We start from the raw sequence: 72,089 nt of genomic DNA, 5'->3' as shown, positions 1-72,089 counted from the left end.
AGGAGAATTTCTTTTAAAATAAAAGGCCTTTATTCCATGATGGCCAAAATCTGAACAGTACACACAGCATTTCAGGCCCTTCTGGCCTTTTTTTCAAGCTCTTTTTTCAGTTCAATAAAGGCCAGAAGAGTTTGTAATTTTAGAGTTAAATCTCACACTTTCTTTTATTTAATCCAACCAAATCCATCTCCCTCTCTTTACATTTTCTTCACAGTAAAAATACAGAGCAGCTTTGAATGAAATCCAGTAATTTTATAGGTAAAAATTTTAGTCATTAGACTTTGAAGGCCTTTCCAACATTAATTATAAAGTTTCTGTGTCTGGATAACATATTGTTAACAGGTTTTTTTTTTTGTATGTGCTAATGGCAACATGGATGATTTCCAATAGTTTTATTGAGGAAACTGCAATTAAAATGTTGAAGTCTAAAATACACATGAAAACTCACAATTTTCCATAAGAATGCATTTAACTAATTAATTGCACAACAATCTTCATATAATAAATAGTTAATAACTGAATCTGCTGAATTTTAGTTACTGTATCAAATTTGAGTGTCAAACAGGAACATATGTCACTTTTAATGGAAGCTATACACGAATGAGACACATGACTTAAATGGTCTTCGGAATTCCAAATATACTTGTAGTTAGTGATCACCAGCAGGGCCTTCAGGGCCTTTCAGTGTTTCAGCCTTTATTGTTGTTTTATCATTTCACATTTTTTTTCAAGTTTTATAGGGCTAATGCATCGCCAAGGTAAAGAGAGAGCAGACCAATGAGACATTAGAAATTAACTGTTCATCAAGAAAATCTCAAATTTAATAAAGTTAGAAAGAAACAAGTTTGTTTGTGTTTAAGACAATTTCCATTGACTTCTATAGAAACTTGGCAGCTTCTACTTTATAAATTCTTTTATGCAACATTTTGCATATATACACTGTTTTTACTGCTTTACTACTTTTTTTCACAAACCGAGAAAAGAATTCAAGATCGAATCCGATAAATCTGCCCAAAAGACTGCTTGTAGAGAAACAGATTGCCATGATTATTTCTTAAACAGTATATCATTTATAATATTTATCTATAGAAAGTTTCTTATTTCTATGGGCTAAAAGTTATATTAAATTGTTGTTTATATGCTAATTCCCCTTTAAATGGTAGTTTACCTTTACGTTAATTTTAAGTATGTAATACAGTGATCCCCAACCAGTGGCTTGGGGGCAACATGTTGCTCACCAACTCCTTGGATGTTGCATAGAGGCTACCTAATAGCCAATCTTAGCCCTTATTTGACTCCTCCATGAACTTTTTACATTTGACTGTGGCTCACGAGTAAGAAAGGTTGAGGATCCCTGCATTAGACAGAAGTGCAATTCATAAAGACAGAGGTAAAAGGTCCTCTGCACTCACCGATTATAAATATATACAGGACATTAAGACATTATGCTACCAAGAAATGCCCTCCCCTTCAAGCAAAACATGAATTGTTTGTCCATATATTGCAATATATTCAAGCTGGCTTTTGGTGTACTTCAGTTTCTGTCTAAATGTTATTGTTGGTTAAATACAGAAATATCATAACATTTTATGATTACATTGGCAGCTTTTTTCTTGATAATTGACAGTTGTTCCAACCCAATAAAACAACAATAAGGTAATAAAAATAATTATTTAGAGAAAACACAGGATCAACAAAAGCACTTTCTGGATCAAATGCTTTAAAGGGGATATAACTTTAATTCAGAATTCATATATATAGCCCTAAAATAGAAAAGTACTTATATAAGATGTTGTTCTAAAAAAACAGATGGCAAAGCAGTTAAATTTTTATAGGTTTATATTGCAAATTTATTTCATTTGGTCTAAATGACACACAAAAGAATTATGATTTTTGACTTTACATCCCCTTTAATCTATGTTATATAAGCTACTCTACAGTTTTTAGGCTGTGTCTGTAAACAAAGTTTTTTAGCACATTATTCTCAAAGCAATTATCAAGAAGGCAGCAACCCGTAAGTTACCAGGGGCAGCAAAAAGCCGTTCCTTGTAACTTTAAGAGCTGAACTTCCAGTTTAAAATAGCTTTAAAATACAGAATTTAAGAAATTGTGTGAGATAAATGCTGCAAATTGCAACATTTTTAGGCAATTTTCAGAAAGTGGTGTAGAAAGACATGTTTACCTGTTTCGGATTTATCAGAATGTGTACTTTTTAAAACTATATGGTATTATAGGGGTCTCCATACAGTTAATGGTCTTATGACACATAATACACAGTCCGGGGGTTCTGTTTGCAGAAAGAGTTGGCAGATTAGAAAATTCATATGCACAATTTCCTTTTGGGTCTGTACATACCACATACTTTGGTATGTCTATGCATATTGGACATATATATATATATATGAATATGCATTCATATTTGGGGTGATTTGCTTTTGTATGTTAAAAAATTGTGTGAGATGAATAACAAATCGCAACATTTTTAGGCAATTTTCAGAAATGTCATAAAAACTGCTAATTTTAGGAAAGTTTTGCTGTTTGGTGGCTTGGGGTAGAAAAAAATATTTACCCATTTTACCCATTTTAGAATGTGTAGTTTACAAAAATATATGGTTTTCAGGGGCCATCATACTTTTTTGCAGCTTTTCCACACATAAAACTGTCCGTGATTTTATGATTAAGGTAAATGTAAGTCATGAAATTGGTATGCACAAGGTATATCTTGGGGTCTCTGTGTGCCATGTACATTGATAAACATTTCAGTGGACCCCTGGAATACATATTTAGGGTGTTTTACCTTGGTAACTAATGATATGTGGGAGATAAGATGCTGCAAACTGAAAGCTTTGAGGGGATTTTCAGATGCATAATCAAAATTGCCAATTTTAGGAAAGCTTTGCAGCTTGGTACTTTGGAGTAGAAAGATATGTGTACCCATTTTAGATTTGGAGGAATGTGTACTTTCCAAAAATACATGAATTTCTGGGGTAAGCATATTTTTTTGTAGCTTTATCCCACGTAAAATGATGTAAACATGTTAATTTTGCAATAGTGGAAATGACAGAAATGATACATCATATGGGGGTATTTTAGTGTTGGGGCCTCTGTGAGCGACATACATAGGTAAATCTATACACATTGGGCATCAACTGTTCAGTGGACCCCTGTTGACTGCAAAGTTTGAAATTCTTTTTTAAAAATGTCAATTTTTTTTTATAAAAACTGATACATTTAGGAAAGCATTGCAACTTAGTAATTGGGAGGAGTTTTCTGAGGTAATCAGAATATGTTCTTTCCAAAAATGTATAGTTTTCTAGGGTAAATCTGCTGTAAATGGAATATTTAACCTAGAAATCTAAAGTATGCAGTTTTCTGGAGCAGTGCTTTGGAAATTTGGTAGTGTACTGCTGGGAGTTTTTTTTACCTGTGATAAATCTCCATAAAACTATACATATTTGGTATTGGTGCGTACAGGGGACATTGGACTTTCCAAATAAGTTGTATTATACATGTTTATATTATAGAAAAAATAAAATTTTCTTAATTTTTTAGGCAGCCTATATCTCGTTATAGAAGTGGAATTACAAAAAAATTCTAGCATATTTCGAAAGCTTAGGCTGCCCCCCCAGAAAATATATTTAATGCCTAGAAAAGGACCCTGAAGTGAAAGAGCGCAAAATGTTTAAGGACGGTCTGGCAATAAAAGTACCACCGTGGCCAAATTACTGTGAAATTCCACATTTTGCCATTGATGATTTTTTCGCAAAACAGCTTTGAAAATTTGGTGCTACAAAAAAACACTGACATATGCCGCTTTCTAATGCAAAAAAATGTAGCTAAATCAACAATTTAACTGGTTTTACAGCAGTACATTTGTACATATGCTAAACAATCCTGTAATGTGTGAGAGATTTCTAAGTAGGTGCAGCCAAATCCCGAAGACACATTTTAATCCCATGGAACAGCGGCATCTCCTTTATAAACAGAATCAGAAAGTAAATTACATTGGGAAATTATTGCAGAGATATGTTCCTGATTAAAACAGTCTGATTTAAAATGAATTATCCAGAAATGTAATAAACTGCTAGTTTAACCAAAACATTGTTAAATAAGCCTGCTTAATAATCTGTTATTACTCAGCTTTTGGTACAGATTTATATGATTTAGAATGATTTCAGTTTCACGTGCCAACAGTTTCCTTTCATTTTGAGAAGGTCTTATGGACCACAGTTGAATCTTGTCAGTTTAAGGTGTAGATATTTAAGACTCTGTTTTGCTTTGCTTTCTTTCTTTCTTTCTTTCATCATCATCATAATCATCATCAATCAATCATTTATTTATACAGCAGCAACAAGCTAGCACTTTATAAAAAAAAAACAAAAAAAAAACCTTGTCTGCCAGTAGTGTTTGTGTTGGGAACTTAGCCTTTTAGAGCTATATAAATACAAAGGAAAGAAAAATGATATTAGAAATTCTATGACCATGTCAGGTATGGTTGTGTGTGGCCATAGCAAGTTCAGTTGATGTTCTTTTGAGGAGAACCTTCCATCACATTTGCAATGTGGCACATACTTGTAGCTCTTTTTTCCCATTGATTTACATTAAAAACACCAGTTAGAGATATTTTACTGGGCCCTGTGAGAAACAAATATCACTTTCAGAAGGGAAATTTTATTATGACGAGGTTGATTCTTCCCTGCAAGGTGAATTATATTTATCAGTCATTTCTTTAATTGAGGCAAGCGATGGGCTTAGATGAATGTTGTTTAAGGAGATATATCATATAAAAATTAGGAAATTACCAGTGAATTTTACTCATCTAAATATAGAAGGATTGTGGTTAAAAAAGTTGTGTTTCCGACTGATTTATTGAGAAATTCCACCAAAACCTCACTAGTCCCGCTCATATGTTCCACTTCCTGCTGGCTGAATTCTCTGGATGTGCAGGGGAGCTGCCAGCTCTCAGTACAGGCACTGTAGGAATCAGCAGCTAGGCTGACCTAATAGGGAACTGAAGTCTGTGTTTGCTTGTGTGAGTGCAAGGCTGTGATTGGCTATCCTCCTCCTGCTGTGCTTCTGGCAGGGACTGTTATGACATGCCCACCCTTCAATTGAAACACGGACAGAGAACTGAGAGGATCTATAGAGAGGGCCATTTTTAGAGATAGAATTAATTTTTAGTCCAAAGTGAAATCAGCACCATATATTATTATTTACTGGTCACCTGTTTAAAAACAAATATATTATTGGTTGCTGTAGGTTAGAGGTGTCTTTTTTACATATGGGTCATTGTTTTGTGGGTAGACTTGTACACTGAAGTACATATTAAGTCTCTTCAAACCAGCAAAGGTCAATTTGTACTAAAATCTCAGTGATAAAATAAAGGGTATTTTATCACTGAGATGCTAAATGTAGCATCTACATTTATCAAAAAGTTGCTCCTTTTTTCTTATCAGCATAATAGGTCTTGGGCTAGTCTGCCTATTTTTTCCCAAGTATTGTAGTTGTATCCCATGTATAGAGTTTATATTGAAAGCTTTAGTCCGCTTCAACAAATAAGGCCCTATGCCAAGATTGCTTGAATCTTGTCATTTTAGCCATTCCACTAAATTAATTTTCTTTGTATTATATGTCTTAAAAATTTAACACTGCTCTTGGGAAAATACTGCCCAACTGGGAATGGAAAGTTTATGGTATTTTTTCTTGTGCATATAATACCATATTAAAAATATTTTCTATTCTACTGTAAACAAGAAAGCCTTGATTGAAAAACAATTCTCACTGTAGCATTCACTGAAGTTAAAAGCTTTAAATATTTAAAAAAGGATACTGCTATATGAAGAATTTTTTTTATTTATACCTGAAATTATGTAAAATATATAGACATACTTTACTTTCAGAATAGAATATGTTTTATTTTGGTTTTAGTTCTAAGGTTCTAGCTGTGTGTAAATTATGATAAGTTGCTCTTGATTGATGGAAACATCTGTTGCACTCTCTGTGGCCAAATAAAAATTAGGTATACACCTTTTCTATGGCAAACTGTGTGCGGTTCTTATTTTGCTTTTTGCTTATCCTTGTATAAATCACTAACAGCTAATCACAGTTATACAAGAGAGAATAATAAATAACAAATTTTAAATACAAATAATTATACCGTAACAACAAATTGTAAACTTTTGTTATGATACATGCTACTGCTCATTTTCTTTATTCATAAGTTTGTATACTTGTCCCCTATCCCCCTTATTTTTTCTGTATCATCTAATTAATCTTTTTGACAAAACAAATAAAAATTGAATTGAAAACAAAGGGGATAGGAAAAGGTAAACAAATACAGGCATGAAATCCATTCTCTGCAAACCCCATTGACTCCATTTTAATCATATAATTCAACATTTTTAAAAATGTTTCCTTTTTCTCTGTAATAATAAAACAGTACCTTGTACTTGATCCCAACTAAGGTATAATTCATCCTTATTGGAGTTAAAACAATCTCATTGGGTTTATGTAATGTTTAAATAACTTTTGAGAAGACTTAAGAAATGGAGATCCAACTTATGGAAAGGCCCCTTATCTGGAAACCCACAGATCTCGAGCATTCTGAATAATAGGTTCAATATTTGTTCTTGTTCTATTTGTTCTTACTATCCGCCACTTTGCTTAAGGGGTCTGAAAGGCTGTGATATAAAAAATAATTTAGATTGCAAGCTCTTTTTTAATTGAGACTCAATAAGAATTATACAGCCGATAACACACAAAAAAGGACGACTACCAGGGAATATGGAAACAGACAAGAAGCTGCTAAAACCTATTTTAAAAGGATTTTTTTTTCAAATGTTATTCTCAGTCATTAAACCATATATGTTTTTTTGGCAAAAGCAAATGTTTTTTTATATGATATGGCCCTTATATCCTGTACTTTTTTGCTCTAGTATTTGCATTTTAAAATATGGTCTTCTAAACTGCGAAGCCGAAATTGCTATGTATACAGTAGTACAGGTATCTGACCCCTTATCCGGAAACTCATTATCTAGAAATTTCCAAATTACGGAAAGGCCATCTGCCATAGACTCCATTACAATCAAATAATTCACATTTTTAAAAATGGTTTCCTTTTTCCTTAATAATAAAACAGTAACTTGTACTTGATCCCAACTAAGAAATAATTAATCTTTATTATAGCAAAGCAATACTATTGGGTTTAAATACTGTTTAAATATTCTTTTTAGTAGACTTAAGGTAGGAGATCTGAAATAAGGAAAGACCCCTTATCCGGAAAACCCCAGGTCCCGAGCATTCTGGTTAAAGGGTCCCATACCTGTACATTGCAAATACAATGAACCACTCTGGTATCAATCCTAAAGGTTTCCAAAGATAAATGTTAAAGGAAATAATTACATGGTGTTCTTATTCGCTATATTTTTGGCAGAAACATTCTTATTTATGAATGAAATCTTTAAAAAAAAATTATGTTAACAAATTATTTGTATGTTTACCAAAAAGGCCTCCTCATTCATATCATTCCTAAATGTTCACATTTTCCAGATAGTTATAAATAACCGGCAGAAAGAATGTGTCATCTTGAAACAGCTGGCAATAAAACCAACCACAAAATCTTTTCAAAATCAGTCCAAGTTTTTGGTAGAGGATGATAAAAGATTTATTGGGTGAGAAAAATAAAAGGAAAATGGGGAAAAAAACTTAAAAAAGATGTTCTTTTAGAGACCTATAAAAAACATTTGTTATCATTTAACCTAAATAACATTTAAGAAATAACAAGTTACACCATCTGACACATTTTATCTGAAACAGAAATGAAAATCAGAATTGTATCCCAAGAATTATACATAGTAGATATTATAAAGTATGTTTATTTTATGCTTTTGATGTAAGATGAAATACTTTATGATTTCACACTATACTTTGTAGTTCATAAAAGAATAATCAAAGCAAATGTTTCTTTTCACCATGCCGCAGCTCCATCAGAAATCAAATTGCTTGTGAAGTCTTCTCTCTTGATGTGTTTAGTGGTTCCATGTGGGATCTTTCTCCAGAGGGATTGTTAAAAAAATAAAAATGGGTCCTGCCTAATAATACCATTCAAATAATATTGTAGAAATGAGGGGTTGGCTTAATGAAAATATATGGTTACAAATATGGATGTAATTTTGCCATTTCCTAAATCACACAGTATCAATCCCCCGCCTTTTTAAAAAATTTTAATTTAGACTACTTTTGTTCCATCCATTACAGGGCCCAGGTGAGAGCCTTGTCTTATTCAACATTTTGACCAGAAGTTGTGCTTTCTGTACAAGCAACCATGCCCCCCCATGGCTCATCCAAGCACAGAAGCCAAGGGGTTAGGCAAGGCAAAATAAAGCGAGTAGAAAGGTCAGAAGTTTCCCCTGACCAGCCAAATTATGTTCTAACATATAAAACATGTATATTCAACATAGAAATCATTTTGGGCAAATTTGAAAAAAACACTTTCTCTGTTTGTCATGTTCTCAACTTCTTCCATGGGCTATTGAGTAGTGATGAGCGAATTTTTTCACTGCTTAGCAAATTTTTCTGCAAAGCGAAATGGGACAATATGTATTTAGAATGTCATTAAAATAGATTTCAGCCATTGGATGCAGTTACCTTAAATATCAATATAATGATTTAATAACTACAGGAAAAAATGAATTCATATAATTGTACTAACCTATGCTTCTGTAAAAGAGTATGCTAGACCCTTGGGTTTCTTGGGCTTACATTAACTCATTGGGCACAAGACAGATTTATAAATTTTCATCTTTCTGGTTTCTGGCAAATGATTGCAGAAATTGCCACTAAGTTCCTTTACTTACTTTCATTTCACGCACTCAATTGATTTGCCTTGCTACCAAATAGGTTTGTTTTTTTGTTATTAAAAAAACTATATTTCTATATATATTTCTATATTAAAATAAAAAACCTAAAAGTTTGCCAGCATTTTTTTTTATTTTTAAAAACCCTTTTGTGGGAACGAAATACGCAATAACACATTCAGTAGGATGCCAAAGCAATTGATTGCATAAAATATGACTGAGTTTGGGAACTCACTTGCATTTTGTGCAAACGTTGGCCTGAAACCAGACAGGCAAAAATCCATAAATATGCCCCATACTGTGAAAGTGCTTGTGCTCAATAGAGCCCTGTAAACTAACACCTGCTTTGAACAAGGTTAAATTAAGGACTTCCACTGCACTTTACACACGTAGGCATTTCATCTATCCCCCAGTAGCACACAAATAAGGGGTGTGCAACTGAATGCCTATTTCCACTTGTGCCCAGATGTTTACATTGCTAGTGTAGGGACCTATAGAGTTAGAATCCCATATAGCGTTGAACTCTACCACTTCCTTATTTCACTGTTACTATTTTTCCTATTTACATATTGAACTTTATTGGCCCATAGGTTTTACCACTTATGCCACATTTTAATGTAGTTTGTGTTTAGGGGTGGCTCTTTGTCCTTGGCCTTCAGCAGTTGATCTGTGTGGATGTACTCCAGGAAGCCTGGGATCCACATGGCCCTAAGTGTTCAGCCCTAGAGAAAGCCATCATATCTCTAGTGAAGTCGAGGAGCAGGGACCCCATGATTTGGAAAGTACAGGATATGTTTTGTAATAGCACTTTCTATGAAAGGAGGATAGTCAGAATAAGCTAAAAAGAGAAGCTTATTTGCTCCATCTAGGGGAGAAAGCTGGGCGTATTCTCTTTTACAGGCTCTGTTGCCTTTGAGTAGGTACTGCAGTATTGACAAGGGTACCAGGCATAATCTTCTCCCTGATCCAGGTCTGCTGTTTGAGATCTGGTCAATTAAGGTAGAAACCCCAAGGATAAAGATTGCTTACCAACTACTCCTCACAGTGGTGCATCATTATTACGCTTACTCTACATTATACCTGCCAATCAGTTTGCTCTACATCTGCATTGTGAGTATTTGCTGCATAACATTAACCCTAACAACTGCATTTTAAACCGAATCATTGGAAGGAATTTCGGAAGCCAAGATAAGTGTGTGTTTGTTTAAGAATTGCTTCTAACACTTGCGGAATATTTCTGGATAATGTTAGTTGGCTAATTCCCATGACTTGTGATGGTACATGCTGGAAGCTTTGATTACCAAGAAAGCATAAGATAGCAGCTTACACATGCCTGGCACAGCGTAATGTTAAGCCATCATGGGTTCAAGGTCATGGCTTATATGGACATATAGATCAAGAATCACCGGATGGCTCAAGCGAAACATTGCAACAATTTTTGGATCAGACAAATTTGCAAATAATGCCAATCTTTCCTTAAAGATTCTTGGCTTTTTGATGTTTTCCATAGGTATGCCAACTGCAGCACACAACTGTGGAGCAAGAAAATACGGACACCACACAAAAGGCCAAAAACTCTTTGGCTGGATATATAAGCCTTGTGGGTAACAATTTCAATTAAAAACTAATGACCATTACAACATCAAATAACCCTTTGTGAACCATGGCCTAAAATGGGAGAGATGAATGAACTGTGTTGTCTAAATTCCTGGACAAACAGTATACACATGTTAATGACTTTAATTAACCTCAAACAATTTACAGGTTAAGAGAATATTATTAATTTAAAATCATTTCATTTAAAAAAAAAAATTTTGTGGGAGGCTGCCAATCATCATGTGTGAAATGCGCAGTCTGTAACAATACAGGAGTAAAAAAAATTGGGGGAAAATAGGTTTTACATTAACAATTTGCCCTTTAGTAAATGCGCCCCACCAAGTTACCTGTATTGGAATGTTTTTCATGTGTTGGGACCTGTGCTCTATTGTCAGGACAGCATTTCACCAAGAGTTTTGATAAATGTTCCAAATTCTTTCCTATTACGTTAGTTGAGCAAAATAAAATTTACTTACACTATATACATTAATTAAATCTTGTTTTCTTCAGTCTTGGAATTCACAGTCACAGCAAACAGGCAGATGCCATTTGGTAAACACTGTTATTAAAGTGATACTGACACGAAAAAACTACTTTTTAAAATATGAATCTACATAAAAAGTTGCCTATAGGTCATGTTGATCGTTTTTCACTGATAGGGCTGCTTTTGTGAGTAATTGTTACTTGAAGTTCCTAAACCCGACTGTTTTGCCAACCTGACTGTCCCTTCTCAGCCTGTCAGTTATAGCTTCTAATGCCAACGGCCTCCTGCTGCACAAATATGGCCGCCCCCTCATAGAGAAAGATGGGGGATCACATAGGAAATGTAAAAGCCTCAGGAAATACATTTATGTCAAAATTATAAAGCTCATGCAAAGACAAATGTTATGAAAGATGTAAAAAAGGTTTAATTTCTGGTGTCAGTATCACTTTAAGACAAGTGTAGGGATCAGAGAATTTAAGACTTAAAGGAGAAGGAAAGGCTAAGTCACTTGGGGGTGCCAAAATGTTACCCCGGGCTGGTGCCCCTGTTAGGAGAAAACTGCACCAGTCAGGGTACCTGTGAGCGTGGTCTCCTCTTCCTTCTTCGCATGCAGTAGAGTGAAAAGCCGAACCTTAACAAAAAAATTGGCTTTTCACTCTACTGCACATGCGCTGGCCCAGGGATTTTGACGACAGAAGGAAGAATGAAGCACTCACTGCAGGTACCCCGGACTGGTGCGGGTAAAAGGTTAGTAGTGATTAAAGTCACTTGGGGGCAACATTTTTGCACCCCCAAGTGACTTAGCTCTTAGACTGAAGAGCTCTTGGGGAAGGAACTGTGCCAGGAATGGATAGACATTGAGTTATTCTTTATTCTATTTCAACCGTTATATAAAGTTATCATTGCTTCAAAGTGTGTGGTAATTATTTTCCTAGTGGAATTTCCCCTGAGGTGTGCTCCTTAGTGTCCACTAGGTGCATTAAAATCCCAGTATCTTTCACTATTGCAAAGAGAACTAAATCTCCTGTCTAAGCAAGTATACAGCCCAAAGAAGTGAGTGTGCCAGGAAAGTTAGCCTTCTATAGTATAACTCTTTGAGAAAGTCTATTTTAGGTTACTTTTTGGAGACAATGCTGCTGAGCCTTCCATCTGAGAGCTATTCATGCTGCTGAAGGGTTGGCACTTATTATACATTATCAGTATTTCACAACACCCTGCTGTCCAGTGCAGAACTGGAGCGAGACAGAGCTCTCCTAGTGAGTAACCTTTAACAAAAATTCTTCCAGCACTTATGATGCTTTTTCCAATTTCATGATTGCCTCCAAAGTTAATTAATTTACTATAATCTATGTTATGTGGAGATCTGGGGAGTCAATAGCAATAAATTATAGGGTTTTATTAGGTAGGTAAGTAGGTAGGTATTTGATTATTTGACGGGGTTTTCAACCTAAGCAATCCCTAAGTTTGATCGCAGTCTATCATATCCTCATAGAAATCAATAGGCTTTTTTTGTATCCAATCAGTAGACACACTTGATTTGAATCTAATCTGACAAAACTGCATGAAAATATGTAGCCTAAATGAGATCTAAAGCAATGATGTCTGCCTTTTGTAGAAACAATCTACCACAGAGATGAATGAGCTAGACTCTGTTTTTAGAGAGTTAGACTCTATTTTTAGAGTTAGATCTACTCCTAGCCCAAATCCAAACTAGTATCTGGATACAATACAAACCTTGGTGAAGTAAACCAGCTTTAGGTAAATCCACAGATATCTTTTTTATCTTTTATCTTTATAGAAAAAAAATGTCTCCCATTTTGCCAAGTTCATGCAAGCCCATGCCCAGCTAGGACAATGTGCAACCAAACATCCAGTACAGGTACAGAAACTCTTTATCCAGGGAGTTATGAATTTTTAAACAGCACCTTATACTTGATCATAATTAAGATATAATTAATCCTTATTGGAGGCAAACAATCCTTTTGTGTTTAATTAATGTTTAAATCATTTACTAGTAGACTTAAGGTATGAAGATCCAAATTACGGAAAGATTCCTTATCTGGAAAACCTGAGCATTCTGGATTACAGGTCCCAAACCTATTTGATTGTTTTTTTTTTAATAATGGTAGTACCATTTTAAACAATTGTATTAATAATTATCATTTCTAGAAGCTATACTAGTTTTGACGTAAGGACATCTCCAGTTTTACTGCAGAACAGTATGGTATGTAATTATTAAGTTTTTTAGCTTCCAAGTTTGTTTCCAACATATTGTCTAGAAAGATTTACATTAACTGAAATAAAATTAGGTATCATAAAGAATTTCCCTTCAATATCCAACATCTGTACTACTTAAAGGTTTTTAATTGTGTAAAATGATGAAACTTTTATAGTTATGTGGAACTCCTAGTGGCAGAAAGAAAAGCTAGTTTAATCAAAGTCAACATGAAATGTGTTTCTAATTTACAAATTCGGCAATTTTTCAATAAAAGTTGTTGCACTTTGTCTGATCCATTCTCAAAATACGGAAGTGCTTGAAGCATGACCACCTGCAATAACAGATTACTGTTGCCTTAAATATTACCATATACCTACAATGTGGAGGCGTAAAAACTTCTCTACAAGAGATCTTTGTTATTTTTCCTTAAAGAAAAGAAGTGATCCCAACTAAAGCTAGTTTTCAGCAGCCTCTCTACAATCCAATGCAAATGGCATCAAAGTCTAATGAAAACCTGTTTGCGGACGCTGGCATGGGGCCAATATACACTCTTGGCATACTCCGAGCCCCACGGGACATGACTCATATAAAAAACACAGGGCTGTCATCAGATGGCTGGTGGCTCAAATAAATCAAATTTACTTTGAAAATTGAGGCATACCAAAATTTTATTAGGTGAAACTTTGGCATTTCTTACAGCCAACTTGCACAGATATATTTTTATTACTTACAGCAGCTTAAAGGTATGCTACCAATCATATGCAAAACAAGAAAAGGTTGCAAGTTATATGTTTTACCGTGTGAGGGTGGGATTTGTGTTTAGAAACCAGTACTGAATATTTTTATAGTAGTGGAAGAAAACTTTTGGCACCAAACATTGAACCTCAGGGTTTCTTGTAATATGTTTAAAAGTGTCTATAAGTTTCTTATATGCACTGTGTTGCTATCCTTGAACACACATAAACAATCTTACAGATTCCTGTCATAGCCATCTTTGTAATTACAGGGAAGGAATCCACTGTTATGATGAAATTTATTATCTGTAAAATTCTGCAATAACATTTTCTGTAGTGCCCTAGTTAAACAAGCAAGTCTTTGCTTTTTCTCTATAACAAGACGGCACCTTGATGTTAACTGACCATAAACAAAACATAAATCTACGTTGATGGCAAAACAATCTTATTAGGATGGTAGAAGTGGGCTCTCCATTAAATGTTCGCAGAGATCACACAGCAATAATTGTTATACAGGTATGGGACCTGTTACCTAGAAAGCTCCAAATTACAGGAAGGCCATCTCCCATAGACTTCATTTTAATAAATCACATTTAAAAAAAATATGATTTCCATTTTCTCTCTAGTTATAGTAAAACAGTAGTAGTGGTAACTATGCTGCATGAATTCACATTGGTGGCAAAACAATCCTTTTAGGTTCATTTAATGTTTAAATGATTTTGTAGTAAACTTAAATATGGTGATCCAAATTACAGAAAAATCTGGAAAAACCCAGGTCCCAAGCATTCTGGATAACAGGTCCCATACCTGTACCTTTGATTATATCTTTGCGGAGAGTGTTTTGCTGGAAAACCCTAAATAACAAACATTCCAGATAATAGATCCTGCACCTGTTCTGTGTTCCCCTGCTGATAAAGAATCAACATATTCATATTTAGAACTGAAATTGAGTATTCTGTGAGCTCAACAAAACAAATTTTGATATTTACAGGATATAAAGGTATATTCAAATAAACATGATATTTTTAGTTTAGAAAATTGAATTGTTGACATAACATTTTACAACAGCATATTGATTTTACTGGGCACCTTTTTATTCTTGAATGTGCACATATAGTTACACAAACCAGTCTTTGTTGGGCCTGGCCTTATATCCTAGCATAGAACTAACAATGAATGAAGAAGGCAGTGCTGTAATGCCAGCTAATTCTCACAACTACATGTAGACACAGTTAACCAGGCATACTGGAAGCACAGCAGATTAAAAAGAGATACTTCATTTACAACCATGGTGGGTGCAGTCCCCACAATAAAAACAGAATGGATCCATAAGGTAATTTAATAATGCTAAGACAAAAGTGCACAGGATATCTTGTATTAAACTTACAAAAGCAGAATTCAATCAAATTATCAAATGCTCACTAAATATATCACAAAACAAAAAAAATGACATATTGATAAAGCCAAAGAATTCAGAGGTTTCCAGGTCACAAAAATTGAGAAGAAATTAAAGGACAACTAACAATTCAAAGTATATGGAAAGCCCAATAAACTGGGGGTTCTATTAAAAATGCACCAGCCTGGAAGGAAAAGTACTACATTTGCTAGAAACCCCCTTTTTAAAAAGCCCTAGCAGTTTATTTAAAGCTTTAGATAATACTTAAAGCCTAGCTAAAATAAAGCAAATACAAACTTTGATAGAACTTGATTTCTAATTAAACCGAAAATACACTTATACAGCAACTGTGTAAAATATCTGCTAGAAATATGGGATCCATTATCTGAAAACCTTTTATTCAGATAGCTGTTTAAGTAATGTGCCCCCAACCCCACTGTGAATTTCTGTGATTTAGTAGCTGGTTTGGGGGCCAGTTGATCTTTTGGCAGTGGGAATGATTCAGATAGGCAGAGGGGATTGCGCAGAGGGCCAAACAAAAACAAACTGCTTCTACTACCTAAATAATCAGTGTTTGCATCGTATCATTAGAAATGTGTTTTTCATTTTGCTTATATGATTAGACAATAATATGCCATAGTTTCCCTTTTTGCCAGATATATATATTTAGATTCTTATTGTGAAATCACTGATTAGGTTCCATCTAGTGATGTAAATCTGTAAAATTTAGAATTAATCCTGAAAACTCAAATGTAAAAATAGCTTTATTTTTAAATTACAACTCCCTTTGAATTCTACATGAAATCACCAGCTTTTAAACACCAACATTTTTTTAATCTGGTTTTTTTTTTTTTTTGCAAGATTTTGGAAATTTGAGTTTAGCCACAAGAAAACTTACTTACTTTAAGGAGAAAGAAAGGCTGAGTCACTTGGGTTTGTCAAAATGTTAGGCACCCCCAAGTGACTTTAATCACTTAACTTTTACCCCGGGCTGGTGCCCCTGTTAGGAGAGAACTGCACCAGCCCGGGGTACCTGCAGCGAGCATTTCCTCTTCCTTCTGTCGTCTAAATCCCTGGGCCGGCGCATGCACAGTAGAGTGAAAAGCCAACTTTGTTGTTAAAGGAGAAAGAAAGGTAAAAACTAAGTAAGCTTTATCAGAAAGGTCTATGTAAATACAGCCATAAGCAATATGTCTATGAAGATTCTCATTCATCCAGGTCATGATATACAGTATCTAGTAGAATTAAGTCTAAAACAACTGGACTTTTCTGAGTTTTTCTTGAAAACGTTTCACCACTCATCCGAGTGGCTTCTTCAGTTCAAATGACTGGTAGGGAATTCCCCGGTATGTAAACTCTTGATGGTAGTAGAGTCACAGACATCCAATCACAATGGTTCCATTGAACTTGTTCAGTTAGGTGTTAGCTGAAACTGACAGGTATAAGAAGGTATGATCCAATCACAATGGTACCAAGATTCTCATTGATGAAGGTGTTAATCCTTCAAAGTACATGACTGGAAGTGTGAAAGAGGCCATTTATGCCAGCCTGGAAAAACCATCCCTGAACAGAGGAGGGGGCCTGAGACACCGCTTGTCACCAACATACAATGGCGCGTTGACATCCTTACCCCGGCAGTTTCACAACAGTTCACACTTCCAGTCATGTACTGTGTCTGCAACACTGTATAAATTGGTGTAACTGAATTGATATGATTTCATACTTTACTAAGTTAAAATATGCATGTTACACATAATAAAACTGACCATGTCTTTCTAGATAATAAATTTAAAGGGGTTGTTCACCTTTGTACAACATACTCAAATCTAACAGTTCACATTAATAAAACAATCTTTACTATATACATAGTTAACAAAAAAGTGTTCACCTCAGAATCATCTCTCTGCTGATCCTTCACTTCTGCACAGACCTTGTGCTGGGGGGTCAGTGATCCCTATAAACACTATAGCTGCTTTTATACTTATATGATGTCATGCATAGTGCTGGCAGCAGACTTAACTCCTATTGGCTGTGTCTCCTGTCAGTCTGACATTACTTCCTGTGCCAGAGTGCTGAAAATCTAACATGACAGTATGTTAAATTTGTGGCATGCTGAGTCTGTTTGCCTATGCCATTGCAAGGGAAAAATTAACCAATGACCTTTCAATTTATGCAACTGGTTATAGTGCACAAGCAAACAATGAATTGGTCCAGTAAGAAAAAAGAAAGGATATGATGATTTAAGCATATAGGAAGTTATTATTGTATCAGGTTCAAAATAGGCCACTCCCAACTCTTCAGAAAACTGATGAGAGAGACAGGAGAATGACTCAATTAATAGGTATAAAAAGTAGCTTTTACAGTGGCCTTTTTAGTTTTTTTTTAATGGAAAATGGATTTTCTAACACACTGAGAGCATTGTTGGTGGTTTAATAACATTTGGATATTGAAGGTGAACAACCCCTTTAATATTAATTTTAGAAAAAATCTATTAATTAATTTAACTGCTAGCAATATAGAATTTATGGTCTAACAAATAAGTTATAGTTTCTAATGCTGTACTGGGAGGGGGTGTACCAATTTTTTCTTTTTTTATTACTTATCAATTTAGCAATTTCATAGTAACTAACCTTTAGAAGTTAGACCTCTAAAGCTGGCCATACATGGATTCACAGTTGGCCAATCTCATCTCTGGCTGATAACACTTTTAGGTATAAAACCAGCTGAAAAACTTTGTACTCAATCTGCTTTTTTACTAGTTGCTTGTTATAAACTGCCCTGGAAGTCTATTGTACCACACTGCCTTGATTAAGGTATTTTTAAATGTTTGCACATTTGTCCTTCAAAAAGATTCTGTAAGAGCCTTTCCAAAGCACTTGAATTTAAAGACAAATAATTGAATTAATCTATTATTTTAATTTAATACATTTTGAGAAACCATGCTGACTAAGGACCAAACTATAGCACATAAAGACAGAGGCATGTGAGCCTTGTGTGTAATACCCTTTCAATTGCAACATGGTGTTATGTACCACATATTCATATTTTTTGCATGTAGCAAATTGAAAGTATAAAATGTAAGTATATACTGCCAAAAATAGATTATGGGTAACAAGAACCTTGTGTATACTTATAAAGTAAAGATACACAAAACACACTTGACCAAAATTACAGACTGTTGGCCCCTGTGTGGGACCAAAACCAACACTGGCACAGACATTTCACTTAATCTGGTTGACCCAAACACCATTATCTGGCCTACCACTTGGGTTGGGGACTGTTGAGGAGGTAGATCAAGCTCTTCCTCATTTGCGTCTTCTTTTTTTAGCTTTCTGGTAGATTAAGAGTCATTTGCTCAGATTTCATACATTGAAAATATGCTACAATATTATGTAAGGGGTTGAATACATTGTTTAATAGTCTTCAAGAATTTCTCTAAGGTTTTCTTAGGGAAACAATACTGGTGTTAAAGACTGTTTTCATCCTTGGTACCTTGAAAATCATTATTTCTGTCTCTTTATTCAGTCATTATGTGGCCCAAAGGTCCCCTAATGACCATATAGGTTCCTGATGGCTTTGCTGTGTATAGTTTATTCAACTCTCTCTTGTAGCTAAAAAAAAAAAAAGAGATTGCAATGATTTCAAAAATGATTTCCACAAATGGCACATATTTAAACTTAAAAGAATGTAATAAAACATGAGATTTAAAGATTAATTTGGACTTCTTCACCTCTATGTGAGATCAACTCTGAGAAACTGTTAGTATGAGAGTTGCAAAAAAGTTTATCTCTATAATTCTCAAGCTCACGTCTCTAATCGGTGGGCTGTTATGACGTGGACAAGAAAATGCTGTATATTAATATTTTAATATATTAACACATAATTGAGAGTTTTCTTTATGCTGCTTGAATATTCACTTGTAGCATGAATTAGATTAATTATTTCAGTAATATTTTCTATCTTATGTTTTCTTAAATACTCTATTTACATTGCTGTAAACCACTGTGAATTTGAAAATAAAACACATAATATGTAAACTTCATTAACCCTTCTTACAGCATTTACTGTTATGGTAGTTAAAAAATATTGTTGGACAGGACTGAAGTCATCCATGCCACCTATAAGGTCAAAGTGCAAACTCATTTATATCCACAAAGCCATATTGTCTCGCAGTACCTTGAATTGGGAGTGTTCAGCAAGGCAGACATCCAGACTGTAGCTATTGCCCTTGGATCTCCTTTAAGTGTGACTGCAAAAGTGTTAATGATGGAAAGGTGCCATAAGCAAACATAGTGATTTCCATAGCAAACCTAGTGCACCAAGGTTATATGTGTGGGTGTTTTTTTTTATCAGTAGCTGAATATTATACTTGTAGTGTCTACATTTCAACAAACAGCTCCACAGTATTTACTTCTCACTTTTGAAAGTATGGCTTTGCTCATATAGAAGGCAAAGGAGCTTTATGTTAATTGAATCTGAAATACAACGTGCAATCAGCACTCATCTACTGGCAAATGTTTTCCACCTAAAGTGTGAAAGAGGATTATAGACTAAACATTTAAATGTGTAATTGCTGCATTTAATTAGAGAAAAAACAAGCAATTGTTGTCTGTGGAGGACTAATTTAAGTATGACTCCCACAAGCATGGCTTGACTTTGGATTTATTGCAAAGTGTTTATAGTCTTAGAAATAATGTATTTATTTCAGATCATATATTTTGTGTGAGAATTAGTATAGCTACATGTTTACCATTTTGATTTATTACATTTTAACATTTTGATTTATTACATATTTTTTTACAAAGGTTTTATGCTAAGAAACACTGAAAAAAGAGAAAAAGTGATGAGCGAATCTGTCCTGTTGCGATTCACCGAAAAATTCACGAAAATTCTGAAAGATTTTGCTACTGCACAACTTTTTTGACAGTTGCAACTTTTTTTGAAACTGCCACAAATTTTTTTCGTAGCGACTTTTTGCGGCCGTTTTGCAAAGAAAATCTGCCAATGGCAAAATGCAGAATTATGCAGCGAATCCATGCAACCGGAAAAATCTCGCTCATCACTAGAGATAAATTAATATTAAAATAGTACTTTCAGGTTTAAAAAAAAATATATACCCTCCTTTTTTTACATGAACCCATTCATTTGGGCTAATGTAGAAAAGGGTGTATAAACCCTGTTTGAATCCCAGATATAAACACAATATAAATGTTTTTTTTACACAAACATATCTGAATCCACAGTTTGAAGGACACCATGATAACTCCAATGAGCTATTTCCCAAAATCCCTTATGTCGGAATGTGTTATATAACCCTTTATTCCATTGTAAAGTGATTAATACTGGGATGTGAAGTCTTTGCTTACCATAATGTGTGGTGCATAGATTCTTTGGAAAGCAGAGGTACTCCAAATCGCAGAATCCATCACTTCACAATGGAACAAGATATGGGTGGGTTTGCATTACAGTGAGACTCTAGGGGGGGAATTCACAAAAGTGGTGATATTCCGACAAAATAAAAGTGGAGATAGATTTGTCGGATTTTCCACCGTATTCACAAACCTCTATCTCCACTTTTGTGAATTTGTCTTTTAAACAGACAGTTTTCAGATTTTGTCATTTTCCAGACATTCTTTTTATGAATTTGCCTTTAGCTCTTAGTAAATCTGCCGTCAAACCCAGTTCCACAGCTACAGGAGCCTTGGGATAAGGATTTTACCAGCAGGATTAGGCATTTCATATGCCATTTGTCAAAACAAAACAAAACAGAAGAGCTTAGAATTGGTCTGACAGAGTTACACTAAGCTTTACGCCATTTTGAAAATGTCGGGGAAAAGTGTCAGGAAAAAATGTCGTTAAAACGACGTATAAATGTCGTTTAAACGACAAATTCACAAAAGTGTCTGTAAACTGTCTTTCTTTCACCAAAAACGAAAAAGTGGCGGTTGAGTCAGAATTTTGGCAGATTTCTGTTTGTGAATCTGAAGAAAGTGTTTTCCACCACTTTTTCCACCACTTTTACTCCAAAAAAGGGCTACCTCTGCTTTTGTGAATCCCCCCCTAGGAGGTGGGGAACTAGCAAACACACAGTATGATTTCCCTTTTAATCTGTGGAACCAGGTGCATCTGTGTAAAAATAAAATACATTTATATTTCTTGAAGTTCAGATTTTGTTTATGCACCTATTATACATAAGCACAACTAAATGAGCTCATGTCAAAATGGGGGGTATATTTTCCCTTTAACAGAGTTTTATTTAATATATATTTATGGACTCATGACTGAAACAAGGGAGCAAAAAAAGAATATCTTAAAAAAGAGATTTCATAACTTTTTCTGGTTTCTTCAGTCTGAGGACCAATATAAACATTGCATATTACATATATCAGTTTGTACTGAACTTTTATATGGACGTGTATAACATTACTACTTTTTCTATACTATGGCTCACATGGTACAACATTCTACTACCAGCCCCACAATTTAGCAGTGCTAAAGTTCCTGTAATCTAAAGAAAAAATAATGAAAAATGTATACGAATGGAACCATTGGCATTTGCCAAATATTGCTATGAAATAAACATTTCTGGAGAGTAAATTAAATTTGTCTTTTATTGGATATCTTGCTAGTTACCATATCATTAATTCATGTTTCTGAAAACCCATTTAAGTGCATAGTTAAAAAAGACTGTCATCCCTTGTCTATGGTGACTTCCAAATATTTATTAGAAAGGTCAAAAGTAGTTTTATTTTCTCTTGGGATCTACAGGGTACTTCCTTGAACAGCAATCAATAGAGAATTAAGGCCCCCAGGGGAATCCTCTTTTAGTTCCAACTAGGACTAGCCAAAGTTGTGTTATAGGAGTGGGTCAGCACCCACCTAGTGAGCAGCCCAAATCTCCAACAGGAGGTTAGTGGGTTAGTACCCTGGTAGTACACATATAGGCATCTGGCAACCAGCATTAAGGCCTCAGAGATAAGGAGGGTGTGTTCCATAGAGAGGGTCTCTATTTTACAAGCAGTGTTGGGTAGGGTCACAAAGCATTGCCACATTTGAAAAGAAAAAAAAACACATTTTTATCAACACAAATCAAGAAAATAAAGAGGCATAATTGGTTAAAAACACTGCCTAAGCCAGAAAAACACCAGCAGCAGCCTAGGAGGGCCCCCTCACTCTGAATGTTTGATGCAAGATATTAGAATTCGCAAAAATGTTTTATATGGTATCTTTCACCAAGGACAAATAAGTGCGTATAAACTGCTTACGGATATTCCTTCAGTTTGCCATCAATCTTTAAGAAAAATTTCTCTTTTTTGTATGATTGAAAAAATTATGAAAAGAAAAGTCAATTAATAACTACACCTGGTCGTGGTGCAATCAGTGCAAATGTAATCCATAAATATCAAGCATAGTTTCATTTGCGGATTCCACAAAAATACTGTAGTATAACATGCAGTGTTTCGTCCATCGTTATTCCAGTACAATGAAGACGTGTTTATGGTACAATGGGACGATTTCGTTCAGCGTGTGATAAAACTGTTTATTTTGCAGGATATCAGTGCAGTAAGCGGTGCAGCTTTTATGTTCACCCCTATAGACACAGTTTCAAAAGTTCATATATCCAAACCAACCCCAATACACTTAAAGGCCTTCACATTACCACCTGACCAAGATTACAATAGTTTCCTTAAAAAGTCGTGCCTATGTTATTGTTGTGCAATTATTATTAGTACGACAAGTTATGGGGTTATAAACTGTGCACAAATTCTTCTCCTGCCGCTGCACTGATTCAGTTCACTTTCCATCTATGGCAGCAACAGACTATCGATGCAAGCAAGATTCTTGCAGGAATTCTCCCTCCACCCTAGTTGCTGCTGTCTACCTTGATGATCATTTTGTTGCCAATGCAACTTTGTCCTCTTTATTTTCTTGATTTGTGTTAATAAAAATGCCTTATTTCTTTTTAAATGTGGTGGAATTGTGTTCATACCCAAGCCTTGGATACCAATAGTTAACCCACTTTGAGCTGTATATTATCATAGTAGTGCTAGGAGCTCACCCATTTCAACATCCATTAAAGAAACTGTATAATGTAAACCTATTAAACATAGACTACTGAATTTGCTTACCTGTAACTGTAATATGTTAAGGAGGGTCCTGACCAAAGGTTAGACATCAAAAAGGGGCTTGAACTGAAAAAGGGTTATAGCAATGGCTTTAAGCTGATAGCATAAGTAAAGCAGCACAGTAAATTAGGTAATGAAATATACTTCTTGTGGCAAAGCCTTTGTTATGGATTTCCTTTACTTGCTAGGGCTGTACTACCCGATTCAAAGAGTACAGGTGAACACACAGCTTTTGCTATTCTATTCTTCAGAATAAAATATAAATCAGAGCATCACACACCAAGAGCTAGTCTATTGGTACTCAGTCTTACATCGAGTGAAGTGTAAGTAAGAGGATATCCATGTCTCGTCCTTGTGCTACGTATTACATGGAAGGTGCATTTTTCCAAAATGACAATATAAAGAATACATTCCCGCTAGAAACATTTTGTTTGGAAGCTTTAGCGAGCAGGGCACTTTTTACTTTTTATCAGTTTTTGTATGTATGAATCATATGAAATTTGATGTATATACCTTTCTCTTGTGCAGCACTGGTGCTTTATAATAATAAAAAAACATCACCAGTGTACTTGTCCAGGGGTCTCTTATTTTATAGGGATGCAATTATTCCATAATTTTTGTATCCTCCACATACCAAATACTCCATATAAAATTTGGAAGAATAGCAAATTCAATCAAAACCCTAACGTGTTCAATTTTAAGATAAATTAAAATTGCATCATTGGTGAACACAAAATTGTGTTCAGTTGTCTAGAACTCTCTAAAGTTGCCTTCCAAACCAAGGCCAAACCCTAAGAATCCTAAACCAATTCCTGGATTATAATTTTATAATTTTGTTGACAGTGCTTTTAGTAAAAAAAGAGTAAAGCTGCCTTTTAAACAATTAAGTTTGTGTGTTTGGTGTGGGAAGTTTCTTCTTCCAAAAAGTCTCTGTCCAGAATATTTTTAATAAAGTGACTCTGTCTTTTAAATAGAGCATATTTCAATGTGAAATACTTGCATCTCAAGCTGAATATGATTTATAAAGGGCAGCAAATGAATAAGAGGTGACTGTTAAATAAAACATGATTGAACAAGTTTGAGACTTTTAGAAACTTAAGATGTTCATCAACATTTGTCTGAACCCAGTGTTAGACTGTTGGACTGTGTTTTGGATAAGCTGATTAATAAAAGATGATGCCTCAGGAAGGAAGCTTAGATCTTTGCAAACACTGACAAAAAATGCAGAATGGAATCTACATATGAAAGGGTCCAGTAAAAGTAAACTCATTTACTATTAAACGGTTGGCTGACAGTTTCCTATGTTATATCAATGGAATACATTGGCCAGAACCACGAAAGAAATGCTAAAAATGAAATAGTGAATTCATTTATAAAGATTCAGGTATTTTTTGTTTAAAGTTTGAAACTTTATACATTTCCCCTTTGGTTTTCTAAATTGCAGATTTTTAAGTTTGGTCTTTATTTCTTCCATTGAATAACCAGATATTGGTATTTTCCAGGAAAAAGTAATAGTTAAAATGGCCACAAAATAATATATGAAAGAGAAGAAAACCATAAACAAAAAAGAATATGATCGGCTAACTACTGTGTTAACTATCAACAAGAAAAGGAAAGGGAGGCAATATTACTGGGCCACACCTTTATACTCATTTGTCAGACACTATTTGAGTTGCAGGAATTATTTAAATAAGACACACTGGGTCTGTCATAATAATAGTCACCAGAAGTATTCTGTATGCAGAACTAAGAAAACACTTCCATTTTACAAGTATTGAACAAGCTGCTATTTAAGGCACCTCTGCCACTTTATGGAATTTCAACAAACTTTAAAATTTACTTTAAGCTGCCCAGTACAATTGAGTACCTTTGTAAACTATGTCACTTGTAGAATCAGGCTCATCAAATTAGAAGTATAGCAACAGAAGTTATTCTTCTATTCTTAATAAATAGAGCTATGGGACCAGTTATCCAGATTGCTCATGGGGTGTCTGGATAAGTGTTTTTTACATCTTCATAAGTGTTTTTTGTATCTTCATAGATTGTCTACTAAAAAAACATTTAAACATTAAATATACCAAATAGGATTGTTTTGCCTCCAATATGGATTATTTATATCTTAATTGGGGTCAATTACAGGGTAATGTTTTATTTTTGACAACTCTTTACAAAAAGTACCCAATTTAAATCCACATAACAAAGTTTTGAGAAAATACTACTCTACATCTTCCTCATTCATCCAAATGATTAATGTATGGACATGCTAGTTTAACTAGCAACTAAAGGACCAAAGTACAATAAATATTTATTTCATGAGTCTTTATTTATTGATATACTTGTTTTTTTATTAAATATTATCATTATAAATATATAAGTTGATCCATATATCATTTCCTAATGTAATAATACAAATAGTGTGTAGTGTATTTGTTATGATTGATCATTGTGACATTCTACTTCCCCTATGAGCACATTCTACTTTCTCTATGTGCAGTTGGTCTTTATTTTTTCAGGTTTTTTTAATTATTTTACTTTTTTCCAGCAACTCTCCAGCTTAAAATTTTAATAGTTATCTGCTAGTATTCAAATTACCTTGGCATCCAGGGTGTGGTTTGGACAAAAGACAGGAGAGGACTCTGTCCTGTTAAAAGCGGGTACTGCACAACTTTTTCAATTAACGTGACTTTCGTGACATGCCCGCACCCTTTTGCCGTGACCGTGCCTTTTTTTACTGCGTTTCGTGAAACAATTTCCCGATGTCGAATTGCAGAATTTCGCTGCGAATCTATGCCTGGAGAAAAAATTCGCTCATCACTAGAGAGGACTTGTATTAAAAAATAAGAAATAAAAGGTAACAATAACAATAAATTGTAGCCTCACCAAGCAATAGATTTTTGGTTGCTGGGGACAGTGACCCCTTTGTGAAAGTTGGAAAGAGGCAAATAATTCAAAAAATATGACGAATATAGCTAATGAAGATCAGTTAAAAAGGTGCTTTCAATTGGCTATTTTATAACATGATAAATGTTAGTTTAAAGGTGAACCACTCTTTTAACTTGACTGCAAAACATCAGTATTCTATCTGTACAGGTATCGGACCCCTTATCCGGAAACCCGTTATCCAGAAAGCTCCAAATTACGGAAAGCCCGTCTCCCATAGACTCCATTATAATCAAATAATTCAGAATTGTAAAACTGATTTCCTTTTTCTATGTAGAAATAAAACGGTACCTTGTAATTGATCCCAACTAAGATATAAATAATCCTTATTGGATGCAAAACAATCCTATTGGGTTTAATTAATGTTTTATTGATTTTTTAGTAGACTTAAGGTGTTGACATCCAAATTACGGAAAGACCCCTTATCCGGAATACCCTTGGTCCCGAGCATTCTGGATAATAGGTCCTATACCTGTACCATATTTCAAAGCTGGTGACGAACGGCTAGTCGAGTCTGAATATAATGGGCAAAAGAGTCTGAATATTGTACTTAAATAGCGATACTGTCCGAGATATATTTCAACTATGATAACAACTTAATCATGCAAGCTGTAGAAAAGGGAGATCCATAATATTAATCACCTAGAAAAAAATTTATGTGTATGGAAGAAATTTTTTTGAAGTTCAGACATTTTTTCAGCAATAAAAATATCTTGAAGGGATGCCCACTAAATAATTGGGCAAATTACAAACCAACATATTTTTTCAGATGGGCTACATAAAAAAAAGCATAATTCAGTTTTGAATCCATTCATTTTTATGTACTTTGATAGATACTAATGAACCTTCAGGTAGACATTTCACAGTCAGATCCTTGATTAAAAATTTTGAAACAGTTATTTTAGCAGCATTGTACATTTTTCTGCCAGAACAATGTTTAGTTAGCAGTTAATAACTAGCTGTCTGGACTTCCTCAGAAAAAACATGCTAAATGTTTCATCACATATGTTCTATTTAATTATACTTGTCATCAAATGTTATTATTTAAAGCTAAATATATTATTCACTGCAGGCTCATATGATTGATGTTGAAAAGTCTATTATGTATTTAATTAAGACTATGTTATTCTTTTAAGATAATAAGGAGCTTAGATTCCAGTTGACAAAAAGCAAGTAAAGTACTCTTCAAATCTTGAAGTCCTTGGGTAATCTGACAGTATTTCAAGGTTCATGGAAAACACACACACACATACACACACATACACACACATACACACAACAAGAGGGTAACTGAGCCTGTTTCTGTAAAGAACTATATATTGCATATACTTCAAAAAGGAATCTTAAAAATATATAATAACAACAGTATAATTAGAAATTTTTTTTTAAAAAAATGATGCATGTACCGAACATAACAGCATTAGTTGATTTCCTTCTTCATGGAATCTTTTTCTAAAGAGATTGGTTGCTTGTATTTTTCGGAGTGCCCTACCATTGGATGCATCATTAGTGGGAAAGCGCAGGAAATAATGGTGTGCTTTTTTGCCATTGATTCATCTTATATGTGTCAGTGTAATTAGCCTAATTAGGCTGCAGACTAAATAACTTGGCCTTATACTTAAAGTAGGTACACTGGCACAATAATAAGGATAACTATCTGTTTTGTCACTGTATAATGTCATTACTCTGTTATAACAAAGGTCTTCTATCCCTGTAGAACAATTACTTGTCCATAAAGTTCAACCCTTCCAAGTAAACCCAGCACACACACAATCTATACTTACCAATCTATACCAATATATACATAAACTATATATACAAACATTAATACTAACTGTAGATATTAGTATCACAGAAGCCTTGGATACTATGCTTGTTCAAGAACCCAGGCCCCTCTTAAAGGCATTAACAGAATCTGCCATTACAGCATCACTAGGAAGGGCATTCCACAACCTCACTGCCCTCACCATGAAAAACAACCTACGCTGCTTCAAATGGAAGCTCTGTTCCTCTAATCTAAAGGGGTGGCCTATCTATCTGCCTATAATCCCCTCTAATGTACTTGTACAGAGTAATCATGTCCCCTCGCAAGCGCCTCTTTTCAAGAGAAAACAACCCCAGCCTCGACAGTCTAACCTCATAGCTTTAATCTTCCATCCCCTTAACCAGTTTAGTTGCACGTCTCTGCACTCTCTCCAGCTCATTAATATCCTTCTTAAGGACTGGAGCCCAAAACTGCACTGCATACTCAAGGTGAGGCCTTACCAGAGACCTATAAAGAGGCAAAATTATGTTTTTATCCCTTGAGTCAATCCTCTTTTTTATACAAGACAGCACTTTGTTTGCTTTAGTAGTCACCGAATGACATTGCCGGGAATTAGACAACTTATTATCTACAAAAAACCCCAGTTCTTTCTCCATTAAGGATACCCCCAACAAACTACCATTTAGTAGATAGCTTGTGTTTATATTATTTCTACCAAAGTGCAAAACTTTGCACTTATCAACATTGAACCTCATTTTCCAGTTTGCTGCCCAGTTTTCCAGTTTTGTCAAATCACTCTGCAAAGCGGCAGCATCCTGCATGGAACTTATAGTTTTGCACAATTTAGTGTCATCAGCAAAATTAGAAAAAAGTACTTTCTATGCCCACCTCCAGGTCATTAATAAACAAGTTAAAAAGCAAAGGACCAAGGACTGACCCCTGCGGTACTCCACTAACAACACTGGTCCAATTAGAAAATGTTCCATTTACCACCACTCTTTGTACTCTATCCTTCAGCCAGTTCTCTATCCAATTACAAATATTATGCTCTAGGCCAATATTCCTCATTTTGATCATTAACCTTCTGTGAGGTACTGTATCAAACGCTTTAGCAAAGTCCAAGTAGATGACATCAATGCCATTCCAGCATCGAGGTTCCTGCTCACCTCCTCATAAAAGGCAACTAAATTAGTCTGGCAAGATCTGTTGTACATAAAACCATGCTGGCACAAACTTATAGTATTGTGAACTGCAATGTATTCAAGTACCCTATCCCTTATTACCCCTTCGAAAAGCTTTCCTACTAATGATGTCAGACTAACAGGCCTATAGTTTTCAGGCTGAGAAAGGGATCCCTTTTTAAATAATGGCACCACATTAGCAATTCGCCAGTCTCTCAGCACCATGCCAGACCTCAATGAATCCTGAAAAATTAAGTGAAGAGGCTTGGCAATCACAGCGCTCAGCTCATTTAATACCCTGGGATGAATTCCATCCGGTCCTGGACCTTTGTTTACCTTTACATGTTCAAGTCTCTTTTGAATTCCCTCCCAAGTGGCCCATGTGTCAGTTGCTAAATTACTAGAACAGGGCATATTAAAAGGGAAGCCTTCATTAGCTGGCTCCGCAGATGTATAGACAGATGAAAAATTTCTGCTTTTTCCCTTCTTTCCAACTTACACCCACTCGTGATAATAAGGTTCCTACCCCTATAGATAGATGTATAAAGTGCTCCCTTGCATGGGGTCTTTTTATCCCCCATCTCCAGAAAATCCAATGGGCAAGATTAAAATCGTTGAGAAAACAATATTTCAGGAGGAAAAACTTTTTTCCTAGTTTTTTTTCCCATAAACTTCAATAGAGTTTTCATGTGATAAACAGTGAGCTGGTGCACCTGGCTGTATGGGAAAATCTGGAAACCAATTAGGAGATAAGCTCTTCTTATCAAATTGAATCTTGCCCAAAAAAGAGCCCATACTGGGGAATACGAGACATATACAGAAAGGCTTTTTCAAAAGTGATGTGCTGAGAAATATACCACTTGCCAGAAAATATTAGGGGAAAATATTCCATTAGAATAAAATTATAAATACAAAAATTATGCCTTTTAGTTTAATATTCCTGATGGAAAGTATTTTTGTGAAAGCCATGATACCTAACTTTTATAATGTCATATTAAAACTTCAATAGCCATGTTTTAAATTCTACATGTGTATATATTTGGAGTGTGTGTATACAGCTGCAGACTGTTATGCTATTATACATAAATAAAACTGTTTGGGTCTTGCCACCAGAACTTCAAATAGCTAGAAATGTATTCACTATATAATAATATTCTACAAAATAGAAATTTTGAGAATAAAAGTATGTCAGTTCTATAAGAGGTTTTTTTTTAATAAAATGTGTACTTATTTTTATAACCAAGCATATCAGATCCCTCAGGTTTCAGAGGTAACAACAACAAGCAGTGTAGGGGACCCTTCTTCAAAAGCACTTTCCCACAGGCACATGCTGAGAAGAGAACCCTTTGAAATAGAGGCTCAATATATCTCTGCTGATCTGGTTAAGTTGTTTGCTGTTGAAGCAGTGACACCCTTTTGAACCATGAAGGAATTTATTTTGAGCTATAAGAATCCAGTGTAAGTGTTAAGGCCAATAACTAATGAGTGCAAATAATAAAAAAGCAGGGGATACATTTAAATACATCTGGATATGACTTCAGATTTTAGACTCTTTGACTGATGTCATATTTCATGAAAATAATGAGATGCCGGTCAGTGTGATTTTAACTGTATACACCACAAAACTGTGTGTAGAGATGCAATGTAGACTTTACTGCACACGGGAAAATATAGATTCAGCAATGAAATGAGCAATACATGAAAATTAACAGCTTTCCTGATCTGAACTTATGTTTCTCATGCTCTTTAGATTTTAGTGGGGTTAGTCTTGTGTTGTTTGCACCCTAGGGATTAACATCTGTGTAAATGTAATATTGTAAAGAGAGCGAGCCGATGAATTCACGAATTGTTCTCAATGACATTAGCTGACACATTTCCTTGGACCAATCTTTGTTGCAGGTGCACTGACCACACACTAATTGGAAGGATTATTTTCATAACTTTCTGTGTAGTCTGCAAGGTCTTTGGTAAAATGCAGAATTGTTTGAAACAGCTGTTTTCTGCTATGTTTTCTCAAAGCACCCAAATTAAACAACTCAAAGGTGTTTTTAGTGTTTATTCTCCGGGAAAAAAATGCAACACTTCCAGTACTTGGGAATATATTGCCCATCACTTCGGAATTCTGTTAAGAGCTGTGAAATGGACAGTAGCTGACTTTGGTTAATTCAATTGCTAGAATATTACATGTGTTGAGATAGATCTCCTAGTGGGCCCGAAACGTTGACAATAAAGCTGAATTTTTTTTCACATTTATTCATTTATTATGAAGTCTTTGAGTGTGTCTCTCCATGACTATATATATATATATATATATATATATATATATATATATATTCATGTTTCGAAATTCTTATACCATTACTTTAATAAGAAAATTATAGTTCTGAAATAAAATAGCTACTGACCACATCTGGATTTTCTTTTGCTAGCCTGAAATTATTTCCTGGGATAATTTAGAATGTCAAATGAAATGTTTATGTTTATGTAAAAAGAATATGCTGTTGTTAAAAATGATTTATTATTCAATAAAATGGCAGCTGGGACTTTAACAGCTGATTTTATGTAGTGTGTATTTTTAGGCATAGCACATGCTAATTATCTGCTTTGTGACTATAATGCTAGGCAACATATCTGGTTAGAACTCAAATTTTCCAGGCCTCAAAGCATAAAGAAATACAGACAATAAGCCAATAAAATGACCTGGAAGTTAAAGTATGAATATAACCATAATGGTGGGTAATATCCCTGGGAACAAAGTCAAATGTAATAAATATTATAATAAAATTACTTACTGATCTTATATAAGAAAAGAAAACAAAGGGCAGAAATGATATATATCAGATATATACAGTAACAATAAATACAAAAACCCGCTGTGAACCTTTTATTAAAAGTATTATATTAAATGCAACATCGTATCTCTAAATTTCTGTGAGATGGGACCTGCTCAATTACAAAACAACTCAAGCAACATTCACTGTATCCAGCTGTTTTAATTAAAATGATCCCTATAATAGACACTCTGTTAGATGCTAGGGTTAATTTCATGATTAACGTATTAGCCTACCAAAAATAGTCCAGGCTGGAACAGAACCAAAACCCTAGTAAGTGAAGCAGTAACACCAACCATGTGATATAATGTAGTTTATCATTTTTTCTCCTTTTGGCGCATTTGTTTTGTTGACTCAATCTTGCATTTTCTAGAACATTACGTCAGTATATAATTTCACTCAGCTAACACCTTAATGACTAAGTATTGAAAAAATACATCTACATCAATATATTTTCTTGAGCATGGATCTGATGTATATGAATCAACAATACTTCCACACCGGGAATGTTACAAATAGACAAAGAAATTCTAGCTGCAAGAGAGCAATCAGAATCAGCTGCAAGAGAGCAATAAGCATATACTCTATGTTGTGCAGTATTTCTGTATAATTTATGTACTGTATGTGGCAGGAAATAGAACAGTATGTACTGTAGAATCTCTCCTAATTCCTAATAACAAGGAAAGGATCCCACAGATAAAGTAGCAAAACAAATGAAATAATTCTGATAGTCTAGATGGGTACTTACAGACCCCTCCCAACTTGGGGTTTAGCATATCACAATTTGCAGGCTAAAAAACACAGTTAATATATTTGTATATTGCTGACTGGGATTGTCTCACGGCTCCTCCTGGAGGCCATGCTCACAGACCCTCATTGTCCGCACATAAATCCAAAATACAAAGCCTGCACAAATCACCTACTTGTTTGACTCGCCACTATTATATTTATAAATGCCCCCAGTTATTCCCCATCTTCTTTTCTGCTGATTCACTGCACATGCTCTGTGCTGCTGTCAGTTACTGAGCTTAGGGACCGAATCACAATATACTGTTTACAGAATATAAATGTCACAATATTAGGCTGATTCGTAATTAATACAGATAATTACTACATAGCAGCTCTGGAACCATTGCAGCTTACATCAGAATTAGGGATGTAGCGAACCTCAAAAAAAAAGTTCGCGAACACATTCGCGAACTTACGCCAAAAAGTGCGAATATTCGCGAACTTTGCGAACCCCATAGACTTCAATGGGAAGGCGAACTTTAAAACCTAGAAAAGTCATTTCTGGCCAGAAAACTGATTTTAAAGTTGTTTAAAGGGTGCCACGACCTGGACAGTGACATGCAGGAGGGGGATCAAGGGCAAAAATTTATCTGAAAAATACTTTGTTGACACATCGTTGCGTAAAATCGCAAAGGCAGCTGGCAGACCTAGCGGAAATACGCAGCGTTTTTTGCTATTTCGCACTATTAGCACCATTGAAACTGGATTTGCTGAAAAACGCCATGTGTGGCTTGTGCGGCGTTTTTAGGCCGAGAAAAAACGCAGCGGAAAAAACGCCACGCGAACCCAAATTGCGAACATACGCAAAAAGTTTGCGAACTTCCGAACTTGCGAACACCCGATGTTCACGTGAATTAGTTCGCCGGCGAACAGTTCGCTACATCTCTAATCAGAATTAATCTGTCCTGTAGTGTCAGCTTATTTTACAGGCCAACTTCATTTTCTGCTTGATAATTTGTGATGGGTTAGTTTAGCTTCTCAACAGCTGCCCAGAGAACATTGAGCATGTGAGTGTTGCAGACACTCCTAACAAAATCCAAGATGGGGAGTTCATGTGCACAACTTTGAAGGCCTGGATCATAAATACTATAGATCTCCATTAAAAGGCATTTAAAACAGCCAATAGGATTGTTATAAGCACGGACTTAGCTATACTCATGTACAAGGTACTGTCTTATTCTTAAAGTGAAAAAGCCAGTTCAGAAAAGATGAAAAATGTAAACAGAGCTCTGTGGGAAATATCATTGCCAGATTGTGTAGCTTTTTTGGATAATAGGATGGTAAAATATGTCAAAAATAGTACAACATATTACAATAGATTGTTCTATCAGTTTTAGTTATTTCACTTTTTTATTTTCAGTAAGTAAATTGTAGCTCACCAGTAAGCATGTATGGAAAATATTTACGACTAAATGAGCCACATTTGTTTTATTGCACAGCAGTTGTACCTCTGATAGTGATAGTATATTAAAGTAAAATAAAATGGCCAAAGATGCCATCAGAATACATTTTTTACTGGGGTTCCTTATAACTGTAACTTTTGCGCCCTGTATGTTATACTGTTATACTGAACTGTACTGGATATTGTTTTTTAGATCACCAAAAATAATACCAAATACAGCAATAGCACCAGTACCCTCATAGGCTGAGAAGCTTAAATAAGGGAGGCACCCCAGAAAGGGACCTACAAGAGATCTACTAGAACTACTATATAGACCCAAAGAGCACATTGGTGGCACAGTTCTCCAATGAAAAAGCTTTAGTCGATTGCAACCTTGAATAAAACTTTTATCCTTCTCCCCTGGATACCCTCTGATGGTTGCTCTGATAATAAAGAGAAGTTTAAGTGGATTGTAAAATATGTAAAAATATGCTTCTTTCCTCACCATTGCTTCTGCACTCATCAGTTACCAGTGTTTGATTATGGCACCCATGTGCCTTTACTCTAAACAGGTATAGGTTTTATTCTATCTGGAAAGCTTGTTTATAAGAAATTAATCTAGTGTTTTGATGTAACATTATTTTATGGTAAAAGTAAGAATAAAAATGAGCATGCAATACATTTTCTACTATATTGTTTATGAAATTTTCAATTAATATGTGTTAATTCCCTTCTATTTCCAAACTTAAAGCAGGTGTTTTTTTTATATATTTTTTTCCCCCATACACACACACACTTTATTTGCCTGCTGCCTGCAGTCATGGGGTTGTTTTTATGAGATCAGAAAGTTGGAAAGGTTGTAAATAACCCAATTAATCCCATCTGTAAATTATGGTCATAATGCTGTGTACACTTCAGAGCTAAAGCATTAGCCAACTTTTTTTAGATGCTGCTAAACTTGTATCTGCCAACACAATCTCCATCTGTAAATAATTGCAATTTTAACTGCTAGAATGGTATAGAGCTACATTCTTTGTTGAAAGAGAATTTTCCTCTTTTATTCTACAAAATGACATAATCGACACAGAAAAAGAAACTGAAAATCCTCATTAGAACTACTTAATGTAGGTTGATTCTCTCAGCCAATGAAATAAATGCAAAAATATGTATGAAAAAAAATTGATAAGCAAAGGGTATAACACAAGGGGATGTGTTAAAAATGACATTTCTAGAATCCTATTTTCAATTTAAAAAAACTTTTTTTCTAAACAAGGCATGGTATTATACAATTTTTTTTATTATACATTAAATATTACAAAATGTACCTTGTTGGAAAGCTGACATGATGAGAGACAGGATTTGGTTACTACCTAGTGTTGTTTGTGTTAGATAACACTTCCTGAGAGACATCCCAATTGTTCCAGATATTAAATTGTTCAATAGTATCATTTTGTAACACCATTAGAAAGTTCATTCGTTTGGCATATCTGATTCAGTTGAGTAGTTTCCTTTGTATGATCTGTTCTTTTCCAGTGGTTGCTATACTGCATTTTGCAGCCATTAAAGCTGAATTCGACAGTCTCTAGGCTTGATTTTTAAGTCTTGGGATTTTATCTCCTAGCAGGAATATTAGTGGGTCTTTTTGTATTTCTGTAAGCAAAACTTTATTTAGCTAGTAGGATACAGTGTCTCAAAATGGAATTAGTATTGGACATGTCCAGAATATGTATAACATGGTTCCTTCTGCTTGACCACATCTCCAGCACATTGGTGAAGTTGTGTGGGGAGATACCCCCCACCGGTGTATGGTACCATCTCATTTGTATCTTATATATATTTTCCTTAAAATACCATTTGGAAGTAAGGCCTCTTTGTATGAAGCCGTTTTGCAGAGTGCTGAGATTGGGTCTATTTCTGGAAGCTGGCCTTATGGGAAAAAGGATAAGGCAAAATTACTTATTTATAGGTAGCAGAATCTCGATAACTCTGATGTTTTTGGATCTGAATTAAACTTATGATAGGCTTTAAACTTTATTTTCAGTGGATGGAATAATTTAAGTCATTGGAACAGATTGCGTTCTAGGTCTTGGGGGATGTTGGTATGATCCAATCTGTTGGGTAAGTCTGCAGTGGTGATGTTTTTGGCAGTAGTTTGTGTTTAGCCATTGTTTTTTGCCACAATGTTAACATGTGATGAGTAGGTCCCATCAGATAATCAGTCCATAGATAATATGCAAGATGTGGTACTTGGCTGTAGGAAAGTTCCAGATGTGCCCATTTAATTTTGGGAGTGTGTTCAGTCCAGTCCATGACATATTTAATTTGTGCTGCTGTATAATAATGAAATAGATTTGGAATTGCAAGACCACCCTGACTGCTGTCTGTAAACATTGTTTGCTTAGAAATGCTATGGTTAGTTCCAGTTATATGTAGCAGGAGTGCTTCTGATTTATCATGGTTTATTTTATAGCCAAATACATATCCATATAGACTTAAGAGCTGGTGTAAATTAGGTAGGGACGTCTGTGGGGAGGAAAGCGATAACAGGCTGTTGTCGGCATACAGGCCTATTTTATAAACTGTATCTCTTATCTTATTACCGTGTACATCAGGGGATTGTCATATAGTTGCGGCTAATGGTTTGATAATAATGGCAAACAGCAGTGGGGATAAGGGGCATCCCTGCCTCATTCCAGTACATATCTGAAATGGCTTGGATAGTGCCACAGGGAGCCACATTTGTGCTGATGGGGAGGAGTATAATGAGTGTAATGCAGCAATGAATGGGCCTTTAAAACTCATATTTTTTAGTGTTTGAAACATCAAACTCCATTTGAAGTGGTCAAATGCTTTTTCTGCATCAAGGCTTAGGCACATCATTGCTGGGGTTTTAGTTTTGTTTATAAAGATTTTACATTTATTGCTCTGCAAATATTATCACAATGAAGCACACTTGGTCAGGTGGTGGTTTAGTTTGGTACAAATTTAGGAGTTTAGGAGGTCTATGAAACAATAGCTAGAGCATAAGGTATGATCCCTCCCAGGCTTAGGGATAAGGGTAATAAAGGAATTAAGGACTGTATGTGGAACTGGAGAGCCTTTTAGCCAACTGTTGAATAACAGTGTCATATAAGGTGTCATATAGCTAGTGCATAAGGTGTGATCCCACCCAGGCTTAGGGATAGGGGTTAGTTCTACCTCATCTGGCTAATTTTAGGAAGATTGGCTTTAGCAAGAAATTCCTTTTGTTTCTGAAGTGATTGTTCTCTTCTTTAGGGAAGAGGTTATACAGTTGTGCGTAGTATTTTTGAAATTCTGTGGCTATAGCTTGAGGTAAACATATCAAACCTTTGGCTGTTTGGATTGTTTGATGAGTATGAGGTGCTTGTTTGGCTTTCAATTTGCTTGCTAAGAGTATATGGGGTTTGTTGGCCTTCTCATAGATTTGCCTATAGCTGTTTCGCAATGTATCTGTGTCTGCTATTTTGACATCCTTTAACGCATTTCTAAGAGAAATATTCTTAGCAAATTATAATTTGTTGGGTATTTGGATTGTTGTCTGAGTGCTCTTTGTAGGTCTTTTGTGATAACTTGGAATTAGATAGTTTCATTTTTCTTAAGAGTGAAAATGCACTGTGATATGTGTGATATGCACATTCCTCTAATAACTGTGTGAGTGTGCTGTGTGGATGCCAGTTTGTCCTTGGATGGGAAATGCAACAAGCTGAAATAATATCAGGTTTGTGGCATTTAGAGATTTAGCTTTCATCACGGGGGTGGATCTTAGATGCCCAGATAGGATCAAGTAGTGACCTAATGGATCAGTTACATGGATGGTATAGGTAAATTGAATAGTTTTATGAATCATAATGGCCATCAGTATGGTAAGCAGTGTGTAGTTGGACATAGTAATCTTCACTTTGTGAGAGTCATCAAGTAGAGATTGTTAAATAATTTCAAGGTTGCTCCTTGGTAGTGGTGGTCTTGTTGGTGTGCACATTTCTGAATAATAGAGTCCTTACTCTCCTTACAGTAGGAGTGCCATCATCGCCATCTTCGGTTTCTATACCTGCATGGCTCAAATCTTTGCAATGAAGAAAGGGTGCCATTTGGGTCTTTTACTTTCTTCCGACCCATACTTGCTGGGTCGGAAGAAAGTAAATGATGCCTGGCTGTAGGAAGAGAGAAACTGCTGGCTGTAATTAGGCTTTTTACAGGAGTTGGTGCTAAGCTCCTTTAGTGTGCTGCCATCCAGCAAACACGCTAAACCATGCCTGCATTGATTAGATCTTAACCTTAGAAAAAGTGCTGAACTCATAGATCAAGATTTATCTAATAATTCATTTTTTTTTACATTTTTATCTAGTGTTGTCTTCCCTTAGTCAACTTAGTAGCCCAGGTGTCAATGGGTCCTCATTTCTATATGAGAACAAAGAAAAGAAATGAAAGGAAGGATAGGTAATAATTTGTACAGAGATGTGATAAAGAGAATAAAGAAGGTGAGTTAAGAGTTGACATTTTTTTTTGGGCCCACAGTCTAAGGTTTTCTGGTGGGCCCCTGCCACCCCAGTCTGACACTGACCACAGATGTCAAGCATTCCACACAACAGATCACATATCTGCACTTGGATGTACTCAAAAATATCCCGAAAACATCAAGTGATATACTTAAAAAGTATCAGATGGTGCTGTGTTACAATGGCACACTGTGTAAAATGATGCATACTTATAAAGCAGATTAATAAATTCTAATAATAGATACAGCATTTGTTCTTTGTAATGGGTGCCAGAAAGCATACTCGCCAGTTATGCCACCTTATTCATTATACACTGAGAGGCTTTCGACAATTACCCATTTTTAGCCATAGGGATGAATTACATTGCATGGAAAAGATATATTGATGATTGTCTTTTATTTAGGATTTAGGGATTTTGGAATTTTTAAAGTCACTTTATATTGACGGTTTTACTAGTTTGTAATAGTATAATAATATATATATCAAAAACAGGTTAACTTTTTAGATATTACAATACAGAACATGATTTTAAAATATTTATGTTGTCCTGTTTTGTTGGGCAAAATTAAATCACACTTAAAGAGATTGTGAGAAACAATGTAAGGGACCAATAAATATATGGTTAAAATATTGTATGTGCAGTAGCCTACAGGACTGTGATGGTACCTACAGTAAATGCAAACTGTAATTACACTATTTTACACTATTTGTCACTATGAAGATTCTTAGTAAACACTGAGAGGTCTTAAATGCTAGACAAAATGTCTGAACTGGTGGTTGGGTAGACATTTGAATATTTTTTTAGAAGGCCATTTAGCCAGAAACAAATTTTGCGCCAAGATATTAAGATGTTATTAAAAAGATAGTAGCTTTCCAGTGAACAGAGGTTTGAATACATAATGTGAACTTATTTTATAATTGTTTTATCAGTATTTGAATGCAATAAAAATGGATCTTTGATCTATATGTGTGTATATGTATACAAAGAGAGAGAGATAAAGATGTAAGGTGCACATCATAAATAGTTGAATGGCACTCACTCGTTGTGGTAAGACCGGAATTTACTAATCCTCTTACAGGTAAATCTATATACTAATCCTTTTACAGGTATAAGATACTGGGACACAATACATGTGGCACTAGTTTTGTGGTGTACATGTTGGTGTGTCTGTGTAATCTTATTTACATTGGTGAAACTATCCAAAAAGTTAGAGATAGGGTTTCACAACACATATCTACGATTAATACTGGTAATAGAACTCTTCCTGTCTCCAGACATTGTCTGGAGATGGGACATACTTCTGAGGACTTGAGATTTTGTGTTATACAACATATTTCACCCTTAAAAAGAGGAGGCAATCGTGTCCAATACCTAAAATGAACTGAAGTGGAATGGATTTATCGCCTTAATGCGTTGGCCCCGAGGGGGTTAAATAGGGACTTTTACTTGCACCTTTTTTGTAATATATGTACATATTTTGTATTTACTTTGTATATAGTGCCCCAGTCTTATGAACAAAAATACTTATGCTTACTGCTTGAGACATCTTGTCAGTTTTGACTGCTTTGCTATGTGAGAGATATTTTTGAACTTATAAGACTTAACCTTGGCTTATGCTTTCTTTACCAATGTTGTGACATAATTATGTTGTGATGTAATAATAACACAGTACACTGTACTTTATCCCAACTAAGATATGATTAACCCCTATTGAAGGCAAACAATCCTTCTGAGTTTTAGTAATATTTAAATTATTTTTTTAGTAGAAGTTTAGAAGTATTGAGACCCAAATTACAGAAAGATCCCTTATCCAGAAAACCACAGGACCTGAGTATTCTGGATAACAGGTGCTATACCTGTAATAATCCCTGTTACCTTATTGATGGCAATACTGGCTATAACAATAAAAAACGATCATAGTCTTATTAAAAATAATTATGTGATAATGCCGATAATGTACTGAAATAATTGTAATTATATTTTAAGGCTTGCGTTATGCTTGCAGAAGCTCCTTATCTAAAAAAACATTTACAGAAAGTTTGAATAATTTCCAACAAGAGTTTGGAATTTAGCAAGCTCCTACTGTTTCACTAAATAGAAAACTATGTAGCACTGGGCCTTTGCCAGACCAATTGTTTAACTTGCTTTGAATGCGGATGAAAGTCTGCAGGACTAAGTTCATCTTTTCATCACTGGATATCATACTATTTAAAGTGAGAATGTATAATACGTTTCACTCAGGTTTAAACTCACTTGGGGAATTAAATGTATCTTTGCCATTCAATGGAAGAAATAAAGAATATAAGAGAAAGAAAAGAAATAAAGACAAACAGATTTTATATAAAAGTAGTTTGTGACATTCCTAATTATTTATTGACAGTACTTAATATATTAAGATGTTTAATATTAATAAGATTTATTTATTAATTAGATTCATTAAGACCAGGCCTGGATTTGTGGCGAGGCCACAAAGTCCCAGGCCTAGGACGGCACAATTTTAGGGGCGGCATGCCACACCTAAATTTTGCTCACATACGGAGCACTTGGGACAGGATGCACAGAAACATCAGTGTATCCTGTATTCAGAGCTCCATATTTGAGCTAAACAAATGCACATGCGCGTGATCCGGGGGGCAGTGAATGGGGGGAGGTTTCTGGGTGCCAAAATTGTAAATCCAGCACTGATTAAAGGAGCAGGAAAGTCAATTTGGTATTTTACTGCCAATAGATTTGCCACATTAGTGCCACCTAGAACGCTTTATTTATTTTGCAGAAAAGCTTTACTATACCTGAGTAAAGAGCCCTAGAAGTTTCCTCCGATACCAGCTGCCATTTTAGCTTGGTCTTGGTAGCTTCCTGCTGCAGTTATAGCCCTTGGAAGCTAAGATCATACATTCCTAAGGGAGGGGGGAATGAGTTCTTATGCATTCTTATGGGAGGGGGGAGCAGGAGAAGGGAGGGGGAGAGAACTGAGCAGACTCATGCCCCAAACCTGAAGGTGCCCTAAAAGAGAAAGTCTGATACCGAAGAACATGTTCACAAAAAAGGAGACAAGAAATCCTGTGTTTCTTTTGTCAGAGGACTCCGTGCAGCGTTTCTGTGAGTGCTTATGGCTGTATTTACATAGACCTTTCTGATAAAGCTTACTTAGTTTTTACTTTTCCTTCTCCTTTAAGATGATTATTTGTCCTTTGTGCTTATGAAGCTGCTTGTGACCATGGCAGCATACATCTTACCTAGAGCTGTTGTAAAATTGTTTAAAGATAATAAAGTTATTAATGTAAAAGTGGACTTTTCTATTTAGCTGAATAAAAATTTGCATGAATTTAAGAAAACCTTTTCATCCCCAGTGGTAACAATTTCTAAAAAAAAGGTGGTATTTACAGATATTTTCCAATGTTTTAGCCTTAGCTTTTTAGAACTGCTGGGAAAATGTCAGGAATCCCTGTGTGACCATTAATAGTGTTGCATTCCCCTTTAACTAGCAAATCAAATGCTACAAGAATCCCTATTTTAATCTGTGTAAAACATAATGCTAATTAGAAATCAATAACACTTAAATCTCAGCCTTTCATTAAAACCTATGGATATTAAATTGTAATAACCTCTTAATACAACTGCTCTTTCCCAAAATGTTATTTGCTTATCAAAGTCTTTCTTTATAATAGGGACACTTTTTTTTTTTTTTTTTAAAGCTGTGAATAGGGATGTAGCGAACCTCACAAAAAAAGTTTGCGAACCCGTTTGCGAAATTCTGCCAAAAAGTGCGAACTTTTGCGAACTTTGCGAACCCCATAGACTTCAATGAGAAGGCGAACTTTGAAACCTAGAAAAGCCATTTATGGCCAGAAAACTGATTTTAAAGTTGTTTAAAGGGTGCCACGACCTGGACAGTGGCATGCAGGAGGGGGATCAAGGGCAAAAATTTCTCTGAAAAATACGTTGTTGTAATCAGTAATCAGAAAATAAAAGCAGTCCTTACAAGGACTATTGGGTTACAGCAGATGAGATCAGAAGGACAGCTGTCCCCAGCAGCTACATACAGAGCAGTAGAAAGTAGATTACTAGTCAGCAAAGCTACCTAAACTGTCCCTCAAACCCCTGCACAGCTCTCTCCCTATGCTAACTCATCAAGCACACACAGGCAGAATGTAAAATGGCTGCTGGGCTTCGGTTTATATATGGAAGGGAGTGGTCCGGGGGTGGTCCAGGAGGGAGAGCTGCCTGATTGGCTGCCATGTATCTGCTGGCTCTGGGGTGAGAGGTCAAAATTTGGCTCCAGCTAAGGCGAACCCAAAATTGCGAACATCGCTAAAAGTTCGCGAACTTGCGAACTTGCGAACACCCGATTTTCGTGCGAATTAGTTCTCCGGCGAACAGTTCGCTACATCTCTAGCTGTGAATCATTGCGTATGGAAACAAATTACATTTTTAAAATACCACTATGTTCTCCTAATCTCTAATTCTCAGATCTGAATGTCTGCCCAGCATAAGCCAGCCCACAAGGACATTTGTGCATTTATACCTCTTATATACTACAAATGTGATTTTAAGCTTAGTGCAGCTCAACAAGGGCTAAATGTTTCTAAAAATACATGTATTTAAAGGAATACTGTCACAGGTAACATGTTTTTTTTTTCAAACGCATCAGTTAATAGTGCTGCTCTAGCAGAATTCTGCATTGATATTCATTTTTAACAAAGAAAATAGAATTTTAATATTTATTTTGAAATTTGGTCCAGGCATAGCTATTACCTTACTTTCCCAGGTGCCCACAGCCATGTGACTTGTGCTCTGATAAACTTCAGTCACACTTTACTGCTGTTCTGCAAGCTGGAGTGATGTCACCCCCCTCCATTTCCTCCCCAGCAGCTGATCACCAGAACAATATGAACTTCTGCTGAACGCTTCAGTTGCCTGAACTGATTGTTCCTCCATGGGCTAATAGCACTGCTGGTACTGTGCTGAATTTTAGTGAGTACATTTTTTATAGGGTCATTTAGAGGGTTTCAGGCATTTCTCTGCTAGCTAAAAATACACTGTGGAGAAACTGCCTCATGTGCCATTAGCCTCAATTAGCTTGTAAGTAAAGAATATATATTGAAATATATATACAAAGCCTGCACTTGGAAATACTAGTACATTGATATGTACATATGATCATTAACTCCAGATCCTAAATACATTATACAGTAAGGGGCAGATGTAGTGGCACCCAAAATATATTGAATACAGTAGGGGGTAAAAGTAGTGGCATCCAACATACATGAAGGGAGTTAAAGTAGGTCTTTTTTATCAACTATAAACAGATTTAGCCAAATGAAAAATAAATTTGATTTAATGTGCATGCCTTGTTAATTTTAATGGCAGGAGGTGAATAAACTTTATGGCAAGGTGTACTTTACACAAGGTTTACCATGTATATGAAAATATTATTTCAGTACATGTATTGCTATTTGGAAGGCAAGCCTGCCTCACCCTAACCTTTCTGGTTCATCCAAAAAAGATTTTCTAAACACTTTTGCTGTTTTTGTTTGCAGTCAAACCTTATGAAATGACAGTTTTCACAAAATGACACAAAATGTTTTTTTAAACTAAGATATACATATTCCATTCTTGCTCGGCTCAGCTGTTTTTTTGGATTGCAGTTTTAAGTAAACACTGAATATGAGGCTGCTCCTTTATTATATAATATTGTAGTACAGGTATAGGACCCATTATCCAGAATGCTCGGGACCAAGGGTATTCCGGATAAGGGGTCTTTCCGTAATTTGGATCTCAATACCTTAAGTCTACTTAGAAATCAATAAAATATTAATTAAGCCCAATAGGATTGTTTTGCATCCAATAAGGATTAATTATATCTTAGTTGGAATCAATTACAAGGTTCTGTTTTATTTCTACATAGAAAAAGGAAATCAGTTTTAACATTTTGAATTATTTGATTAAAATGGAGTCTATGGGAGACAGGCATTCTGTAATTCGGAGCTTTCTGGATAACGGGTTTCCGGATAAGGGGTCCGATACCTGTACTAACAATTACTATTTATGTAACTGAAGCTAAACAGTGAACCCAAGCAACACTCTCCCCTTCCCACCTTCACTTTCCTGTATTTCCCCCCTATCTTTATACAAACACCCTACAAAAGCCGGAGTAAAATATTTCACATTATGGCCCCAACAAGCACCTACAGAACAGCAGTTACAACAAAATAATGTTTAAATAATAATAACTTTAACAGTGGATTAGTATATTGGTACTGTATAGCAGACTCAAAAAAGACCCTTAAAACAAACTCGCTTGGAATGAACAGTTCCTTAATCTGAAAAGTAACCAGATTCAACTGCAAGTACTGTCCTGTAGAAGTATGCTTCTGAGATAAGTAGAAAAGCTTACAATAGCAGGTGTTGCAGGTTCTCCCTTGTAGCCCACATCTCATTGAGGATAATTTACTACAGTTTGGTTTTGTCTACTACTGCGACAGAAGCCTTGATTTCCTTTCTCTTGTGTTAGGATTCTTATATCATTTCTCTCAGTGGTGCAGTCATCCAACTAACCACCCCACTCAGTCTATGGTTTTTTTTCACCATGAGGAAAGTTTTTTTTTTGTTTGTTTTGTTTTAAATGCAAAAAAGGTAGCAGAAAGTGGTGGGACCAGATATGATAACATTTTACAATACCTTAAAATTCAAGTATTTATATCATTCTGTGAATTGCCCCCTGCCACAAATATATGATGAAACCACAAGTACATTTTTGTCCAGCACTAAACAAGCTACGGCTTTTTCTTTTCCTGGAACCTTCATTCCTTCAACTATAGTGTGAATTTAAACATCTACTCATTTCTCCTAAGTGAATCTCACAGATATATTTAAAGCACAGTAATGTGATTTCCAGTACATGGATTAGCAAATTTATGGCCTGATTACATTCTGAGTAAATATTACCATAGTGTTGTATGTGCTAGGTCCTAAATTAATGAATTCACGTTTGTACAGTGCCATATAACTTTCAATTACCCTGCATTAAACAAATAAAAGAAAAGGCATTTACCATTCATTTGTTTTCTACTTAATACACTGAATAATTATGTTTGAGAATAAGAACTATCATGAATAACTTGAAATAAAAGTTTGTGGACGTTAAGTTTTATGAGTAACAGTGTCAATTTGAAAATTATTAGGCATGGCTACAAAAAGTCAAAGACCACATTCAGAGAGAACTGCATGAATGCATATTTTTCAAAAGTGTTAATGTGCTAATCTGCTGGTTACTTGATCTAGGCAAAATGCCATCATATTCCACATAAGCAAAATACCATGGTTCTCAGAGATTTTATATAAATATCGCCCACTGTGTTTTAACATTTCACATTAAATGTCTCTATAAAAGCCAACAAGTTAAAACTGCAGTTAGTATTAAGTAAAGACATACTGTTATATTACTTCAACCTTAAATGACATGAGTTCAGTTTCATTTTTATTAATATTAACACATCTAAAATACCCCAGATGTCAAATTGTAAACTGGGGTTGATCATATGAAAAGTGTGTATGTGTAACAACTTTTAAAACATTATTTAATGAATAAAAAGAATAGAAACAGTGCTTGAATTTACAATTTATAGACCTGATACAGAAAAAACATACAGTAAGGCATGCAGACATTTGTATTTCGAAGATAGTGACATTTAATGCAATGTGTCCCAAAACCTAGCCCTCTTTCATTTATGTCTATCCCTTTTGAGAGGAATGGTATTATGTCATATTTATTATTTTTTCTGTCCTTCTGTAATGAATAGAAATATGGTCTAGTTTTCAAGATTAATTTACTCCTTATACATTATTGTGCCTTTTAGATCATTCATATTTGTCGAATACATGAACTCTCTAAAACTACTCCTAGGTTCGAAACTTTATGTGTTATTTCCAAACACATTTTGCAATTAAGTTTGGATCCCACTTAGACTGTAAGCTCAATGGGGCTGGTACCTCCTTCCTACTATGGGGCTGATTCACTAAAAGTCGATAAAACGAGCGCTATTTATAGCATGCGTTAAAAATGTTATCGCTTCTTATTTTTTGTGACTTAACGCTCGATTCACTAAAATAACACAAGTCATAATTAAGAAGCGATTTTATTGTCGTTATTTATCTGGTGATAACACATTTTCAAGTGATATTTTCCCGCCGCGTGCAATATATTTTGCATGTGATATTACCACGCGATATTCCGCAAGTAAGCCTTACGCATCACGTACCACATGACTTCTGCCATTTTGAGCAGTTCCGCTGTGATGCTTGAGATGGAGAGCGCAGAAGGTGCAGATGCGCAATTAGCGCCTGTGGAGCGACCAAATAAACACCAATATTGTACATAATAGTGGCGGTAATAAACAAGTGAATAACATGAAGGAGGCATGAGTGCTCACAGATGCCAAAAACCAAACAACATAGTAAAAAAAACAGAGGTCACAAAACACACAATTGAAAACAGAAAGGAACAAAGCAACTTCTATATTTAGCCCAAACCACCACTGGAGGTGGTCCTTGTAAAAAGGTTTTCTTCTCATGAACTTTGTAATATCCAAAAATACCAGAATTACATTATTGTCTATGAAGTTGTATGTTTCATGTCACGATGATCATCATAATATCAAAAAGGTCAGTGGGTTGTAAAGTCAGCAAGACAGCTCCACAGAGAACCACAACAATCTCCTGAAATGGAAAAGAGGTTTATTGTTGATGATAATGCAAGACCCATGCAAACATTAGTCCTATGTGATTCTAGTGCTATGTTATTAAACATTTCTCTTTTTACTATTTGTTGTGGGGGGGGGGGACATGAGCCTTAAGTGCTTAATGAATCCTAGTTACTGTGAATGCAGAAATGTGGCATATTGCCTAAATAAAATAAATGAGCATTTTTTTTAAAAGTGTGCAACTATTTTCACAGGAAATAAAAAGAGTATTGTTTGAGATGTTGTTTTGTGTTTGTTTTTTATTGTAGTAAAGATTGTAGGTACTTACACGCAAAGTAATTGTTTAGGATTTTTCCCCATACTCGATCATCTGCACTTTGTACACAATATGGGATGAATTGGCTCATCTAGGTCATCAGCCACAAACCCAGGCAATCCATGACGATTGGCAATATTGTGCAGTACAGCGCAGGCTAATACAATTTGTGCCACTTTACTGGGGCTGTACATCAGTCTTTCACCCGACTTGTCCAGGCATCAGAAGTGGATTTTCACAACCCCAGCACAGAAGTTTGACAGTGCCAAGAACAGCATGGCTTCTGCATGCTAGTGGCTGCAGATAGTGATGAGCGAATCTGTTCCATTTCGTCACCCACATTATTTTGTCGCGTGGCTATTGTTTCGTCGCCCGCGGCTATTGTTTAGTCGCCCGGGGCTATTATTTTGTCGCGCGGCTATTGTTTCGTCGCACGCGGCTATTATTTCGTCGCACGCGGCTATTATTTCGTCGCGCGGCTATTGTTTCGTCGCCCGCGGCTATTCTTTTGACGCTCGGCTATTCTTTTGACGCCCGCGACAATTCTTTTTTGACGCCAGTGACAATTTTGGATGTGCGGCGAATTTTTCCGCAGCGAATTTTTTCATCCGTTTCGCGAAACAATCCACCAATGACGAAACGCGGAAATTCACCGCGAATCCATGCCTGGCGAAACATTTCGCCCATCACTAGCTGCAGATAAGGCTCCAGTACCTCATACAGGCCATAGATTGCTGCTCTATTTAACCTATAGCACCTCACTATTTCCTCCTCTGATAATCCCTCTAGAGTTGATCTTTCCCTGAAAACTGTAGGTTGCATCACTCTAGGACGATCACATACTTGATCCTCTTCTTCACAAGGCAAGAAAAATCCGACTGCAAAGTCCATGTTGTTTCGCCAAACGCTCATGAGGCGCAATGTTCTTTAAGTACCACCGCGTGTTTAATGCTTCATGTGCTTTTGTGAATCATGCGTTAGTAATCTTTTCATTCGATAATTACTGCAATGCGTTAAAAATAATGCATTGCGGTAATGCGCTATTTAACGCATGCGATATGCAGATTATCGCATGCAAAATGACTTTGATGAATCGGTCCTTATTTATCGCATGCTTTTTAATGCACAAAACCATGCAATAAACGTTATCGACCTTTAGTGAATCGGCCCCTATGTCTCTTACCAGATAGCACTTAATTTCTGTGTATTTATACTTATTTAATGTATGTATCATAATACTTGTCCTCCCTGTGTGTACTTTTGTACATTGTAAGATTATATAGCGCTGCGTATCCTTGTCGCACTTTAATAAAAAAGTTGTACATACTTACATTAGCAGGAACCCCTTGCGTACAACAAATACAGGTAAGAGCAGTTATGCATTTCCCAACCTAGACTTTTTTGTAGTGATTAAAAAATCCTGAAATGTACAAACCACTGCTAAGAAGGGCAAAGCTTATTTTAATCTCACTGAGTTTATTTTGTAAATCATTAAATCTGTCTTAAAGGGATACTGACACCAGAAATAAAATCTTTTTTTACATTTGTCATAACATTGTCTTTGCATGCTATTTATAATTTTGCCATAAAGGTATTTGCCCAATGCTTTAACATTCCCTATCTGATCCCCCATGTTCCTCTATGAGGGGGCAGCCATATTTGTGCAGCAGGAGGCCGTTAGCATTAGAAGCTGTAACTGACAGGCTGAGAAGGGACAGACAGGTTGACAAAATAGTCAGGTTTAAGAACTTTGAGTAACAATTACATACAAAAGCAACTCTATCAACAAAAAACGATCAACATGACCTATAGGTAACTTTTTATGTAGATTCATATTTTAAAAAGTCGTTTTTTCGTGGCAGTATCACTTTAATATACTAGCAAGAACCTTACGTCTTTGGCATGTAGCTCTACCAAAACATATCTTGGTTCCCCATGCTAAAGGTATTAGAATCAAATTTCAGTAACTACAGGTATCATTAGTTCAACAACATATTCTTATCAGCTTACAAAGTCCAGTCCCTCAGCAATGATGTAAGGCAAAGACGTGGCACAGTGCCCCTTCCATTGCCTGAAGTATCTTATGCTGGGCTTTTACAGCTCTGCCACCTTCTGGACTTGATATTCTGTGATCATTTTTGATAATGTTTTTAAGACCTGCTTAATAAGGTCACAAAAATAACTCAGTAAGAAGTTTTATTATATACACTGTGCTCTGGTGCAAAGTTTAAAATTAAATGAAATTTAATGCAAATGGAATAATGTTTCACAGTGCACATATTTTTCCTGTTAACAGCTTTTATTGCATTCACCAAAATAATGAATATTTCCTTTTACCTGCATAAAAATGAATAAAAGGGAATTAATCACATTTCATATAGGAGGTAAGCTAATATAAATCCTTTTTGATGGCAAAGCAATCCTGTTGGGTTTTATAATGTATATATTTTTAGCAGCCCTAAAGCATAGTTCTCCAAATTATGTAAAGTAAGTAAAAGTAATTATAAAAAAAAAAGACAGAAAATAGATTTCATACCTATATCTGTAATGTGAAATCACAAAATGCAGGATGAAAAGCACACCAGAATTTAAATGCGATACCTGGGTGCCAGAGCAGCAGACACAGAATAAAAGTAAAAAATGTCGGCACTCACAGGATTTCCACGATAGTACTCACAGATAATAAGTCAACTTTAGGATGCAATCAGGTGTGGTTTATTGATCCAACGTTTCAGTTCCCTACTGGAACTTTCGTCAGGGAAGCAAGTGTGTACACAGAGCAAAGTTTAAATACAGTGTTTGGCGCCGAAGAGCACGTTGCTAGGCAACCATACAGTACACAAACCAAGGTGATACAGAGAAGAAATAAAGAATAAAGAAGTTTATTTACAAACCCTTGCGTGGTGTCATTATTATGCCCAAATTCCACTAAACTGGGGTTGACAGATACCGTTTGTAAACGATCGCGTGTGCACGAGTGTCTGCTAGAAGCCGCGCTGTCCATCAGACATGAAGTACCGCCCACGTAACTCCCTTAGGACGCTCCCTAGCAACGGCGCTAGGAGCCTTGCCCAAAGAAATTTTAGTGCATGTAGCCCTCCGTGACTCTCATGCAGAGCCAATGCACAGAGTCCCCTGCCCACACTGGGCGCAACATATCTGTAATGTGTGTATACTGCACACTTGCAAAAAAAGAGAAAGTTGCAATGAGGTTGCGACCAAAAAAATGTATACAGACAAAAGCTCTTCTGCACTCACCCATTACAATATAAAACATTAAGACATTTTGTGCATCGAGTTACTAAAGATGCCCCCCCCTTCAACAAACACTGCACACTCGACAAGCAGTCCTAAATTAAAGTCCCTGTTCCTGGATACTCAGCATTGATACAATCCTTTCCAAATGGCTCTTGGGGAAATGGTGTCCTTTTGAACACCTAAGGGGCCATTTACTAATGCTCGGATTTATTTTCTTTTTCTGATTCGGATTTTTTTGCGCTGAATGTCGCAGAAAAAGGTTGCACATTGTTTTACTATGTGACAAAATGGTTAAAAATCTGAATCCAACAATTCGCCAGCTAAAACTTGTCAAGATCATGTAGAAGTTAATGGCAGATTTCCCTTGCTATGAAATTTTAAAAGTTTTCAGATTTGTTACACCGTTTTCGTGCAAAAATTTTAAAAAAAGTAGAGGTTTCATTGCGGCAAGTTGAAAAATTCAGAGTTTCACGACTTTTCTGGGATGTTTTACCAAATGGACTTTTTCAGCTCAAACTTTTTAGTAAATGTCAGACATTCATGGAAATGTGTTTATTCATATTTTTTAAACAGAGAAAAAAATGAGAAATGTTAGAGGTTTAGTAAATCTACCCCCTAATGTTCATAAAATGTAAAATTGGAGCCATCAAACTCAAAGTGAAAATTTGGTGTTTGGGATAATAAATATCTGATTAGATTTTCATATAATTGGCATGAGAAAAACTTACCTCCTTATTCAATTCCAGATTTTCCCATAGAGCCAGACACAATTCAAAGAGAAAAATGTATCTCATGAAAACTCTATTGGAAAGAACTGCAAATGAATAAGGAGAAAAATGTTTTCCTCCACGAGTTGATTCATTGCCCATAAATTTTTACATAATAAACCGTAAAATAACGTTTCTTCATGGAATTGAATCTGACTCAATATCTTTTAGTCATCATTATCCATCCAAAAAAGAAAGTGCCTTTTGAATTTCTGAACTTGAACTAAATGTGTGAGAGAAGGCACAACATTTTTTATATATATCATATTTAAAGACAAATGAGTGCAGCTTGTGCCTTGTTTAATTAAAACTCCCATTATGCAAGTCATTCTGATTAATAAATCATCAAGAGCTAGAAAATGTGCAATGAATGCATTTTAACAACATACATATCCTATCCTTTTTTTTAACACAACACATTTAAATTATCCACTACACACCAAATAAGTGGGATATTACAAAATATCTGCAGTTATTAGATTTCTGTCCGCCACTTCAAAAACCAAACCACAGCATGGATTTACTGTCTAATCACCACATCTAAGCAGTGGAACATTAGAATCGCATTAGAATGTGATAGAGTTAATACAAACCAAATTTAATTCAAATATATCTTTGGATGGTTATAATTGAATCCACATTTTTGGTATTTAAATACCAAATAACCTGCTGATTATTATGCATAGTTTTCTGTCCCTGTAAGAAAAACACGATGTCGCAGTCACGCTGTGCGCTCTAAAGATACGTTTCCCTGTTTGTATTAGCATCTGTAAACAAAGCCTGAGAAGATCACGCTTTGAACACAGATTGTGCATTGTTACTTCAGTACTCCTTAAATTGTGCCAAGATATCCACTGCATGCTATTTTTATTGGTAAGTTGTTTCCAAGTGCACTAACCACCCCCTGTATCAGCGGTGTTCTTTTAAAACAATACAATACATAAGTGTCATCTGTAATCCCAAGTATATCAATGTATGTGGATACATGTCATATTAACAGTGATATATTAACAGGGATATTTCTCTTTACTTACTTTAAACCTTTTCAATCAATTTACTACTTCTAGCACTCAACACCAGAGAGCAATTATACTCACAAATGTTTTAATATTTGTTTAAGCCATGGAAGAAGCCAATAGAGATGAAATGTGTAAATTTAGCTAAATAAACACTAGCACGTTTACTAAAGCTTGGATTTTTACGCACCTATTTAGGGGTTTTTAACACAGAAAACAGAAATGTTAGATGTGTTTTCTACACACATGCCTATAAAACTTGTTGCAGAACAGCCTACAAATGTACAGATAATTGTGCCTTTATGTGGGCTGCAGAGTGAGGCATGGAAAAAAAGGGTTAATTATCCATCCCGGCCAGGTATTTATGTTGCAGCTGAGAGTGAAGCTGCTACTACTGCAGGTAAAAAGGGTTTGGTCCCACCCCTATGGGTGTAGAGGCCAAAAGGGAAGAGCAATGTGTTCCCACATTTTCTGTATTAACTGAAGTCACTGGGGCAAGAAATTAAGGGGGATGTGTTACTGGCTATGTCACTGGGATGTGTTACGTGTCCTGTATTGGGCTTTTTGACATTTGGAGAAGACCTATAGCAATTGATCTTCTTGTAAAGCCTGCTTGCACAAAATATCACTGAATCTCTGATGCTATGCAAGTTAATCTATATTGCGCTTTATTATGATGGATTTTATGATGAAATACACTGTTCTGCTATTGGAACTATTGAGTGCCATCTATTCATGTTAAAGGATTTTTTGTATTTATTGGATTAAAATTGGAGTTCTCCCTTGTAAGGCTGTGCACTGCAATTATAAAACCAGCAGGGGATTTAATTTTATTTTGGGTCTACACCAACATTTTTTACTTGAACATCACACATATATATATAACATATGAAAAACAAGAAAGCAGAGAGATTTTGGGCACACTAATATTTAGAAAATTAGAAAAAGTATCATTTATTTGTGCAATCAGCACCATATACCACATATCTTAATGTGCAGTACAATAAAACATATCCCTCTAAAATCTTACCTCTAAGTGGCGTCCCACCTGGGGTCAGACCATAATATCAGCAAAGGTCAGGTTCTTATTATACATATGATACAAAACCGCATGGTTCTATCAGTATGTCCCAGCATACACCATATAATGATTAATACACCCGGGGAAGCCTCAGAAATCACAGGGCCCCTCACAACAACATTTTCTGCTCCACTACCCATCAGTACAAAGGCCACACAGACGTAGCACTAAAGACTCAGCACCACACAGACTGAGCACTTAAACAGTAAATGAAACACTTTTCTATGGCTCCTCTGTGGCGACTTCTCGCTAAGTCCTTCCCCACTTCTTCACTTCTGTCTTCAGGTGGCAGGCCACAGCGCCTCTTATATGGTTGCATCCCGTGCTTGCTGACATCTTATGTACGCATGTTCGCAACCAACCTGATTAGCTGCTGATCACCAATGAAATTTAACCTGGTAAAAGCAAACGTTAAGGAGGATAGGGCCCATATTGGTAAAGTACAGCCGGGGCCCCCTTAAAAGTGGAAATTCTCCAGGACGGGGATGACTATCTCCCCTGGCTGGCATGTTTAAGCACTTTATACTTGTTCTTGTGCCTCGGACAGCTCCCATTGACTTCTACATGGCCTTGCAAGCTTTAGATGCCAAGGTTTTACATTAGAGTTTTTACATAAAGGAGGACTAAAGCCTAACTAAAGAAGTAAGTTAGAAATGTACTATTGTCAATTATGTTTTGGGCTTCAGTTCATAAAATTCGTAAAATAGAATGTACATACAAATGAAAATTTCTTATCATTTAACAAAAATCTTTATAATAATAATATAATATTCTAATATAATATAATTTACAGCATTTTAATTAACAGTACTTGTTGGTTCAACTGTTTCTAGATTTCTTGTCAGGTGTAGCTGTAGAAGCCTGAAGAAATACAAGGTGGAAAACTTGAAAATCCAGTCCTTCACTTTTACTGCAATTTCTTGCAGTTCATACAATTTTATATCAGCCAAATACCCTTAATTCTGCAATGCCTTCTATTTTATCAGTACTGATAATAGTTGGTTAGATTAGGTAATAAATTGAATTTTCTGATGGAGAGCAAACAATCACAAATTGGAAACAGATTTATTCACACTTTTACATTAATGAAAACGTTTTTAAAAAGTGTGTACTGTGCGGAAAAAATAATGGCCAGCAGGTCTACTTTTTATTAACAACTCATCAGTAAGCAGGTTGTAATTCATAACAAAGAATTTACCCCAAGGTACAACACATGACTGTGTGCTTTTTAGTTTCCTAAGAAAATACATATGTTGTTCCACTTGGTTTGCTTTCAATAAAATCCAACAGTTAGCACTTCATTTTCAAGCTGTTCTGACAAATCAGGCCAGTTAGCTCTGCCTAGAAAACAGAAGCCAACGTTTCTGTTGAGAATTTTAGGGAATTTTTTAATAACTTAAATAAATTTTCCAAACGGTAAGGAAACCACAATGAGGGGCCGTAAAACATAATAATTAGATTTTTCATGTATAATTGGAAGGTTTCATATTGTTCATTATTTTTGGGGCTATTGTGAAAGACTGAGAGACTGGCACATAGCTTTGATTGCATTTCTATCCTTTACCATCATGAAATGAAGAAAAAGCAGAATCTCTGCAAAACTGGAGCAAAATGTTGTTTCAATTTCAAAGGGTTTGTGCTGGTAAGCATTTCTTATGCTGATATCTAAAAATGAACTGACTTATTATAAGAAAAATGTATACAACAGCAATTCAACCAGCAAATTGGGCCTCAATAAAATAAGGAATGGTAACTGAAAGTAAAAACACCACATGAAAACACTTAAACTGAAAACACTTGATCAATTAGATTCCATTTAAGCTGTAGTTATTTCAGGTCTATTTAGAGGTATTTATATACTTTTGCTCTATTCAACAAAAAGTAAATGGGATTCACCGATATTCTTTTAAAGAACGGCATCATGGCATGGATTTCCTTTCTCTGTGATTGGGGTGGGAGAAATTGCGACAGGGAAGGAAAACCATGCTCTCGACTCCGTATCACCCACTTCCTGTGTTTAGGAGGGACTGTGGCTTTTTCAATTATTAGGGCAATGACACATAAAAAGATTTGTTGCTCACAAACCTATGTTCCCCCCATGTGAACAGAGGTTGTGATAGGAGGGACAGTGAACTCTTTCTAATTTTAGGGAAATGACACATGGGGATATTTGTCTCCCTTCACTAATAGTGTAATAACCGCAAGTCAAATACTTGACTTGCAACAACTTGGTTAATAGTGGAAAATGCTAAAACAGGCATTTTAGATTAAACCAAATTCCTGCTAGTAATGTCATTTACTTGTGGTGATTACAATGTTAGCAAAGGCATTTTCACCCACAGTGTACTTTTTTATAGGTATGTCCAGTAGTTTGTTTCAGTTAACTTCTGCCATTTTGTCTACAGCGCTGCGGAATATATATATAAATAAATGTTAATAATAATAATGTCTAGATGTGAAGGCACAACCACCAGAAATGTGTATATGCGCTCTTTCCAGTCAAAACTTTCCAACTGAGTGGGTTAGGTAAAAGGAAGAGGTGTTCCCCACGTATATCCCCCCCATACCTGCAGGTTATTAGATACTAATATATATGCTTGCTCCTGAAGATGTTGGACTTGGAGACACATAAAGGAGTCAACACGTGGAGGCCCATTTATCAAAATTCTAATTTGTGTAAGTTTAGAGTTTTTTTCTACCACGACTATAGTCACTTTTTAAAATAGCACAAATGTCTATTCATTTATTGAAAACCACAACAAATGTGTAAGAAATGTGCATAACAAAAAAACATGAAAAGGGTATTACCCTGAAGTAAAAGGACTGCAAAATATTGCCTGTGACAGCTACCATTAACTTGACAGCTTGGAGTGTTTTTACATTTAAGTTTTTCGCGATATTGATGCATAATAAATAGTGAAAATGTCGTTTATTAATAAGATTTACTAATCTTTCAACCATTTCTGGTCAGACAACCAATTGCAGAAAACATATGTGAGTTCCTGAAATCACTTGCTTTTTCAGCACTTGATTGCTCTGGCATGTTGCATATTTACAAAAAAATGGCAGAAATGTTTGTCAAATACCCACTCATGGAAAAAAAATGTTTTTTAAAAAATATAAGCTTATTGCATTTTGAGGGATCCTCCTCCTTTCTCAAGTGCTCTAGGGGGAGGATCCTCTGAAACATCGTGTGGAGATATCAGTCAGCCTGAAGGAATGCAATCTGCTTTCTTTATAGATCTACATAAAATATGGGACCCCTGAGCAAACAAGTTTTCAGATAAAGTACCCATTGTGAGTGTGTCTACTTATACACACAACCTTGAACTCATTTAAATTACTCTCTGGCTGGCAGCCTAGAGAGCTTTTGGAGTAAAGCTGTTAAAGCACCAAAATAATCTAAGAATGCAAGGCCACCTCTTCTCTAGAAAACAGGCAGGGGTTTAGATGTATGTATGTATGTATGTATGTATAACTTTATTTATAAAGTGCCACAAGGGTACGCAGCGCTGTACAGTCTTACAGAATACAAAATTACACACAGGGAGGACAAGTTATATAATAAATAAATACAATAAATACATATATGTATACATATATATATATAAGTGCCATGTGGTATGAGACACAGTAGGAAGGAGGTCCCTGGCCCGTAGAGCTTACAAAAAAAAAAGATGAAAAAGATGGAAAGATGAAAACAAAAAAGTTAAAAGAATCATAAGAAGAATAACAATAAAATGTTGCCTCCCAGAAAAGATATTTTGTTGTATGCACTGATTGGTTTCTCTGCTTTGTCATGCACACAAACACATATAATCATGGCCCGAACCACATGTGTAAAGCTGACCATAACTTAAAATATCCAATTGTGTGGCCAGGTCACCAAATGAATAGATCTTTGGCCATCGATGACTGGGCGGGGCATTATGTGCTGATGTGGTCTTCACTTTTTGAAACCTGTCTAAAATATATCTCGCAGAGTTTTGCCCAGGGCAGTGAATAAGGAGGCCACAATAAACGAGCAAATAAGCTGTCAAATCAGTCTGGGATCTGGAAGATGTAACGTTAGCCTCTCATAAAAGCTTTACAGTTCAGACTAGAAAACAACTGAAAGGTAAATTCCATATCCCTTAATCTTTATAGGGACCTAACATGGATGTCAGATTCTAGGAAGGATCACCTATTTCTCTACACCTTTGTGTGATCAAAATACCCATACTGACAAAATTCAGTTATACACACCATTATCATTACTTTGGAGAATTACTGACATTTTTAATATATCAGGAGACGTAAACTTTATTATTTACATAGCAACTTTAACAGCCACAGTAGGTGTTCACTGTCTTAAAGAATTAAAGGACCCAATTCACTGAAGGCCCTAATATGGCCTGGGGAAAAAACTACCACATTTTTCCACTATTAATTAAGTCTATATTCATATTCATAAACTTTTTTTACATTTAGTTGTGAATAAATAACCACTTTTGTGTTAAATTTCTTTTTTATCAGTCCTTTTGAGTCAAAAACTGTGGTTGTCAGATTTTCCCAGATAAAGCCCTCTTTGAAGGTCTCCATCAGCTTATAACAAGATTACAGGTATAGAATCTGTTATTGGGAACTGGGATATTCCAGATAAGGGATCTTTCTGTAATTTGGATCATCATAATTTAAGTCTACTAAAGAACAGTGAAATTGACTAATTAAAATGAACTTTATGGGAGATGGCCTTCTCATAATTCAGAGCTTTCTGGATAATTGGTTTCCAGATAAGGGATCCAATATCTGTATAGAAAAATATCTATGTATAAGCCATTCTGCCAAAAGATTTAGGATAGCAAATGAGATTTCACCCCAAATCTTACCCTAACTGACCTTAAGACTGACCTCCCTGCCACTGTTCCAAGCCGCTAACAGTTTGGGAATCACTGGATTCATAGATTGTAAAAGGAACATTATGGTCATGTGACCATGACTTGCACAGGTGAATTTAGGAATTTTCCTGAAAGTAAACATAATGTTTTGGCAAGGTATTTTAAAAGAGTATAATATGTTACTATAAGGCATTAGCACTGTTAATAGAATTACTTTTGGTCTGCCTATTTAATTAGGGCCATCTGTTTGTTGACATGTAAGAAGAAACCAAAACCTGTGGTTTGAGTTTCAAGATTTTAAGACACTGTTTGGAGCACCTGGATGAACCAGATTATGTTTTATTTTCCCAGTACTGGATGTAAAATTAACACAGTATACATATTACATATTTAAAAATGCCAAGGTGTGGAGAAAGCACATATGCGTTCATTAGTAAGATTTGTATGTAAACTGCTCTCAACCTCCATCTAATTAGGACACATTTTTCTTATTAGCCCTAATGCTGTTTCTTGATATATTTTCAATCTTTGCCTTTCTTCCATTGCAGTTTGTTGCTTGCTTGAGTACCTATTCTACTTAATTTACTTTTGTTATATAGTTCAGAAAAAGTGTTTCTTAAAAATCTAATGCCATTATTGGCACTGTGCTCATTGGAGCTCCGGAAGTAAAAGTCTGAAAATTCGAGCAGCAATTGTACACAGGACAAAAAAAGTGCATATACTACAGTGTACATACATGATGCTTGGCATTTGATTTGCAATGATGTTGGAATCATTGCCCTCTTAACACCTGATAGCAAGATCCTGCTGGTATTGATGCCATGCACATTGGTGTGCCAGAAGTGACACCATCCCCAGTCTGAAAATTCTAGCTCAGCTTGCATGCAAGAAAACACACACAGCCCTACAGTGTATATACATGATACTTGGTGTGTAGCCACAATGATGGGGGAAGTGCCACCTTTGTATTATGATTTAGTTATGATTTCACAGTTACAATGTGGCAACGTAATAAAGCACTATGAAAGCACAGTTCAATATGAGGGCTATTATTGTCACTACATTTTTCAAGAATTTTTTTAACAATTACTTTTTGAAATGTTTTTTGTTCCATACTTTATAGCATTTGTTGAAAAGCTATATTCCAGAAATGAGAATTGATTATGGAGCCACTCTAATAGGTCTACCCTATTGTGTATAACATATTTCTGCAAATCCATTCTGTGTTTTATCGCCTACTAGACATAGACATCCTGTTGAACATTCTATAACATTTTGACATGCTGCCTCCTGTTATCCTTGTTGTTGTTGCAAATACTCTTACAGCAATGGAATGTTGTTTTTTTTATTGTTCCCAGCAAATAATTTTTTATTGGTGTGCACTTCTACTGTACTATACTAATAAAATTATTCTGCCATGGTAAGGTGGAAAAAATATTTTTCAAAGAATATATATTCAAAATAAATGAATCCTTTTATTTAGAAAAATGCACATCACTAAAGACAAACTCCCAAAATGGCGACTGTGGATCAAGATACTGCATCACACACGGGTGAAGAATCTCTAAGAAGCTCTGATTCAAAATGATGCCAGCCCAGTCAAAGAACATGGACCGTCCAAAGACATTTTAATTCAAAACTTGACTTCTCACACACTTTATAGCTCTTGCAATAACTTGGGCATTGGTTGTTCTTAAAACACAGTTAAGAGATAAATAAATTCTTGATCTCTATTAAAGAGGTGATCCAACAAAATATAAAGGATATTTAGCTGATGAAAAAATGGAATTTCTTCTGAGGTTCTGGCCCAGGTGAGCTAAAACAAATACAATGAAATGCTAATCCAACTTATTGTATGCAAAATTTTCTGGCTAATAGTAACCAGTGTACCACAAAATGGCAATGCATAGTAATCCTAATTAGTAATCCTATTTTAAAACAGTTTTAAAATATAAGATTGTAAGCCAATGATATAAGTAGTTATATATAACTATTACGGGAGTTAGCCCTCACATTAGCTAGCTGTTATTTTCAGATCATGTCCTCCCCCAAAGGCCTCACTAATTCTCTAATGGAGCCTTATCAGATACCCTCTAGAGATGTAGCGAACTGTTCGCCGGCGAACTAATTCGCACGAAAATCGGGTGTTCGCAAGTTCGCAAACTTTTAGCGATGTTCGCAATTTTGGGTTCGCCTTAGCTGGAGCCAAATTTTGACCTCTCACCCCAGAGCCAGCAGATACTTGGCAGCCAATCAGGCAGCTCTCCCTCCTGGACCACCCCCGGACCACTCCCTTCCATATATAAACCGAAGCCCAGCAGCCATTTTACATTCTGCCTGTGTGTGCTTGATGAGTTAGCATAGGGAGAGAGCTGTGCAGGGGTTTGAGGGGCAGTTTAGGTAGCTTTGCTGACTAGTGATCTACTTTCTACTGCTCTGTATGTAGCTGCTGGGGACAGCTGTCCTGCTGATCTCATCTGCTGTAACCCAATAGTCCTTGTAAAAGCAGTTTATTACACAAGTTTAGAAATGTAGTGTGATTTCTGCCCTTTACAGCACAAAACGCAACGCTGTGTCAACAACATATTTTTCAGAGACATTTTTGCCCTTGATCCCCCTCCGGCATGCCACTGTCCAGGTCGTGGCACCCTTTAAACAACTTTAAAATCAGTTTTCTGGCCAGAAATGGCTTTTCTAGGTTTTAAAGTTCGCCTTCCCATTGAAGTCTATGGGGTTCGCAAAGTTCGCAAAAGTTCGCACTTTTTGGCAGAAGTTCGCAAACGGGTTTGCAAACTTTTTTTGTGAGGTTCGCTACATCTCTAATACCCTCTCCTGCAAGGCAAGGCATCCCAGGTCAAACAAATGCACCTGATACACAAACATTGTCCAACTGGGATGCCCTCCATGAGTGTCCCTGTAATTTCTGATTATTGACTTTCTGTAGACATCAGTTTGTATCTCGCCATTGTTACATGAGAACTGTAAATCCAAAAATGCTGTGCTATAGAGATCTGTTTTTCATGTTAATTTTATATTGTACATATTTTTACTGCAATGGTCTACAGACATCTTCACTGTTAGTTCCTCCCTAGATGAGTATGAAATGAACAAGTATATTTTGACAATCCTCTCTACAAACAGGCATTAACTGCAAAGATGTGGCATCTCTCAAGCCAACCCATAAAAAGATATGGAATATAAGATTGCATAAGAAGAGAAAACTGGTATAGAAAATGCAGGTGATGTACTCTTGGTGGTAAGGGGTGTACTTTGTCTAATGTGCATAAGCTACAGAGCATTACAGGATGCATTGTGTTTATATAGTAAATGCCTCACTGAAAAAGTTTTAGTCTCTCATAATACAAAATCAGGAAGAAAAATTCCTATTATTATTAGAAAATAAATCAGGTAGTCAAATAGTATAATTAACCTACTTTTATTGTTCATAAAAATCAGCATTATAGTTGCAATGTATTGTGTTTCCTCTTTCAGTTTGACCATCCCAATATAAATCAGGTTCCAAATGTTGCATTGTTTTATTGTATTCTGTTAATACCATTTATGATGCAAGATTGTCATACTGCATTGATTCAATAATATAAAGAGAAAATGGCTTTGTAAAATATTGAAGACAGCTGTGGACACTTGATTTTTTGCCAATTAATGTATTAACTTTTTTAATTTAAGTTGAGTTTTGCAAGAAGAGGGGATATTGCCTAATCTTTTGCAATAGCGTATTTAGTTCAAAGGATAGCAGTAACAAATAAACACTAATCCAACTGGGAGTTAAAATTCACACAATATTAGGGGAGCTCCTTATGGCAATTGTTCATTTCTTAAATTTGGAACTTGAAATACACACTTGGTAAGAAGTCAAGTAATAGAGCTACTCCAGCAGAATCCTGCCTTGAAATCCGTTTTTAAAAAACACAAACAGATTTTTTTATATTTAATTTTGAAATTTCACTTGGGGCTAGCCATATTATTAATTTCCCAGGGTGCCACGGCCATGTGACCTTTGCTCTGATAAACTTCAATCACACTTTACTGCTGCACTGCAAGTTGGAGTGATATCACCCGTTCCCTTCCCCCCAAACAGCCGATCAGCAGAATAATGGGAAGGGAGCAAGATAGCAGCTCTCTGTAGATAATAGAATAGCACTCAATAGTAAGAAATCCAAGTCTGGCTTGGGACTCCTCCAATTAGGGGAAATAATAGGTTTCCTGAAAGCAGTTCTAATGTGTAGCGCTGGCTCCTTCTGAAACCTCAGACTCAGGCACAATGCGCTGAGATGGCTGCCTACACACCAATATTACAGCTAAAAAAACACAATTGTTGGTTCAAGAATAACATTTTAAATGTTAGAGTTAATTATTTGCTATGTAAACAGTGTCATTTAGAAATAAAAAGTACACCATAAAAATCATGACAGAATCTCTTTAAGTATCTATTTCTTTCTTCAGCATTGATATTCTGCAAATGACACATTGTGTGAGCTATTACTATGAATGTAGGAAAACAAATTGATCTATAAGCACCACATAAAAATGCAAAAGTAGACAATATTTACTTTTATCCAGTGACATAAGGAATGCTGTTTAGCTTGTGTTCATTATTTTTTATCCTTTTATTGTGTAAAGATGTTTCAGATTTTTAGACTAGCCTATGGGCTAGGGTCACAGTCCTGTTGGGATATCTGCAGGTGCTCGAACTGATAAATTAATATGTATGTATGGTAGGGTTGCAACCTGTCTGTTTTTGACCCAGACAGCCTGGTTTTTAGAAGGGCTGCCCCGGTCTAAACCGCCTGCATGGTTTCCCTAATTAGGAAAACTGGGCAGGACTCAGTGTCATAGCCCCGCCCCTGTGGCATCACAGCCCTACCCCGCCTCCTCCCCGCCCCCTGCCCAGCTTTCTTAGCCAGCAGAGGTGACAACCCTAATGTATGATCAGTATATTTGTATGCAGATACACAATTATAGAGTTTCGGTCAGTTCATGGATATCCCCCTAGCTGTACAAAATCAATAATAAATCTGTACACATGGTATATTGTACCTACCAATCAGATGGGCACGTTACTTGTGCAGCCCCATCCCCTCTATTTTATGATGCCTTAAGGTCCTTTGATTCTCTCAATTTGCACCAAACCTCTCCACTTATGCTTATGTTAACAGTCAAACCGGGTATAAAACCAGTTGGCAGTACTCAATACATGTTAATACATCAAATGCCTTGATTTAAAGATAGAGCATAGAAAAGTTATGTTTTTAGCCCACATGGCTCTTTATCAAGCTTTAAATTATTAGTCACTTCCTTTAAATAAATTCATCAACAGTGACATCTACTGGTTGCTTGACAACACATTACATGTATTTAAAATAAATGTATTAATCATATAAGAATTAGAATTTATCTCTAACTTTCTGTTTTGGATATAATACAATTTCATGCTTATTAATCTTATTGAGTAATGTAATAAAAAGTATTGTTTGCTTAGGTGCATTAACCCATAGCAACCAAATAGCAGGACATATTTACTGGTCACCTGTGTAAAATACAAACATCTTATTGGTCGCTATGGGTTACTGGACATGGGCAAATTTATTGCCTTTTCTTACATATGGGGTTAGTGTGGCCCCACCGACAACAAAAATATCATGAATAAATTTTATCCATTGTATAAAATATGAATGAAAATCTCAGTGGGATAAATTAATGTAACTTTAAAATGTCCTCGTAATAAGTTTGCAAAGGGTCAATGGTTAACCTCTTTACAGTTCCTCCCTGCAAAGTATATGTCATACTTGAATGAAAATTAGTTCCATGTAAAACCTATTATTATGGAGGGCTTGTGGAACTGTAATGAATCTGTGTAGAAGTAGTGATGAACTCTTAACAATTATATGGCACACAGTTCTATGTAAGTTTCAGTTGTAAATAATTCACTAATAATTATTCTGTAGTCTGAAATGTTACTGCAATGTCTATTCCTGTCGGGCTGTATTCCTGTCCAGGTAGACACAGTTTCCACACTGCCATCGTATGGGATAGAGATGTAGAGGCTCTCCACTACTATCATAGCTGGTCCAAAACACATCCTTTAAAAAAAATGACAAAATTCCGGGGGATTTAATAATCACTTTCATCTAGAACACTGGAATCGCAGGCTTAGGCTGCAACAGCCTGACTTCTGTCTCCACCAGTGATCTTTTTTCTCTCTTGAAGTGGTATGATCTCCCATGTTGTTTCACCTCCTTAAAATACATTTATACATTTCCTATGAAATCCCAATTACTTCTTTGTCAGAAGACAGCCCTGATCCTAATATAATCCTGTGGGTAGGTCTGCTGTAATTTGGTACTCAACTGGGGGTTCTTTTTTTTTTTTGCACATTTCCTCTTGCCCTGCTCTCAGCCACTCATTAAAATCATCATAATGTACCCCACAATCACTTAAGCACTGTATGTACATCTCTGCACTAACCCTACGTCAAGTGGTTTTGCAAGAATAACACACCAGGCTCCAGATTCTGCACATAATGTCTGAAATTTTAAATATTAGAATAGTATTTTACTTTTCTCTCCCTATTGCATACACATCTCGTTCCTTGGGGAAAGACCTTTCCTCAGTGGGAAAACACTATCCCAAGACATTACCAACGGAAATGTAGAATCTCTTTGGGTAGAAATTTCACCAGGGCGAAAGGTTACAAAGAAAATGATCACTGGTGTATGCTATAAACCGCCCTGTATAAGTAAGGGGGATGAGGCCCAGCTACTATTGCAAATGGAGGAGGCTTCACAACAAGGTCAAGTTGTTATTAGGGGGGACTTTAATTATCTGGACATTGACTGGAGTAATGGGGTTGACTAATTCAGAAAAAGCTAGTAGGTTTGTAAATATGCTAAATGACAACTTTTTTTTTTTTTAATACTGAACTCATCTTTAACATTTGTGTGGGTGAGCATTTGGGGAACAGTGATCACAACATGGTCTCCTTTGAGATAATGCTGCAGAGACAACTCTAGAAGGGATTAACTAAAATGCTCAATTTTAGATGAGCAGACTTTGCTAGTATAAGGGCATCTCTGCAATGTGTCAACTGGGAAAGGCTTTTCATAGGGTTAGACACAGAAGGAAAATGATGTTAATACATAATTTTTCCATTCACTGTATGAAAAAATGCAAATTATTCCTATGGAATGTCAAGTTGTAGATAGTGATGAGCTAATTTTTTCGCAGTGAATTTCCACATTTCGCCATTGGTGAATTGTTTCGCAAAACTTCTGTGAAAAATCACTACTGAAAAATTGGGTGCTGTTGCGTCAAAAAAACATTTTTTAACTTTTAAACATTGCATTGCAAGTATACAGATCAGTATATTCCCCTTGTAAGCAAGGAGAGGCATCAAAAAGCAAAACCTTTATGGCTGAATAAAAATGTTACTGTTGAGGTTGGTAAGAAAAAACTTACTTTTAAAGCATTCATCAGGCAAGCTAAAATAGAAATGGAAAGGGATATTGCAGCTAGGAGTAAAAAGAACCCAAAACCATTTTTTAATCATGTGAATAGTAAAAAAATGAAGCAAGAAGGGGTGGGAACCTTATTATCATGGGGGGGTAAGTTGGTTGATGAGAACGGGGAAAAAGCAGAAATTTTGAACACTTATTTTTCATCTTTCCATACATCTGAGGAGCCAGCTAATGACGCTACTGACGCATGGGTCACCCAGGAGGAAATTCAAAAGAGACTTGAACATGTAAAGGTAAACAAAGGTCCAGGGCCGGATGGGATTCATCCCAGGGTATTAAATGAGCTGAGCGCTGTGATTGCCAAACCTCTTCACTTAATTTTTCAGGATTCGTTGTGGTCTGGCATGGTGCAGAGAGACTGGCGGATTGCTAATGTGGTGCCGTTATTTAAAAGGGGATCCCGTTCTCAACCTGAAAACTATAGGCCTGTTAGTCTGACATCAGTAGTAGGAAAGCTTTTGGAAGGGGTAATAAGAGATAGGGTACTTGAACACATTTCAGTTCACAATACTATAAGTTTGTGCCAGCATGGTTTTATGCGTAACAGATCTTGCCAGACTAATTTAGTCGCCTTTTATGAGGAGGTGAGTAGGAACCTCGATGCTGTAATGGCAGTTGATGTCATCTACTTGACTTTGCAAAATCGTTTGATACAGTACCTCACAGAAGGTTCATATTATAGACAGATAGGGGGTGTTCTTTTTTCCCATAAAAACAATCAACACACCAGAGGTCACCCCTTTAGATTAGAGGAACGGAGCTTCCATTTGAAGCAGCGTAGGTGGTTTTTCACGGTGAGGGCAGTGAGGTTGGGGAATGCCCTTCCTAGAGATGTGGTAATGGCAGATTCTGTTAATTATACTTTTACTTGGAAGGGTTGAACTTGATGAACCCTGGTCTTTTTTCAACCCTATGTAACTATACAGATATATTAAATATATTCATACAAGTAGGCAAGTCTATAAAATACTACTCTAAAATAATGCTATGCCAGTTTCTTTGTGCTGAATAAATATTTAAAAAACATTATCCATAAAGTAATTTATTTGACATCTTACAAGAAGAGATATTTGCCAGTTAAAAAGTGTGAAAGCTTTATTCTGCAATTTCCAAGTTCATTTAGATTATGCAAATGTACAATCAGATTCTAAGATTCTTTTTGCAAGCCTTAACATCATGTCCCCAAATTTTACCACGACCCAGTACCATTTCCCCACAGACAACCACACAAATCTTTTTATTTAATTGAGCATAATCAATTTTATTATATTTCTATGGAAGGCTGTCCAACTGAATATTTATACTTTTCTTTAAAATACTTTTTGTCCCTTAAATAAGGCAAATGAAAAATGAAACTCATATTTTTAGCAGAGCATGAGAATGTGTTAATTTGGGCTATGGCACACTTGAATGAGATCATATTAAAGTAAAGTATTCCAATACATTTCACATAAAACCTCAAGCACATTTCATTACATAAAATGAGCCAAACATATCAAGACCCCTGAAGCTGGAATGCTGCTATTTCTGATGTACTGGAAATTAGTAAAAAATGATCCATCTGCCAATATGCACACATCTTTCTTTAAAAGTTAAATTCACTGTATATTTAGCAGACAATACATAATTTTTCCATTTACTGTATGAAAAAATGCAAAAGGATTCCTATTGAATGTCAAGTTGTGATGAGCAAATTTTTTCGCCAAACATGAATTTCTGCATTTCACCATTGGCGAATTGTTTCACGAAACTTCTGTGAAAATTCGCTGCAGAAAAATTGGGTGCAGTTGTGTCAAATTGGGCGTGGTCGCGGGATACAAAAAAAAATTGCGCGACAAATGCTTTTTTTCACAGTTTGGCAAATTTTATGGCAAACCAAAACGGGACAGATTCACTCAACACTGGTTGTAGAGAAAGGTTGGAAAATCACTATTATTAGAACTATTAGTCAACTATTAGAAACAACAGTTTGCCCATAGTCTGTTTAGTTCACATACAAAAGTTAGTAGAAGTACATAACCCTATCCGTGCCAACAACCTAAGTACTACATTGTTGGCAGGGACATGCTGCCATGACATGCTGCCAATTAAGAAGTATCTAGATTTCAGGTTTAAGGTTTTGCTATGGGAAAATGGCTTTGCCTTGCAACTAAACTGCCAGATCACTGTCACAAAAAGGTCTTCTATCCCTGGTTCTTTCAGATATCATTCCTATATCTCTATTATAGTGATACTTTAAATCACAGAATTACTGGTCCAAGTATTTTGCCTTGTTATCGATACTGTTTAGGGCAATGGCACAGGGGGCATTTATTCACCGACTATTAAATCTCATGGTAGCCAGGATTTAACCGCAGGCGACTAATCGCCCCATGTGCCTTCACCCTTAGGGCTGTGACACATGGGGAGATTAGTCCCCGTGCGACAAATCATCCTTGTCGCAGGCGACTAATCTCCCCGAAATGCCATCCAACCGGCTAGAATGTAAATCGCCAATGGGATGGCATACGCAGTGGCGCGATTTGCCGAAGTGAGAGGAAACTTCTGCGACTTCTGCAAAGCGCGCCGCCGTGCAGCAACTAATCTCCCTGTGTGTCACAGCCCTTAATGTGCTCAAAATCTGAGCAGTAGATTCAAATAAAAGAACAAACACTAGTATATTGACACCCTAACCGCACAATTATTATATATATATCTTACCTTGAACCCTGTTATCCAGAAAGTTCCAAACTACAGACTTATTTCCTTTTTCTCTGTAATAATTAAACAGTAGCTTGTACTTCATAGGAAATGAGCTGCATGAATCCATATTGGTGGCAAACCAATCCAACAATCCTACTGGGTTTAATGTTTAGATGTTATTAGAGGAGAAGTATATCTTAACAAAGTAGAAGTAAGCTAAAAATGCTGCACATTATGTATTGGGGTTCTGTACCAGCCCAAGGCAATCCCAGCCCTTTAGCAAGGAAGATCTGTGCCTACATAGATGCCCAGTAGCTCCCCATCTTCTTTTCTGCTGATTCACTGCACATGCTCTGTGCTGCTATCACTGCTATCACTTACCTGAGCTTAGGGACCAGATCACAATTTGTATATATATATATATATATATATGTATATATATATATATATCTGAAAAGGGAAAGTTGTGCTCACCACAAGATGTCCTCTGCAAATGAGCCAAAAAAAGGGCAACCATGTGGGGGTTTTAACCTTGAAAGCAAGCAATCTGCAGGTAAAACTTAGTCCCTTTGTTAAATGTATATTGAAGCAGTAGAATTCTTAATGAATCAGATAAAAGTGAGTGTGGTTGACGTAGTTGGCCAGCTTGAAGTATATTGCAATATATGGACAAACAATCCCTATTTTGCTTAACGGGGATGGCATATTGTGGTAACTTAATGCACCGAATGTCTTGATGACCTATATATATATTGATAATGGTTGAGTGCAGAGCACCTTTTGTGTGTATATATATATGACTGGCAAAGCTGAGGATAATTTGCAACGACCCCTAAGCTTAGCTTCTCAACAGCTACTCAGAGCCCACTGAGCATGTGAGTGTCACAGACACTTCTAACATAATCCAAATGGGGATCTTCTGTGCACAACTGAAGGCCTTGATCATTACTGCTATAGAGATGCTAAACTTTAGGCTGTGGTGTGAAAAACTATTTGCCCCCTTCCTGATTTCTTATTCTTTTGCATGTTTGTCACACAAAATGTTTCTGATCATCAACACATTTAACTATTAGTCAAAGATAACACAAGTAAACACAAAGTGCAGTTTTTAAATGAGGGTTTTTATTATTTAGGGAGAAAATAAATCCAAACCTACATGGCCCTGTGTGAAAAAGTAATTGCCCCCTGAACCTAATAACTGGTTGGGCCACCCTTAGCAGCAATAACTGCAATCAAGCGTTTGCGATAACTTGCAACGAGTCTTTTACAGCGCTCTGGAGGAATTTTGGCCCACTCATCTTTGCAGAATTGTTGTAATTCAGCTTTATTTGAGGGTTTTCTAGCATGAACCGCCTTTTTAAGGTCATGCCACAACATCTCAATAGGATTCAGGTCAGGACTTTGACTAGGCCACTCCAAAGTCTTCATTTTGTTTTTCTTCAGCCATTCAGAGGTGGATTTGCTGGTGTGTTTTGGGTCATTGTCCTGCTGCAGCACCCAAGATCGCTTCAGCTTGAGTTGACGAACAGATGGCCGGACATTCTCCTTCAGGATTTTTTGGTAGACAGTAGAATTCATGGTTCCATCTATCACAGCAAGCCTTCCAGGTCCTGAAGCAGCAAAACAACCCCAGACCATCACACTACCACCACCATATTTTACTGTTGGTATGATGTTCTTTTTCTGAAATGCTGTGTTACTTTTACGCCAGATGTAACAGGACACGCACCTTCCAAAAAGTTCAACTTTTGTCTCGTCGGTCCACAAGGTATTTTCCCAAAAGTCTTGGCAATCATTGAGATGTTTTTTAGCAAAATTGAGACGAGCCATAATGTTCTTTTTGCTTAAAAGTGGTTTGCGCCTTGGAAATCTGCCATGCAGGCCGTTTTTGCCCAGTCTCTTTCTTATGGTGGAGTCGTGAACACTGACCTTAATTGAGGCAAGTGAGGCCTGCAGTTCTTTAGATGTTGTCCTGGGGTCCTATGTGGCCTCTCGGATGAGTTGTCTCTGTGCTCTTGGGGTAATTTTGGTCGGCCGGCCACTCCTGGGAAGGTTCACAACTGTTCCATGTTTTGCCATTTGTGGATAATGGCTCTCACTGTGGTTCGCTGGAGTCCCAAAGCTTTAGAAATGGCTTTATAACCTTTACCAGACTGATAGATCTCAATTACTTTTGTTCTCATTTGTTCCTGAATTTCTTTGGATCTTGGCATGATGTCTAGCTTTTGAGGTGCTTTTGGTCTACTTCTCTGTGTCAGGTAGCTCCTATTTAAGTGATTTCTTGATTGAAACAGGTGTGGCAGTAATCAGGCCTGGGGGTGACTACAGAAATTAAACTCAGGTGTGATAAACTACAGTTAAGTTATTTTTTAACAAGGGGGGCAATCACTTTTTCACACAGGGCCATGGAGATTTGGAGTCTTTTTTCTCCCTTAATAACGTAAACCTTCATTTAAAAACTGCATTTTGTGTTCAATTATGTTATCTTTGACTAATAGTTAACGGTTTTTGATAAGCAGAAACATTTAAGTGTGACAAACATGCAAAAGAATAATAAATCAGGAAGGGGGCAAATAGTTTTTCACACCACTGTAGTATATAAAATACAGTGTTTCTAGCCATATTCTTTTTTGGTTCAGGAAATCCAAAGGTTGCAAACATTCTTGCATGATTTAATACAGTACAGATCAGGAGAGTTATAATCTTTTACCTGCAGTTTACAATAGTCTTTCTTGGAATAAATTACTTGTTTATTTCCTGTAAATGTGCCTATTTATTTCCTTTAAGGTAGTACAGAACTTTGCTTTCTTCAACATGAAAATATTATCAGCGCTTTAATACTAGAGAGGCTGATAGGTTTCCAAGAAAATATTTCGTATACAATCAATTGGATGCTAACATATATTTTTAGTCCAAACTGAAACTTATAAATAGTATAGAATAAATAGACTGTATTTTGCCACTAGGTGACTCATGCAGATAAGAGATTGCTAACAGCTGTGTTTACAGACATGTAGGACACTGCCTAGGTGAGCCCATCC

The sequence above is a fragment of the Xenopus tropicalis genome, chromosome 5, assembly GCF_000004195.4.
Source record: "Xenopus tropicalis strain Nigerian chromosome 5, UCB_Xtro_10.0, whole genome shotgun sequence".
NCBI classification, from domain to species: Eukaryota; Metazoa; Chordata; class Amphibia; order Anura; family Pipidae; genus Xenopus; species Xenopus tropicalis.
The sequence above is the reverse complement of the archived record's forward strand: the minus strand, read 5'-3'. Positions refer to the sequence as shown.